Source organism: Neophocaena asiaeorientalis, unplaced genomic scaffold, assembly GCF_003031525.2.
Source record: "Neophocaena asiaeorientalis asiaeorientalis breed wild unplaced genomic scaffold, Neophocaena_asiaeorientalis_V1.1 scaffold54, whole genome shotgun sequence".
In the NCBI taxonomy this organism is placed as follows: Eukaryota; Metazoa; Chordata; class Mammalia; order Artiodactyla; family Phocoenidae; genus Neophocaena; species Neophocaena asiaeorientalis.
In genome coordinates, this window is record NW_020174938.1 from 3,544,885 (window position 1) to 3,615,865 (window position 70,981).

The 70,981-nt window shown below is 43.2% G+C and overlaps 2 protein-coding genes and 1 long non-coding RNA gene across 7 annotated transcripts in view; 2 read left to right on the forward strand and 1 right to left on the reverse strand.

Annotated features, from left to right (window-relative positions):
• Positions 1–4,680: 4,680 nt before the first annotated feature.
• On the forward strand, positions 4,681–32,862 carry ADPGK (ADP dependent glucokinase). Of its 3 annotated transcripts, XM_024761730.1 has the most exons (8): positions 4,681–4,973; positions 11,823–12,048; positions 15,884–15,946; positions 22,350–22,470; positions 26,884–27,080; positions 27,703–27,801; positions 30,438–30,789; positions 31,287–32,862. In XM_024761730.1, the coding sequence occupies exons 1-8, from the start codon at positions 4,741–4,743 to the stop codon at positions 31,298–31,300; spliced, it is 1,305 nt and encodes a 434-aa protein (XP_024617498.1). In that variant the 5' UTR covers positions 4,681–4,740; the 3' UTR covers positions 31,301–32,862. The 3 variants fall into 3 exon arrangements, with proteins under 3 accessions (XP_024617498.1, XP_024617496.1, XP_024617497.1); XM_024761728.1 differs by having other exon boundaries at positions 30,438–32,860; XM_024761729.1 differs by having other exon boundaries at positions 30,441–32,860.
• Positions 32,863–38,927: 6,065 nt separating this feature from the next.
• Positions 38,928–70,981, reverse strand: part of BBS4 (Bardet-Biedl syndrome 4) — a 60,122-nt gene continuing 28,068 nt past the window's right edge. The window contains exons 3-16 of one of the 2 annotated variants that reach the window (XM_024761698.1): positions 61,015–61,094; positions 58,980–59,043; positions 57,002–57,113; positions 55,953–56,025; positions 50,796–50,849; positions 48,558–48,685; positions 46,113–46,167; positions 45,065–45,133; positions 43,949–44,101; positions 43,685–43,856; positions 41,942–42,011; positions 41,175–41,316; positions 40,417–40,618; positions 38,928–39,868 (exon numbers count right to left, since the gene is read on the reverse strand). In XM_024761698.1, the coding sequence (XP_024617466.1) occupies positions 39,759–39,868; positions 40,417–40,618; positions 41,175–41,316; positions 41,942–42,011; positions 43,685–43,856; positions 43,949–44,101; positions 45,065–45,133; positions 46,113–46,167; positions 48,558–48,685; positions 50,796–50,849; positions 55,953–56,025; positions 57,002–57,113; positions 58,980–59,043; positions 61,015–61,094 (1,484 nt within the window). In that variant the 3' untranslated portion in view covers positions 38,928–39,758. The remainder of the gene's footprint in view (positions 39,869–40,416; positions 40,619–41,174; positions 41,317–41,941; positions 42,012–43,684; positions 43,857–43,948; positions 44,102–45,064; positions 45,134–46,112; positions 46,168–48,557; positions 48,686–50,795; positions 50,850–55,952; positions 56,026–57,001; positions 57,114–58,979; positions 59,044–61,014; positions 61,095–70,981) is intronic. The other variant, XM_024761699.1, reaches the window with a different exon arrangement.
• LOC112410890 (uncharacterized) lies at positions 41,312–55,421 on the forward strand. 2 transcript variants are annotated; one of them, XR_003005519.1, is made up of 4 exons: positions 41,312–42,175; positions 45,744–48,382; positions 48,576–48,631; positions 55,288–55,421. It is a non-coding gene; the product is annotated as an uncharacterized LOC112410890 (long non-coding RNA). The 2 variants fall into 2 exon arrangements; XR_003005520.1 differs by lacking the exons at positions 48,576–48,631; positions 55,288–55,421 and having other exon boundaries at positions 45,744–45,882; positions 47,689–47,773; positions 48,219–48,562.

Consider the following 70,981-nt stretch of genomic DNA (forward strand, 5'->3'; position numbering starts at 1 on the left):
CCGTTGGAAGGCACACTTTCCATTGCCTTCCAAACGTACATAGCAAGTGTTACAGAACGCAAATCAGAAATATAACATATGCTGCATGGCCTCCATCAGGGCTGGTTGACACAGCCTGCAGAGGAACGCCAAGCAGAAGGGCCTGTACGTGCAAAAGGGCTGCAATAGGCAGTGTGATAGCAGCATTGCAGGGAGGCTGAGCCATTCCAGGAGAGCACTGTGGGACCAGCCTGTGCTTCCCCACCACCTGCCCCCCACTACCCCTGACTCATTTGCCCTGTGAAGCTCTTGGGTCCCTGCCACACAGAAGTTCAAACAGCTCTGCACCTTCCACTTTCCCCTGCTCAGCACTCCCTCTGAGTCCAAGCAGTTCATCCCAAAGTGGAAATCCAGAGCCACCACACTGTTACATCCCCACAAACTAAGAAGGTCCCTGCTCCCAACCTGTGTAGGAAGTTCTGTCACTGTCTAGGAGCTATCATGCCCTCCTCACTGCTTTGCTGCTAACATTCTTGTCACCCAGCTCCTGTGCCTTCAACGGCCCTGCCTCTCCGCATTCAGCAGTCCATCCTCTGCACTCTGCTAGTGCCCTCCTGATGGCAGGTCAGGGAGGAGGATGTCTAATTGCCCAGAGCTGTGGCTGCAGACACAAAGCCTTCCCTTTTCAGATCCTGGGATCCTTTATTCCTTCTTTTTTGTCTCCTGGGAGTTTTCTATAACCTTCAAAGCTGTTCTCTGACACTGGCCTTTGGGTATAGCCTGTGGTGTCCTTGGCATCAGCAAAGGCCTTGACACAGAGCAGACTTCAGCGAGCAGCTTGGATAAATCCCCAGAGGCTTGGAGCTACGGGAAGAGTGGGTTAGCCCAGGTTTCATGAGGATGTTTGGTCCTACTTTAGTTTCTGTTCCAAACAGTGGGAACAAACGTGCTCCTTAAAACCCTTGAGATCACATGGGTTGTGTTGACTGGCATTTATGTCAAAGCCAAAGCCTTAAGCTAATTTGGGACTGACGGGATTCTGCTAATCCCTTCTATAAATATGGGATCTGCTCCTTGACCTTCCAGGTCAGGATCTTGGGTGGGACACCTGTAGCCTTCATTTGCCTCTGAATTTTCTGGAATAAAGTTGCTTTTATCTCTCATTTCAAGGTCCTGGGAGAGAGAACCAATAACAAAGGCCATGTCTGGACGCAATTTGGGTTGGGGGAGGGGTGTCTTGAGGCTTGTCCAGTCCTTTTCTCTTTGTTCAGACTAGGCAGGGGAGCCATAGCTGCCCACTCAGGGCTGTTTTGTATAATTGCCCCCAGAAATCTAACTTCTAGACAGACAATTGGCTTGCGAAGCATTCCAAACTCATTAAATAGATAGATGATCAGAATCTGAAATGACTATTGTTCACTAAGGAAATCTTTCAAGAGGGACCATACTACCAAGAGAGCTGAATGCCTGCCCCTGAGCCTCTAGTGAGGAGTGGAAGGAATCAAGGCCCCTGTGATTGTGTATAAGACCAGAACCCACATCAGGCTCCACCACGGCTGGCAACTGTCACTCATGTTCTTCAATTCCTGCAGCTCCTGCCTTTAACTGTCTGTTGAAATTGAAGTTGGTGCCGGGCACATTGTCCAGCCCCGCCACCACCCACAATGCAAACATATGCTGACTGAACAACAAAGAGGAGCCCCAGAGTACCTCCATAATGACCGGATGGGGCACGCTTGCTGCTGCCACCCACAGAGTACCAGCAGCCTGTTTAGACTTTTCCATGAGAAATGAACTTCCATTTTGTTCAAGCTGCTGTTGTTTGTTACCAACCTGGGTTCTTGGACTCTTTAATCGATAGAAATTAGTAACAGGCCAGATGAGAAATTCAGGCAAGGCTTTATTGGGACACACAAGGGAGTGAAAACAAGTAACAGGTGCTCTTTCTGGCTCCCCGAGGTCGGGGGGAGGGGAGCAAGCTGGTCCCTTAAGTGGGGTGAGGGTAGGGGGGGATCGGTGGGCCGGGCTGGAGGGGTGGCTTAGGTGGTATGCCCACGCCCAGTCATAACGGAAAAGCATATGAAAAAGAATGTATATGTATATATGTACTTTGCTGTACAGCAGTAATTAACACAACATTGTAATTCAACTATACTTCAATAAAAATAAATTTTAAAAATAAATTAAAAGAAACAAAGAAGCGGCAGTTGGCTTTTGGCCTTCTTGTATCTTGTTCATAATTTGCTGCGACTGCCCATATGCATGCAGTTATTTTTAGTCCCTCATAGTTTCTTTGTACTCTTGCTCCAGGAGGAGAGGAGGAGATGTTTGTCCAGGTGCAAGCACTGCGGTAAAGGGTCCCAGGTCCCAGGTTCCAGCCTGCCTCTGTTTTGCCTCTGTGGGTAAGCCCCAAATTCTAGTATTGTATATTTGAAAGTTGCTAATAGAGTAGATCTTAAAAGTCCTCATCACAAGAAAAAAAAATAGTAACTATATAGGTGATGAATGTTCTCTAAATTTATTGTGGTAATCCCCATTTTATTGCACAAGATGTATATGTATAGAAAATCATTACGTTGTACACCTTAAACTTATACAATGTCATATGTCAATTATATCTCAATAAAACTGGAGGGGGAAAAAGCTCTGGCAAGGCTAGAAAGAAGCAGAAGAATTCAGTACAAAGTGCTGGCAGTTCAGCAGGTGTCCTGGGAGCCAGAAGGGAAGGCCTCAAGTGGCTTTCTCTCCACATCACTTGGCGTGGAGCGCTTCCCTGCTCCTCTAAGCCCGTCTGCTCCACGGTCTTCCCACAATTCAGCTTCCTCTGCTCCCCCAAATCTTTACCTTGGAAATATATTTAACTGGCCCTATCTGACCTTCAACCTTATGTGATCTTGCAGGTCCACAACCAAAACCAACTAGCTTACAGACTCTTGGTTCAAATTCTCAGTAGAGAGAAATTGTCTCTGGCCAGCCAGTGAATTCATTGCTTTTGAGATAAGTACTGGTTCAGTCACTTCTGGGGTGGTAGGAAAGCCTGCTCACTGGGGGTCATCTGGGGGAGCAGTTTCTCTGGGAACTAAATGACACGTCTCCCTGAGGAGAGAGAAGGGATAGGGGCAACTCTAGTGAAGACAGCTTCACACAGATCTCACTGGCTCCTTGGCTTCTTTCTTTTCCGTGGTAGCCCAAATCTCTTCCTGTGTGAACATCTCCTTTGAAAGTGATGCTATGGTCAGGTGGGCTGGGTGGGGTGAGCCGGAGAGGATAGATGACCAGGATAGGGAAGTGCTGGCAATACGGGGCTGGGGTAAATGAAGCCTAATGCTCAAGATCAAAGCTAGAGAAATAAGATCCACTGCCAAGTCCAAAGGTCAGGGGCAGTGTGGAAAATCAGACACAGAGCCAAAGTCAGGAGCCAGCAGATCTGGAAAAACGGAAACTGGCCAGGAACAAGACCAGACCCGGCATCATGGCTGCTGAGAATGAGTGGGCAGCAAAGCCTAGTTTCACTGGCTCTCGACCTAGGCTCACACACAAAAGAGTCACAATGAAGACAAGGCCTACTGGGTTTAAGTCATATTACCAAGGGAGAAGAGGAGAAATGAGGGTTTCTTAACCCAGGTCCAAAACCCCCTCATGTGGTACACAAGAATGTGTGCATCTGTGCATTTTCTGAGGTTGTTAAAGGGAACAGCGCCCCCAAAAGGGTTATTTTTAGGTTTGAATCTGATCATCCAGCAAGGACGATCACTGCGGGCTCTCCCAATCTCGGCAAATGCCCCGAGCAGCTGCGGGTCTCCGCCATGCTCCAAAGGGATAGAATTCCTCTTGCCACGCGTGCCCCAAGGGCTCACAGCAGTGCTGCTGCCATCTGATTCCTCGGGGGAGCGCCTAGCCCCGGGCCTGAAAGAGGATGAGCTTAGTTAACAGTGGAGGATGGGGGGGTTCCCTGGTGGCGCAGTGGTTGAGAATCTGCTTGCCAATGCAGGGTACACGGATTCAAGCCCTAGTCTGGGAAGCTCCCGTATGCCGCGGAGCAACTAGGCCCATGAGCCACAACTACTGAGCCTGCGCGTCTGAAGCCTTTGCCCCGCAACAAGAGAGGCCGCGATAGTGAAAGGCCTGCGCACCGCGATTTAGAGTGGCCCCCGCTTGCCGCAACTAGAGAAAGCCTTCGCACGAAACGAAGACCCAACACAGCCAAAAATAAATAAATAAAAAATCCTTCCCTCTACTTAAAAAAAAAACAAAAAAACAAAACAGTGGAGGATGGACAGACGGGCAGAGGGACATTAAAACAGGGGGAGTGTGATTTGTGCCCCTCTGAGGAACTGCAGGCGCAGCTCAAATGAGGACACCGACTGGCCGAAAGATTGACATGAGGTTTGCCCGCTTCTTCAAAATCCGTCGGGTTCATCTTACTGGGAAAACAAACGTATCCGTGCCGCTCTATTTCGGGGTACGGATGGAGTTCCCGGAAGGGGTACAGCGTCCGGACAGGCACTATATAGCCTTTGTCCAACCTCCCTCAGGGCCTCCGAACCGCGAGCGCCCCCAAGAGCCAGGACTTGGACAAAGCAAGAGGGCTCTCCGCCCCTCTCCCACGTCCATCGCCCCGCCCCTCGCCCCGCCTCTGCGGGGGGACCGCGGCGCGCCGGCGTGACGTAGCGCGCGTGTCGACGTCGGCACGAGCTAAGCCCGGAAGAGGCGCGGACCGGGAAAGGAGCTGAGCTCCGTAGCTCCTACACCTCTGTGTCTATGGCGCTGTGGCGCGCCTCCGCGTACGCCGGCTTCCTGGCGCTAGCGGTGGGCTGCGTCTTCCTGCTGGACCCGCAGCTGCCGGGGTCGGCGCTGCGCTCGCTGTGGAGCTCGCTGCAGCTGGGGCCTGCGCCCGCGCCCCCAGGACCCGGCTCCCCTGAGGGCCGGTTGGCTGCCGCCTGGGACGCGCTCATCGTGCGGCCGGCCCGGCGTTGGCGCCGCGTGGCCGTGGGGTGAGTGCCTGCGGAGCCTGCCTCTCTGGACCAGGAGGTGCGGACGCCCCGGGCCTCCGAGGGCCGCCTTGGCGGAGGTCAGGCGGCTTGGGAGCTGGGAGGTAGAGCCGGCGCGGAAACGGGTTCCCAGAGGCCCCCGGGAGGCCCTTCGGCGCTGGTGTCCACGCTGCCTCCTTGGCGAGAAGCGTCGGACGTCTGGGACGAGCCCCGTTCGTCACTGCTGCAGGGACTCACCAGACTGCTTTTTCCTGTCGGCTGGCCCCTGCGCCCTTTTCGTCTCGGTAGGACCAGCCCCCTTCTCTCATCTCCATAGAACCAGCCTGATAGCCTTTTGCAATACCACTCAGCCTGACTCCTTATAGTTCGAGCCTCCTTCATTCCAAGCCCTCCTTCTCTGGCGGCTGCTCTTTGGCAGTCAGCGATGGTTGGTCTTAGCACTTTGGCGGCACCCTCTTGCTTCTGAACTACTTGAAGGAGGGGTCGCTGCCATTAGCTACCGAGTTTATTTCTTCACGCCTTGTTTCCGCTTCCTTAATGCCGTAGTCTGGAGACCGCCATTCTGCTGAAACTTCTCTCTCAAAGCTCACCGGAACCGTGTTGATTTTCACATTAACTGCTTCTTTTAGCCTCCTCTGTCGACTGTTTGCAGCCTTCCACGCGTTAAGCACACCCTTCTCCTTGAAACTCTTTTCTTCCCCTGATTTCAGTGACATTGCATATTTAGGGTTCTCCCAAATCACAGTGCCTCCTTTCTTTGTATTCCCCTCCCGCGTGTAATTATTCCCTTTACACGAATTTTAGTTCTTGTCTCAGTTCGACTTTAATATCTTGTCCTCACCACAAAAACAGGCCTTCTACTGCTCTACTAGTTCCTGTGAGTATTGGGACCAGAAAGGTTAAGGTAAAGCAGAGTTATCCTGAAGATTCAATTAAATAATCCATGTTGTTTAGCATGGTGTCTGCTTTAACGGGCAGACACCTAACGTTAGCTACTATTTTTTTATATCAGCATATTGTTTCTTCAGATGTATCCTCTTTTACTTCTTCTTTCAAGTTCAAGCCCTTTCACCTGCATCCTTATCAGCTCCTTAATTGTCCTCCCTGGTTTTGTGAGCATTCATTCAACAAATATTTGTCAACTACATAGTATGTGTCAGGTCTGTGCTAGGTTCTGAGGATGCAGGGATGAATGAGGCAAGGTCCCAGCCTCGTTTGTTGGAAACAAATATATTCGTTATTGTGTTATTCTGCTCGGGCTACCATAACAGGATACCACGGACTGGGTAGCTTAAACAACAGACATTTATTTTCTCACAGTGCTAGAGGCTGATAGCCCAAGAGCGAGTCCTCTCTTAAGGACTTGCAGGTGGCTGCCTTCTCGCTGTGTACTCATTAGACCTTTCCTCCATTCATGAGCACTTCTGGTGTCTCTCCTTCTTTTTAAACAGACACTAGTCCTATTGGATAATAGCCTCGTTTAACCTCAGTTACCTCCTTAAATAGCTCCTACCTCCAAATACAGTCTGATCTGTGGTTAGGGCTTCAATATAAATAGGGGGCGGGGGGTGGTGAGGTGACCCTACCTCCAAATACAGTCTGATCTGTGGTTAGGGCTTCAATATGAATAGGGGGCGGGGGGTGGTGAGGTGACACAAGGCTGTTTGTAATGATTAAGAAAAGTGCTTTGCTGAACTCGTGGTGGAAACAAGGTAGCCTTGTGTCCCAAAGAAGAATTACTGATTCTTCCCAGGATGAGATTTCAGGGAAAGCTCCATCTGAGAAAGTGACAATCCACTTACTATTGCTACATCACAAATCACCCCAAAACTTAGTAGCTTAAAACAATGGTCATTTTATTCTCATTATGCTGAGGTTTGATTGGGTTCAGCTAGGCAATTCTCATTTGGGGTTTTGTGAGGTTTCAGGCAGATGATGGCTGGGACTGGGATCATCTCAAGGGTTGATTGTTGTTGTCGGCTACAACCTCAACTGGTTTCACCTGAACACCTACAGGTGGTTTCTCTATTTAGCTTTTTCACAGCAGGGTGACTGGGTTAGGGGAGGGAATTCCCCAAGAGGACCAGGCAGAAGCATTAATGCCTTTTTGTGACCTACTCTTAGAAGCACATAGTGTTGCTTCTGTCATAGGCTCAGGTCCAAACGGTTTTAAGGGGAGGGGACATAGAACACACCTGGATGGGGGGAATGTGAGTGTCACATTGTAAAAAGAACATGTGGAATGGCACATCTTGTGGCCATCTTGGAAAACATATTCTGCTACAGTGACTTGCAAGGGCCAGGCCCTGGAGAAGAAATGGAATTTCTCCCCAAGAAGATGGGGGAATAAGCCCACCTAGGCAGAGAGGACCAAATGTGAAAAGGTATTTGGCTTGTTTGTGAATAGCAAGTTGTCCCTGTATTTAGGGCAAGGACCTTATGGTAGAGGTATGTCAAGCAATGATGCTGAAATGAGCCTTTTGTATCAGGGTAGGTGATGGGAAAGCCATAAAGGTTTATAAGCAGGTAAATGATGCTAAGTTCTTTGCAGAGACTAACCAGTGGAATGTGAAATTTGAGCTGTGGTTGTAACCTATTTGACTGCTTCACGCTATTTTTGTGGGTAACAGACATCCATTGTTACCAACATTTCTCCTTACCCAGATTTTCAGCCTAAAGATGGGAATGTACAAGGAGTAGGTGGGTGCAGTACTGGTACCAGAATCTCATTTGGCAGGTGCATGTGTGTTGTAGTTTGATCTTTCAGGAGAATACACACACACACACACACACACACACACACACACACATACATTCACTTTCACATACTCAGTCAGAACACACAATTTGATATGACTTGTAAAAAGGTAAGTCTTGAGACTCTGACGCTAGTTAAGAGTCCATAGAGCTTTTTCTTGTTTGGCAATGGTTTTCAACAGGTGAGATTTGAGAAAAGGTTGGGTGTTGTACAGTAAATAGAGGCATCAAAAATGACAGGATCTTAATACTGGGGATCTTACAACAACCTTATGCAGGCAGATACAGAGATTGTCATCCAGCTTTCACAGGGAGTAAACTGGGGCTTGGAAATACTGATTTGTCCAAGATCACACAACTGTCGAATGCCCGAGGTGCAGCCTAAACCCATTCCTGGCTCCACTTTCGTGCCACGTTGTTGCCACGAAGAGATCAAGAAAAAGGAACAAGTTTGTGGTGGAAGGTAAGCATTTTGATTTCAGAGGAGGGGAAATGTTCATTCCTGTGGAATTTTAGAGGAAGCTGGGCCCTCAGCAGCTGACAGCCAGAGGCTGTAGTTGAGGAGCAGGGTTGTAGACCTTGGAGACTCCAGCATTTAGGCTGAGGCCAGAGACTGGACAGCATCACCCAGGAAGAGAAAGAAGGGAAGGTAAATGACAAGGGTGGGATTCGGGGAGGCACTGCCATCTATGTAAGGGGCAGGTCGGAAGGGAACAGGGAAATAAAGGATAGGAGAGGTTTCAAGAAGATGGTCAATGGCGAGCCCACTGCCACATCTTTCTAAAGCATGTTCTCCCTCCCCTGCTTCAGAATCGGGCCCTGGTCCAAAGGTTCATTGGGTGAATGATGAACCCCTCATCCTAGAATTCATTCTCCCTTACCTGGCTTCACCCTGACCTTTGAAGCCTGTCTAGCTCTTCTCCCCTGTTGAAACTCTCCTCTAACTGGATCAGTATTCCTATTGTGTCCAGAAACAAGGTTAATCCCTTTGTCTACATCTTTGCTTGTGTATGCTCCCTGTGGGTTTCAGTATCAGATAAATCTGGGTTTGAGTTCAGGCTTCTCCAGTCATGGCCTTTGGAATGTTAGTTGACCCCCAGCCTCACTTTTCTCAGCTGCAAGCAGTGATGACTACTTCCCTATCTTAGAATGTTTTGCAGATTGGTGTGGTCTGTCTGAAAATGCCTGTCTTCTTTCTCTGTCCAGAGCACCATCCAGGGTGTGGCCCAAGGACCACTATTCCTGCCTCTTGAATTTCTCTTCTCTACGGTTCTGTATCTTACAGCGATTATGATTAGCTCTCATAATATCTCAGGTAGAGTGTGAAAGCTAGAAAGAACCTTAGGAAACCATTTACAGACAGTAAAACAGAGGAGAGGTGATAAAGACCACCATCCTTGTTTTTAAGGAATTTACGATCCAGAAGAAACTGTCCCTCATTCCCACCCCACCCCCAAGTCTCTAATAATATGCCTGGCAGCCCTGGCTCCCAGCATCCTCTCTGCTAGCACAGCCGCTTGTTCAGGCATTCAGCATCTGTTGCCTCACTTTATCTTCCAGTTGTTTCATCTGTGTCTGTGTTTTCTCAAAACTCACATTGTAATCTTTTATACATTTCTTATTGAGGTGTGAAATTCTGCCTAAGTGTCAAATGAGCATAATTTTGTCTTCTGGTTTTTTACCTCCCCGCCGCCCTTTAATTTTCCCCGATAAGAAAGCACCTTAGGTGCTTGTTTACATTTTAGTACGCCGTTGAAGTGCAGAGAAAGATTCTTGTTCTGGTTGAAGTATTATAAAATATAACTAGAAAGCACACCTAAAAGTACTTTGTTTACTCTCTGGCACATAGTAGTGTTCAATGATTTTTTTGTTTTAAAAAGCTACCAAGTAAATTTTTTCCTAAGATTTTTTCCTTTAGTATTCATGACATGATTAGGTGGGGGATAGAAAATGTTCCTATGATAGTTACATTGTTTTAACTCAAAATTTGTTCAGTTGGGTTTTGTCTTGTGCTGCAAAATGTGCTGAACATTGTTCCGTTCAGTTTTATTTTTCTGTAAGTGCAGCTTCCTCCATTCTCATCTTTAAAGAATCAAACTCTATTTAAAGTCTCAGCACAACTGGATATGGAGGTGGTGTTTACTGAAGTCGGTTTTGAAGTCGTTATTTCCAAATATGGGTATATCCCTCAGTATCTGAACTTTTGCTGTCCAGACTCAGGACCCAAATCCATTTGGATACATTGTCTAGGTGGGGCTGCTTGGTGGGAATGGGTGTCTCACGCTATCCAAACTCTCACTGTCTGAACATTGGTAGCCTACTGGAGTCTGAGAGCCAGGGATGCCTGTATTCCTGTTAAGATTCTACCCTTCAGACATCTAACGTTGCATCCAGTAGAAATAAAGGACACTTCCTGTGAGGTAGGATTGAGACCAGTTTACAAGGTGTGTTGGTTCATTATTATGTAAGGCTGTGAAAGGATTATGTTTTAAATGTATCATTAAGAACCTTCCACATGCATGTCAATGTGTTCTATGTGCTGAAAAGTATACTCACTTTTAGATTATGCTTTTCCAGTTGACGAGAGTAATTGTATGTGTGTTTGACTTTAAAGGAATAAGAACATTTGAGTATTTAAATGCTGTGCGGTAGGCAAAAACCTTTTCAAAACCTTGGGATTCATAGGGGGAGAATTAATAAAAGAATCTTTATGATGAGTATGCAGTCAGTTTTGCGTCATGAGGAGGGATGTGTTTCTTCCTTGCCCTTGTAAACCTTCCTTGAGTGATGTAAATAATATCTAGCCCACATGAGAACCTTTTAAAAATTGTTATTAAGTTCTAAAAGTAATGTATGCTTGTAAAAATTAGAAATATATCTGATGAAAAAAAATATATCTCCTCTCCCTTACCACCATCTCATTCCTCATCTTAGAGTTGGCCACCATTAATGATCTGATCAAGAGATTTTTAAAGGAGACTGGAAGGGAAACACTGTAGTTATATATTATACACTAAAATCCAATCCATTGGACCTTCTTTATTGATGAGTTTACCTTCTGGTTTCAGAGCTACTCGGAATTAACCTGGAAGCACAGCCTTGTCACCAGAAGCTGTTTCGGTTGGTCTTCCAGCCCCACTGGCAGGGATGGCAGAGGCAGGAATAAGGGTGCCTATGGTGGGGCAGGAAGACCTCATTTAGCTACCCAAAGTGTTTGGAACTTCTTGTTTAAGGGATGACTTTTAGCAAAGAAACACTGAAAATGTAAGCCAGAACTCTTCCATGCACACATAGGAGGGGCCATGCCAGACAGCCTTATATGTACTTTATAATTTCTGTAGCACCAACCAAGTGATGTCGCACTGGCTTCTTACCAGCCTTTAAAGTTCATGGATGGGTCCGGTGAACACCTGTGAAGTGATGAGTTGTTACAGGCTGAAGGTGCACTTAAGTCTTTAAGGCACCACTCAGCTCTAAGAATTTCAACTGGGAGTATTTAGACATTTAGGTATTTAGTGTATTTTACCACCATCCTAATATATCTTTCAGGGGAAGATGGATTTTCACCAAAACTTTTATTTTGCTTACTCTGCAGCAAGCAGTGTTTGTAAGCATTTGTTAACTTAATCTTCACAACAGCTCTGAGTTAAATACTCATATTACACCATTTTATAGATGAGGAAACTGAGACAAAGAGAAATTAAAGTGACTTGCCCACGTCACACAGCCAGGGTGAATCCAGACAGTTTGGTTCTGCCACCATTTTCTCAGAAATGCTGAATTTGTGTTATCCTGATACTTTGTTCTGGAATGCTGAGCATCTGTCTACTCTCTTTGTACCTAGTGTAAAAGTTTGCCAAACTCTTGCCAAGAGTCCTGTGTTCTGATCCTAAGACATACATCCAGATAAAGTAATCCTCTTTCTGCCATATGCTATTTACTTTCCAATTCAGGTTTCAAATCCACTTCATCTGTTTTTTTTTTTGTTTGAATACAGGCCTCTGAAACATTTCCCTGTTGTTAAATGCAAAGTAGTAGTTGCCCCAGTGCTTCTGTTTCTTTCACACTGTCTCTTTCTTCCTTCCTTCCTTCCAGAGTCAATGCATGTGTGGATGTAGTGCTGTCAGGGGTGAAGCTCTTGCAGGCACTTGGCCTGAATCCTGGGAATGGGAAAGATCACACTGAGCTGCGTTCGAGGAATGATCTAAAAGAAGCCTTCATTCACTTCATGGGGAAGGGAGCAGCTGCTGAACGCTTCTTCAGTGATAAGGAAACTTTCCATAACATCGCCCAGATTGCATCAGAGTTCCCAGGAGCCCAGGTCCGTTTGCCAGTGGTGGTGGGGAAAGACACCTTGTTCGTATGGTTTCTAAAAGCAACCAAGCAGCTTTTTTCTCCATTTTGCCCTAAGAGGGTAATTGTTAGGAATCCAGTTCTACAGTGTATTTCTCTTTTTTGAAAACTGTATCTGACCTTCCTTTAACTCAGCTGTTTCTAGTCAGTGCAATTCAGCCAACGTTTATGAAGCATATTTCCTAAAATTTTGGTTCTGGGTTATCCATTAAGTTGCTCTTTTTTCGTGTTATTCAAGTTTAAGGTAGGAAAGATATCTACGCCAAACTTGTTAGGGTATTGCTTGGCTGATAACTTGCAGTAATCTTAATATGGCTGAGTCCTTCCTAAGCAAAACAAGGCCAAACCCACAGAGAAAGAGTTCTAGCCTTTACCTGGGAACAAGGGAGCTGGGTCCTTACCTCTGCTCTGCTGGTCCAGAGCAAGTTTTCTTATCCTCAGCACTATTGACGTTTGGGGCTAGAGAATTTTTCCTTGTGGGGGTTGTCCTGCACATTGTAAGATGTTTAGCAGCATCTCTGGCCTCCATCCAGTAGATGACAGTTTCACTCCTCTTCTTCCCCGGTTGTGACAGTTAAAAATGTCTCCTGACATGGTCATATGTTTCCAGGGTCAGGGAGAGGAGGGATGCAGAATCACCCTGGTTGAGGAGCGCTGGTCTAGTTCGGTGGCTCTTCGGCCTGAGTGCGCATCACAGTCACTTGGAGGGATATTGGAACACAGGTTCCTGGGCCGCACTTCAGAGTTGATTCAGTGCCTGTGGGGTGGACCCAAGAATTTACCCTTCCAGCTAGTTTCCTAGTTATGTTGATGCTGTTGTTCTGAACACCTTGTTCTGAGAACCATTGTTCTACAGGGTAGAGCCTCTCAGAGATAGAACTTAGAGCTCCCCAAGCCCACCTGGTGATCATAAACAAAGCCCTGGGGCCGGCATGGTCCAGACACTTCCTCAAGGCTCACACACCTGCTGCTACACCTGCCCTCACACCTCTTACCGGCCAGTTTTGGTTGTTTGTTTAAGCATCTCTCCACCCCACCACATCTAACCCCCAAATTTTCTTACCTAAAATCTTCCTTTGGCCCATCACCCCACTCTGGGTGTGCTGCTCACAGGGGGAGCTCTTAATGCCATTTTTGATTGGTACCTTTCATAGACCATTCTTTGTGACCACTTATTTTTATAACTATTAAGATTTTAAAGTTTTTTTTCCCTTTGAAGCCGCCCATGTGAACATTAGAAATGGGCATGAGCAGTACCCAGCTGAGTTTCTAAAGGAAACAGCAAAGCTATTAAAACTTCAGTTACAATCATTTTGACAGCTGAGTTTGGCAGTGAGAGTCTGATCTTTTTTTTTTTTCCTTTCTGTCTGCGCAGCGCAGCTTGGAGGATCTCAGTGTTCCCCAACCAAATCCTAACCACTGGACCACCAGGGAACTCCTGAGATTCTTATCTTTTATGAAAGAATCGTGACAGTTCTAAAAAGATGGCAAGTCAACTGCTTAAAAGTCTTTAAGATTGTAGTATTTAAACCACCAGTTTGCTTTCTATTCTAGTTTCTTCGGCCTTTTGTTTCATAATGCAAACATTTTTTTCTACAAAAATTTTATCTAGCTTTTACATCATCTAAATTATTTCTTAACATCGTAAAACCTAAAATGTGTTATTTATCTTGCACTAGTGTGACACTTCATTTGGTGCCTTGTCAAACTCCCTTAAACTATAAGGCAGATTGACTGATAAACAGCAGTTAATGATAACTATTATATGAAAACTCTAAAATCCACTTCATGGAATCTTAATGTCTCACCCAAGATTTTTAGTAAATTCTTCTAGCCACCATAGTAAATAAAAAATAAGGTTAACATGTTAAAAGGCCAAATTTCAGCCTGTATATCACAGTTTTAAATTTATCTATAGTAAGCCATTACTGTCCCACCCGAAACCAGTGATCAGTCAACACAAACCTTGGTTGGGCTGAAAGTGAGGTCTAGCATCCAGAGATGAGTTACTTATTCTGTGCCTCTGCATGGGACTGGGAACTAGGAAGGTGAGGTGGTAGCGTTCCTCCCAGGCAAGGCTGTTGATGAGGTTTCTCAACTAGAGCATCCGCCGTATTTCCTACTTGTCAGGTTTCCAAAACACATGAATCCGTCCTTAGCACAATGGAATACTAGCCTTGAATTATTTTCTCTTCTGCTCTAGGTCCTCAGCTGAGAGATGTGGTGTTTAGGAGAAAACATTGTCCTCTATTGGAGTCTGTTACCTTTAGAATTTACTCCCAGGAAAGCTCTTATGTTTCCTGATGCATCAGTGTGTTCTTCCTTTCTCAAAATCTAGCAACAGACATTTACTGAGCACTTATTGTAAGAAGACAGTCCTTGCCCTGAAAGAGCTAGACATGTCCCCAGATGACATTAGCCCAAGTGGACAAGGGCTGTAATGGAGGTTTGTTCTGAGTATAGGGGTGGCGAGTAGCAAGGGATCTGTAATCCTGTCTGGAAGGGGGGTTGTGGAGGTGGAGGTGGCCATGGGAAAAGGGAGACAGAAGGCATTGCAGAAGAGGTGATGCTGCAGCTGATACTTCAAAAGTGATCAGGGTCTTACCAATGAATGAGAATGGGGAGGCATCCTAGTCAAAGAAAGCAGCATGTGCCAAAGGCACAGAGACAGGGAGGAAGGCAGACTTGGAGAGCTGCAGGCATGGTACGGAAGGGAGGGCAGGAGATGGAAGTAGAGAGGAAAGCAGAGGACAGATAAAGAAAGGCCTGTGTGCCTCACTTAAGAGTTGGATTTTAAAACTGATTCGGAAAGATACATGCACCCCAATGTTTATAGCAGCATTATTTACAGTGGCCAAGATAAGGAAGCAACCTTAGTGTCCATCAGTAGATGAACAGATGAAGATGTAGTGTGTGTGTGAGTGTGAGAGAGAGAGACGGAATATTACTCAGCCATAAAAAAGAATGCAATTTTGCCATTTGCAGAAACATGAATGGACTTGGAGGGTATTATGCTAAATGAAATAAAGTCAGAGAAAGACAAATACTGTATGATATCACTTATATGTGGAATCAAAAAATACAGCAAACTAGTGACTATAACAAAAAAGAAACAGACTCAGATAAAGACAACAAACTAGTGGTTACCAGTGGGGAGAGGAGAATGGGGAAGGGGCAGTAAAGGGGTAAGGGATTAATAGGTACAAACTATTAGGTATAAAATAAGCTGCAAGGATATATTGTACAGCATGGGGAATATAGAAAATATTTTATAGTAACTGTAAATGGGGTATAACTTCCAAAAATTGTGAACCACTCTGTACACTTGTAATTTAAGTAATATTATATATCAACTATGCTTTGATAAAAAAAATTGAGTTGGATTTTAGTTCGCTGTAGTATTTATTGATTGATTTTCAGGAGGAGACTGTCATAGTCATATACTCATTTTAGAAGGGTTACAGTGCTGAAGATAAGGTCTGTCCATGCTTGTCATATTTCCTTTCGTTTCCTTATCTGTTCTGGTTCCCTGGAAGCTCAAGGCCAAATTTGATGTACAGTTAAGGCAATTATACTAATTTCCAGTGTAGCAATATGTTTTTTCCACCTTTCCTTATAACTCATTGTCTATTAACCTATGGGGTTAATGTTTTTATTAACCTCATCTGTATGTACTTATGAAGTCACCGCAAATTTTTTTGGGAAAAAAATGGACTGTAAATTCAATAAACGAAAACATTATTAAGCTTGAGTAACATAGTTAATGCTAAAATACTGTCTAATAACCTTGAACTGTCTTATAGCACTATGTAGGAGGAAATGCAGCTTTAATTGGACAGAAATTTGCAGCCAACTCAGATTTAAAGGTAAGTCAAATTCCCAGATTAAAACCTGTGTCCTTCACTAGTGTTTAAGTAATTTTAGGAGTAAGAATGAGTATCTTTCTGTTCCTTGATTCAACTTGTGCCAGACCCTGAGGCTCTTGTTAGGAATATAGTAGTGGAAGGAGAGGAGTGGTAGCTAATGCTTTCTGAGTGCTTACTGTGTGCCTGATGTTGTTGCTAGTGTTTGATGTGGATTACCTCATTTAATCCCTGCAACAACCTGTAAGGCTAGTTGGTACTCGTGCTGGTACTGCTGTTGTCTTGCTTTCCACATGAAGCTTGAGGCATAGGGAAGTTCATAGCTAATAAGAAATAGAACAAGGACTTCCCTGGTGGCACAGTGGTTAAGAATTTGCCTGCCAGTGCCGGGGACCTGGGTTCAATTCCTGGTCCGGGAAGATCCCACATGCCACGGAACAGCTAAGCCCGTGCGCCACAACTACTGAGCCCATGCAGCACAACGAGTGAAGCCCACACTCCTAGAGCCTGTGCTCTACAACAAGAGAAGCCACCACGGTGAGAAGCCCGCGCACCGCAAAGAAGAGTAGCCCCCGCTCACCACAACTAGAGAAAGCCCGTGCACAGCAACAAAGACCCAATGCAGCCAAAAATAAATTAATTATTTTTTAAAAAAAGAGAGAGGCCTTCCCTGGCGGCGCAGTGGTTGAGAGTCCGCCTGCCGATGCAGGGGACATGGGTTCGTACAGTTTTAACCTAGGACCCCAGAGTCCATGTTCTTGAGTACCTTATCATGTAATGGTTAAGAGCACGTGGGCTCTGGAGTCAGTGCCTGAGGCTGGGAATTGTACAGTGATGAGAGAAGACTTAATTGACTGTTCTGTGAGCCTGGATCCAGAGTGTTGAAAAATGAACGCCACTAGATAGGGACATGTCTTCAAGTCTTAAGCCATTTGGTTTAAGTAGAATTAAAAATTACTGCTATGTTCAAAATAACATCTGAGTAAGAAGCTCTTTTGCTACAAGTGGAATAGGTCTGAGGGGGAAAGACAGCAAGGAGGTTATTGCTGCTGTCTTGCTATAAAATGATTGAGGTTTGGATATGGTAGCCAGAAGAGGAGAAGCCTATCTAAAGCCTACTAAAATGGAATCACTTGGTGCTAGACCATGCATGGGGACAAAGAAGATAGGTTTAACAAAGATGATTCTAGAGTAAGTGAGCTTGAGAAGTGCAGAATAAATGTGGCTACTGACGACAGAGAAAGGAAACCATAAACAGTTCTCAGGGGCACAGAATCAGAAGCCCAGAGATGGACCCAAAAATTCAGATAAATGTTCAACAGTCTGAGGGGAAAAACTTCATATGGAGCCACACTGTACACCGAGGGATGGATGTGCTTAGATGTGGAGAGCATATTAAAGTGTGAACATTCACATTTTAATAAGAATTAAAGTTTTCATAAAATATTAGGGTGTGGGAAATTTTTTTTAAATAGTCATTATCTTTATAGATAGTAATTAACTCCCAAACAGAGAATATTAGAAATTACAGGGCTGACCTTCAGAAGTATTACCAGCTAATGGATGGAAGAGAAGGAAAGATCAGTCATAAGCTAATTAGAGAGAACCCAGGCCCTTCCCACCAGAATCCTGGGCATTTGAATGGGTCCATAAAAGGCCACTCTCTTGACCCTGAGAAGTAATTCTGGCCCTGGAAGTCCTGGGTTACATTGACCTTTCAATATTGCCCTCGTCTGGGACCAGTATTTGCTGTTGGTCTCTGGAGAAGCTGGGCCTGAGACCAGTCCGACTGGAAAGCATTCTGAGTTTTAAAAAAAGAAAAAAAAAATGTCTGGCCTTGGTAGAAGATTGAGGAAAGAAAAGGGATATCTGTTACTCAGTCCTCACAACAGTCTGATGAAGTTAAGGTATTATCACCGTTTTAAAGACAGGAGGTCCAGAGAGGTTGAGTAATGTAAGAGATTAAGTATTGTGCATAGGGTCACCTAGCTAGTAAATGATGGAGCCAGGATTCCAACACTAGGCTCTGCCATGACCTCACCACCTTATACTGCTCTCTCAGAGAGATTCAATTTAACTTGATGAAATGCTTCTCGACATGGACCAAGTGATCATCTGAGAACAACCGCAGATTGAGGATTAGGTATTTTCCAAAGGCAATAATAATCACTAACACTTGCATAGTTCTTACTGTATGCCAGGCACTGTCTTAAGTGCTTTATATTATATTAACTCATTTGATCCTCACAGTGCCCCATAAGGGAAGTCTATTATTATCCCCATTTTGTAGATAGAAAAAATGAGGCATGGAGAAGTTAAAACTGTTCAAGGTCACATACCTAGGAAGGAGTAGAGCTGGGATTTGAACCCAAGTACTCTAGCTCCAGCGTCCATGCTCTTTACAACCAAGCTATGTTGTCTCAGAAATAGACCCTGGTGAATATAGTAAAGGTAAATTCAGTGGAATGGTGAAATAGAAGCCAGATTGCGGAAGAGAGCAGTGTCTTTATGGAATATATTTTGGAATTTAGCCAAGAATTAGAAGTAGATGTTGGATCTTGTCAAATGCTGCTGTGGTTTTAGTTTTTTAACTTTGGTATATGGTTATTACATTGATTTTCAAATGTTAAACCAACCATGTATCCCCAGAATAAACCTCACTTGCTTCTGATGTATTACCCTTTTTATATATCGTTGGATTCAATTTACTAAAATTTTGTTTAAAATTTTTATATCAATTTCCCTGGGGGATATTGGTCTGTATTTTTCTTGTATATCTGTCTGGTTTTAGTATCAGAGTAATACTGACCTTATAGAATGAATCGGGAAGTATTTCAACTTTTTTAAAAAAGTGTTTGTGTAGAATTGGTATCACATCCTCCTTACATGTTTGTAGAGTTCACCAGCAAAGCCCTCTAGGCCTGAAGTTTTTGATACGGGAAGGTTTTTAACAATTTCGATTTAATAGATAAAGAGAAATTCCGATTTTTTATTTCTTGAGTGAGCTTTGGTAGTTTAACCTTTCAAGAAATTTGTCCATTTCATCTAAGTTGTTGAATTTATTGGCATAAAGTTAGTCATAATGTTCCCTTATTCCTTTAAGGTCTGTAGAATCTACTGATGTTCTCTCTCTCTTTCCTGATACTGGTAATTTATGTCTTTTTCTTTTTTTCTTTTCCTTGATACGTTTGGCTGTAGGTTTGTCAATTTTGATCTTTTCAATAAACAATGAACTTTCAATTCTGATTTTTTTTTTCTGTATTTTTCTCTTTTCTATTTCATTGGTTTCTGTTTGCTTTGAATTTAACTTTCTGGTTTATTAAGGTAGTAGCTGAGGTCACGGATTTGAGACCTTTGTTTTCTGGTACAGGGTGTTTAGTGCTATAAACTTCCCCTTAAGTACTATTTTAGCTGTATCCCACAGATTTTGATACTTTTTGTTTTTATTTTCGTTCAGTTCAAATGCTTTCTGATTTCCCTTTGATTTCTTGAGATGAGGTATTTAATGGCCCATCTATGTACTACTTAGAAGTGTGTTATTTAGTTTCTAAATATTGGGAGGGTTTCCAGATATCTTTCTGTTATTGATTTCTATTTTAATTCCATTGTGATCAGAGAATATGCTTCTCTGATTCCTATTAAATTTATTGAGACTTTTTTATGACCCAGAATATAGTCTTATCTTGGTGAAGTTCAGTGTACACTTGAAAAGTACGTATTTTTCTGTTTTGGAGTGGAGTGTTCTATATATAAATGTCAGTTAGGCCAAGTTGGTTGATAATGTTGTTCAAGTCTTCTATATTCTTAATGATTTTCAGTCCACTTGATTTATCTAATACTATTGAGAGAGGGGTATTGACATCTTCAGCTATACTTATGGACTTGTCTATTTCCCTTGCAGTTCTATAACTTTTTGCTTCGTGTATTTTTAAGCTGTTATTAGATGTATAACTCCTTAGAATTGTTACCTCCCTCCATGAATTGACCCTTTTATCATTACCAGGGATAAAGAAAATAATTTCATAATATTCTTTGCTGTGTAATCTATTTTGATTAAAATAGCCATTCCAGCTTTGAATTGTGTTATGATACATCTTTTTCCATCCTTCTGCTTTTAACCTATTTGTGTCTTTATATTTAAAATGTGTTTCTTGTAGGCAATATATAGTTGGGGCTTGCTTTTTTAACACACTTTGACATTCTCTGTCTTTTATTTGGGGAGTTCAGACCATTTACATTTAATATGATTATTGCTATATCAGATAGGTTTAAATCTGACACCTTGCTACTTGTTTTCTTTAGTGGTTGCTTTAGGGTTTATAATGTACATTTTTAGCTTATCACAGTCTGCTTTCAAGTGATATTATTAAACCACCAGATAGAATGGAGGAACTTTAAAATAGTATACTTCCATTTCTCCCCTCCAGTCTTTATACTATTATTGGCAAATTAAGTAGTAGTAAGTAAAATTACTTTACTTCTAAATAGGCTATAAATCTCATACTATGCTGTTAAATATTTTTATTCATGGAATGGAAGTATACTTCCATTTCTCCCCTCCAGTCTTTATACTATTATTGGCAAATTAAGTAGTAGTAAGTAAAATTACTTTACTTCTAAATAGGCTATAAATCTCATACTATGCTGTTAAATATTTTTATTCAAACAGTTAATTATCTTTTAAAGACATTTAAATAGTAAGAAAAAGATCTTATATACTTACCCAGAGTTACCATTCCTGGCGTTCTTCATTCCTTTGTTTAGATCAGTATTTCCATCTGGTATCATTTTCCTTCTGCCTAAAGGATTTCCTATTTCCTGTAGTGCAGATCTGCTGGTGATTAATTCTTTCAGATTTTGTATATCTGGAAACTCTTTTAGGCTAAATTGCAGCAGGATCTGTAGGGCTTACTCAGTTTTTTTTCTGTTTCTTAGGGGTCACTGTCCTTTGTTGCCCAGTGCCCAAATGTTTTGAAAACCATTATTTCATACATGTTATCTGTTTTGTTGTTGTGTCAGGCAGGAGGGTAAATCTGGCCCTTGTTATCTCATCTTGGAAGCTGAAGTTCTAGCCAAGAATTAGAGAAAAGAAATAAAATTATAGGGGCAAGACTTTTCAGAATTGGCAAATAGCGAGCATGTGTCGAGAGGGAAGTGTATTTTCACTCGGAAGCTGGGATTTCTTAGATGCATGAAAATGCCTCTGTACAAACAAGCAGTGAATTAGCAAGGAAAAATGCTTTTGGAAGCTTCTGGATGGGACATATCAAATCTGAAATGGTTACAATCATCTCTGAGGACTTTCCTTCGAATCCTGGTCCAGGGGCTTTGAGTCTGTTAACCTGGTCATGAGTGGGACCAGAGCCGGCATGGCAGAAACAGCAGCAGGTGTGAAATGGCTTCTAGAAGGAAAAGCCAGGAAGAGGCCCAGGTTGGAGTTGAAGAAAAGCTTTTTAAAAAATCGCAGAGCACTTTCCCCCATACTTTCAGAATCGAGGTGCTCTTTAATTCTTCTATTTGGAAGGCCGTCTTGTTCACAAAGCAGCTAAGTATAGTAGGGAGCCTGATCCCACAAATTAGGTCCCCTGGTTGATTATTGTGGTCCTTTTCTATACTGTGTAAATTCAAACAGCTGTTTTCATCTGGCAGTTTTTGAGCAGACAGCATCCTGTATCTGTTTGCCTACACAGGATGTGAGTCAGTTAAGAAAAGAGAGAAAGTGAGGTACAGTGTGTCTTAGTCTGCTCAGGCTGCCCTGATGACAAAATGCCATAGACCGGGTTGCTTAAACAACAGAAATTTATTTTCTCACAGTTCTGGAGGCTGGAAAACCCAAGATCACAATTCCAGCAGGGTTTGGTTTCTGATGAGAGCTCTCTTTCTGGCTTGCAGACAGCCACCTACTTGCATGTCCTCACATGGCCTTTCTTTAACAGGTGTGGTGAATAGAGATCTCTCTCTCTCTCTCCCTTTTCTTATAAGGCCACCAATCCTGTTGAATTAGGAACCCACCCATATGACCTCATTTACCTCCTGAAAACCCTATCCAGATATCATCACATTGGCCATTAGACTTCGACATGGGAACTTGGGGTGGGGGTGGGGAGGCCACAAACATTCAGTCCCTAACAGGGTGCATGGGATTCAGCAGCAGCCTAGGTACCTGTGTAACATGTGTGACGTGGGTCTTTTATCAGCCTCTCATTTCTGGGTACATTGTGTCTGTACCCCCCAGGACCTGGTAGTAGCCCCTCTAGTCCGTACCTCCAAACCAAAAGCTTTCAGAATTGGATTTGGAATCCAGCATTTTGTTGAAATGAATAGAAGTGCTGGATGTACCTTACTGAACAGATTCCATGGGACAAGGGGCAGATCTCCTGATAGACTTCGTATTGCTTGTCTCCAGGTTCTTCTTTGTGGTCCGGTTGGTCCAAAGCTGCATGAACTTCTTGATGACAATGTATTTGTTCCACCAGAGTCACTGCAGGAAGTGGATGAGTTCCACCTCATTTTAGAGTATCAGGCAGGTAAGAGGAAATGAGTAAGTAATGGTGTAAACCTGGCTAGAGGGCTGTGTGTTGTCAGATGGGGGTATATCACTGTGCTAGAAATTCATCTTTGTAAATTGGCAGGATCCTGTTCTTGCCTTACCAAAAGCTTCCTGGCCCCTGGTTCTGCTGAGTTGGTACTGACCATTGTCTCAAGGGAGAGTGATGTAGATAGAGTATTACAGCACTGAAGAAAATTCCCAGGTCTGCAAATGTAATTGATCTGAACCCAAGAGATATCAGGCTGTAGGAAAGCAAGCATCTTGAATAAAAATGAAAACGTGTTAAACGCATATATATAAAGTTTTTCTTTATTACTAAGAGGAAAGAAGGGCAGGTAGAATCTGCTGAGCTCTGTGCTGGGTTCTGTCCTAGGCCTTTCTGGCCAGCTGTTCCAAGCGGCTTAGGGTTAATACCAGGCCTCTGGCAAACTTCCTCTGAAGCATTTTATTTTCCCTTGGGTGTGTAAGTGGAAGTGTTTTGTATGTAACAACACATATTATTTCCCATTACATAATGTTCCAATGTTTATAACTCCAAATCCACCCCATCCCACCCTACCTCCCCCCAGTAGATTTTATGTGTTATACAGACTACAGATCTGATTTCTGAGAGAATCCTAAATACCTGAACGTATTCTAATTTTGTTTATTTGGTCCCGTGTATTTTCCCTGCTCAGAACTCAGACTCTTGAATTTCTGATTCAACACGTTATTAATTCACGTTAAAGATTCAAGCATCTAAACAGACTAATTGGTACCTTAGAGCAGTACTTGCTTAATATGCATCAGTGAACTGCTTCCAAGTCAGACGATTAAGAGAACCTCACCTACTAGAGTAATTGACTTTAATATAAGATACAAAATATAGTGTATCTTAAAAATTATGCCTTCCGCCAAGTACAAAAAAAAAATAATTGTTTCTTGTTTCTGGTTCTCTTTAGGGTGCTTACTAGAATGAGGGAGTTAGGAAGGGCAGGGTCAGAAAATTAAAGACAAGATGTTCGAGTGGGCAGTTCCCATTTGCACAGTTTTTGAGTTTCTCTCAGTGGGAAATCAGAATGATGGCTCTTACTGCCTGAAGGTAGTGGTATGGAGTGAGCTGCTCAAATGAAAGGCATGAGCAAGTCTGTTGAAGGATCTAGAAGAGCTGAAGATATGCCTTTGAGGCGCTGCTGCTGCTGCCAGTTCCAGATTCATCTCACATCCGCTCTGTTGGCGCTCACATCATGAACTTGGGACCTTTCTGGTCCCTGTGCCTGTCATTTTCCCTGATGACTACAGAGTAGAGAGACTAGTTTCTTCACCAAGACTTTGCTGTTGTATTTGACAGCTGTGCCTTGTATGTGGTTCAGAAGACAGCACAGCTTATCTTGAAAGGAGATTGTCTCCATCCTTGGGTTTACAAGCTTCCCATTTCAGTTTTTCTTTCCTGTGCCTTATTTCTTAGTACAAAGCAGTGGCCTTCCACTCAACTTTATGTAGTTACATTTTCATTGGCCCCTGGAGGAAACCTAGTCTAGCAGCCCTCAGGTCATCTCTCTTAACAGAAATCCATCCCCTGCTTCTCTCTAAATGAATAAATTCCCAGAGGGGGTTTGTCAACTTTTTTTTCCTTCTCTCCTACCAGACCTTTCCAGAGAAGCTTATTTTCAGGCTTTGGGCTGGGGATCCAGTGAGTCACTGCATAGGTTTTGCTGACTTACTGACTGAAGGGCAAGATCATAAATTGAGAGAAGGGGTCACTTAAGGGAATAAATTCAAAGCTTGGTGAGAAAAGAGGGGCGCTGAATATTATTACGGGCTCACCCTGTCTGCGTTTCAGTCATTTTGCTTTTCGGGCCACTCCGTCAGTCAGTCCTGCGTCCTGTGGAAGCTGCCAGTGAACAGCTCTCCACATCCCTCCTTGTCTTTGCCTTGCGGAAGCCTGTTTATTTTTGCCTGTCTCACTTTTTCCCTGAGCAGATTCATTTGTTTTGAATGCCATGTGGCTCTTCTCTCCTAGGGTAAGTTAGATAGTGCTTATTCACAGTTTCACTCTGAGTGGCAGTTCCAGGTCTCTGCTCGTGGAGGACACTCATGTTGTGTGTTTTTCCCATTGTACAGCGTCTTGTTAGTTGGGGAAGTATTCGTTTAGAATTCATACCCGCATCTTTTGTGTCATGGACATTGGAGTCATCGTTCTGTTCTCTTCCTCGTGTGTTCTTTTGCTGACTCAATCGTGTGGCTATATGCTGGGTGCAATATGAAGCAGTAGAAATATAATGATAGAAGAAGACACAGGCCCTACCCTCAGTCCACATTTCCCTACAGGTGGTGGAGTCTTGAATGAATGATTGCACAGTTAAGTGCCAAGTCCTATAATAAGGCCCAGTGGTGGCCCAGGGAAGGAGGTACTGTAATCGAGTCTGCTTGGAGGTGGCAGAGTTCGGAAAGGCTTCCTAGGGGAGGCCGTCCCTGCGTTGGGTCTTCAGAAATGAAGCAGAGTTGGAATGCTGCTGTCAGCCGTGTGGATCACCATTGGGTATTTTCTTTAGACAAATAATAAGGCATGGGCCAGGAGTTAAGAAAGGAACGTGGTGTTTTAACAAGTATAACCATTGCATCAGGTTTTAGGAAATAGGTGATGTTTTCTTTCCTGTTATACAAATGACCCACGTATGAAATGTTTTTCAGAGGAATGGATTCGGTAAAAGTGAACTCAGAGCAAAGGAAGGATAGGTTTCCCCCGCCTTGACACCCGCTCTAGAGTAAGCCCCTCCCCTCCCCCCACGCACACTCTGCAGGGAGGCGGGGCTGCTGCTGTTGGCAGAGGAAGCAGGAAGCAGGGCCCTGACGCTGGCGGGGGGCACATCAGCCGGCAGCATGAGGAGACCCTCTGCTGGGGTGGCTGCCGTGGGGAAAAACTTTCTGAAGGAATAGCCAGTAAATGATAAAACCAATGAAAGACTAGGCTTCAGCATATGGGCTTTGATTTTGTAAATGGGACCGGTCCTTTGCGTGGAGGGAGAGCTGTGTAACCCTAGGTCATAAATCCTTGCCCCCCAGTCTCGGGCAGCGCGCCAGGCTGGGGATGACTCCTCCTCCTGGTGCTCGGGGGACATGGCCTCCAAGGCACTGCCTCAGGCTGAGTTTTGAGATTTTCAAGACTTCAAGGAGAAGAATGTGGGATGCGCGTGGGATGGCACCTAGTGAACTTGGAGAGGCCTCTCCGCCCCCCACTGCCCCCCCTCCCCTAGGACTCGGGCACTGGCGCACTCCCCTCAAGTGCTTGGCAGCTGGGGGCTCTCAGTTGGTAGTTCCCCACCTGACTGCACATCCGGGTCTCCAGGGGTGGGGCCCTGCCACCTGCACGTTAAAAACTAGGTTCCGCTGGAGATGCTTCCTCCCGGCTGCGGTGCTGAGAGGCACCCCTGTAGCTGCACACAGATTCCCAGCTCCTGCCCCCGCCCAAGACCCCACCGGGGAGGGTCTGGCCTCCCTCTGCTTGAATCAGATTAGTGAACGCTGAGTGGGCACTCTGTGCAGGGGACTGTGACTGGGCTGTGGGAATCAGAGACATACAGTGTTGAGGGGGAATGGGGCACAAACCTGCGAAAAGTGAAGTAATGATACAAGTTTGAATACTAGTTAACATAGTAGAAGAGAGAACTCAAAGCAAAGTGATGAATCACCAAACCACGTAAAGGAGAATCTCTGGATCCTCAAAGCAGTGAGAGTACACCTCAGGCTGGAGCAGTTGGCAGCCCTTTCAGGAGGTAGTAACACTTGAACTTAGTCTTTTATTCATTATTCATTATTTCAAAGCAGCTCGCTCACGGGAGGCTAGAGCAGCCAAATACTCTTAGCTTCTGGATCCAGTGCCCAGGAACCACCAGTGGGCGGCAGGGAGGAGGAGGTACAGTCATTCCAGCCTCCTTAGGTCCCAGCTAAATGACAGGTGCTGGGGCGTTACTGTGAGGTGGAAGGTGCTTTGGGAAAGGCAGCATGTCCTACGTTCGGAGACCCGCATGGTGCCCACTGTGCACCAGTGTTTGGAAGTTGTGCTCTGCGACTGGGAGGGACACGGGCATCCTGTGTTTGGACAGGAGAGCTTCCCTGGGACTCGAGGGGAGCTACTTGCCAGCTCCTTGACAAAGGCACACAGCACCCGTGCTGTGTTTCTGTGTTTTTGTGGGGCTGGGGTTGGGGTTTTGGGTTTGTTTCTTTCTGACCGCCATCCTCCTGGCTGCGGCACCATGCTTCCCTTAGGCCATGGCAGCTGGGGTCCACTCAGCCAGAGGCCAGCCTGCCCAGAGCCAAGGCTCCAGTGAGGCCCCCGCCAGGCACCACACAGCTAGGAGACTTAAAGCCTCTTCCTTTTCTTCCCATTGTGTCGACTGGGCTTTTCTAGGGGAGGAGTGGGGCCAGTTAAAAGCTCCCCATGCCAACCGATTCATCTTCTCCCACGACCTCTCCAACGGGGCCATGAATATGCTGGAGGTGTTTGTGTCTAGCCTGGAGGAGTTCCAGCCAGACCTGGTGGTCCTCTCTGGATTGCACATGATGGAGGGACAAAGCAAGGAGTTCCAGAGGAAGAGACTCTTGGAGGTAATAGCACTGTTACGGGATTTCACAGATCGCAGCTAGCGTCTTCCTTCAGATCCCTGCCTCTCTCAGCCCCTGCAGCTTGCGCTGCCTTGCCCTGGGTCCTGGGCTCCCGGGACGTGTCGTGGCAGCCGAGAAGCCTGCCTCCCACTCCAGCGAGGCTCCTCATGGGGTTCTCTCAGGCACGGGCAGCATCTTGAGTAGGACAGATCAGAACATCGTCTTGCCCGAGCCTCTGCTTCCTGTGCTAAGCTGAACGTGGCTGCAGACTGCAGTGTCTGTAGTTTGTGTTCTTTGTGTTTTCTGTATCGTCTCATTCACATCAGCTGTGCTGCAGACTCACACAGCAGTTGAAGCTGACTGCTCAGTTTAGGTCCCCAGGCAGAGGCTGGCTGTGTGAACGTTTAGGGGCGGTTCCTTGTGCTCTCTGAGTCCTTAACCCCAGTGCCTCTCTGCAGAGCCTGGTTTTCCCTGTTGGGAAAAGCCTCCCTTGTCCACAGTGTCTGTGGCCGCCCACGTGGCCGGGAGCTTTCATGAGGATGCACTGCCTCTCGGGACCTGTTCCTTCCCTCTTGCCTGACTTCCTTCCGTTTCTGATGGCAGTGCTCTCCTCTTGTCTCTGCAGGTCATGACCTCCATTTCTGACATCCCCACGGGTATTCCAGTTCACCTGGAGCTGGCCAGCATGACCAACAGGGAGCTCATGAGCAGCATTGTGCATCAGGTAACCCACGGGCAGCACGGGGGGTCACTGAGGTGTGGGTGTTGTCTCACTCAGACCTGGGTCCATGAGATCCAAGTCCAGGAGCCAGGACTGTGCTGGAACAGGATCTCCTACTAGATTAGGAATATGGCGGTGTTACTGATGGGCTCTTGGGGCGTGTTTCTCCTTCTGGAATGGGGAAGTTAGAAGTGAATGCCTTTTGCAGCAGAACTCAAAGGAGAAAACTGAAAGCCCAACTTGGGTGCTTTCAGTTGAACTTCAGGAAGTTCAGAGAAAGGAAGTTTGGGGGGGCGCTTCACTCCCTCACCGTCAGGCCCTGAGGTGTTCAGCCTTTCGACAGTAGCAATGATCAGATAAATCCAAGAGTGCAGTACTTAAGAGCACAGACTTTGGAAACCAGGTTGGAATGCCAGCTTTGCCACTCTCTAGCTTTGTGAACTTGGGCAGGTTAGTTAACCTTTCATTTATTGTTATTTAACCTCTTTAATGGGTACTATATTCATGTGGTTCAAAACTCAAAAAATATTAAAATATGTACATGAAGTCTCGCTTCCTCCTGCCCCCTGTATCCACTGTTAGTAACCTCTTTACTAGTTTCACCTGCTCCCTCCAGAGTTAGTGTGTACATATATAAGCAAATATGGGAATATAGCCTTATTTTTTCATCCCTTTTTACCCCCAAAGATAGCATAGCATACTGCATACACTGTTGTACACTTTGCTTTTTTTCACTGGATGCGTTTTGGAGCTCTCCTCTTTGTCATCACTTGGTTAGAAGAAGCGTGTGGTACATCCAGTGTCTTTGACTCCAGCCACAGCTGGGCATTGGGCTGTCTGCCCTTTGCTGCCCCATGCAGCACTTCAGCAAGTAACTTTGTACATGAGTTTATTTTGCCCATGAGCAGGTACATGTGTATGATAAGTTCTCAGAAGTAGAATTGCTAGATTGGGGCACAAAAAGCATTTGTAAGTTTGATATTGCAGAATCCTCGTCCATGAGCACTGTACCAGTTTACTTCCACTGGAATTCTCTACAAGTGCTTGTTTCCTCACATCCTTGCCACTGGAATGTGATTAAAAACATGCTTTCTTACCAATCTGACAGGTAAAAAGTGGTATTTCAGAATAATTTTTTTTAATAGACTACCTTTAGGGCAGTTTTAGGTTCACAGCACAGGTGAGCAGAATGTAGAGCCCCATGTAGCCCCTGCCCTCCACACCCAGAGCCTCCCCCATCAACATCCCCTGCCCCAGCGTAGGGCGTTTGCAACAGTCAGTGAGCCTACATTCACATGTCAACATCACGCAAAGTCCATCGTTTACATTAGGGTTCACTCCTGGTGTTTTTCAGTATCTTTTTTTTTTTTCTTTTTTACTTTTTGGCCACAGCTTGCGGCATGTGGGGTCTTTGTTCCCTGACCAGGGATCGAACCTGCACCCCCTGCAGTGGAAACGCGGAGTCTTAACCGCTGGACTGCCAGGGAAGTCCCATTCGGTATAATTTTTATTCTCATATTTCTCTTTTTGAGGTTATTTTTTTCACTTCTTTAAAAAGCCATTTTTATTTCATTTTCTGTGTAACTGTCTACTTAACCTTTCTAAGCCTCGGTCCCCTTATCTGTAAGATGGAGGCAATCCCTCCTTCCCTCAGAGCATTACAGTAAGAAGTGAATGAAATAGAGCCAGTAGCTCGATGTGTAACAGAACATGCAGTAAACGGAAGTGGTGTTACATTAGCAAAGGGACAGGCCCTTGATTTTTTTTTTTTTTTTTTGCCACACCGTGCCAGCTTGCAGGATCTTAGTTCCCCAACCAGGGATTGAACCCACACCCTCGGCAGTGAAAGTGCGGGGTCCTAAACACTGGACCGCCAGGGGATTCCCAGGCCCTTGATTTTTTAAAAAATATATGCGCGTGCAGACACACCCCTGCATACCCACAGGGCTCATCTCTCTTGCACAAACATTCACCTTATTCAGGTCCCTGGCTCTAAGGAAGGAAGTGCTAAGTAAGAAAGATAGCAAGGTGGACATAGTGGTACCCCTCAAGATAGAAAACCATGGCTCTTGTTTGGTGCCCTTTCACACACAGTGTTATTACTAAATTCAGTCTTCCTAACCCACACCTGCCTAGAAAGCTTAGATCAGACGTGAAGCCACTCTCCTTGCTTCTTGGTGTTGCGTGCGAGGAACCTTTACAACCCTGCCTGTGGGCTTCTCCACTGTACTGGTGTGACACCTGCTGACATTCAGGAACTGAGATCAGGCCCCGTCGGTGGTGAGAGCCTCTGCTGTGTGTGCAGAGGCAGAAACTGGGCACCGTGGAAAGAAGTACAGAGCGTACCCCTCTGCCTTTGTATGCCAGCATATAAACAGAAGACTGGGTCTAATACAGAGTTACTGCAACTTTCCAGTTGACCACAAGTGATGATGAGCGTGGAGATAGAGGTGTAATAGCCAAAATAGGAACCTTGATCTGTCACTTCCCCCTGCAGACTTCAGGAGCAGGGAGTCTTGTGGTAAAGAAGAAGGATGCCGGCCCTACCTGCCTTCCCTGACATTAGTCGTCGGCTGTGTCCTAGGATACTTAGGAGCTAGATGTCCATCAGAAAAAGACCCGCATTTTGTTTTTGTTAGCAGGTCTTTTCTGCCGTGACTTCCCTTGGGCTGAATGAACAGGAGCTGTTATTTCTCAGCCAGTCGGCATCTGGACCTCACTCTTCCCTCTCTTCCTGGACCGGTGTTCCTGATGTGGGCATGGTCAGCGACATCCTCTTTTGGATCTTGAAGGAACATGGGAAGAGCGAAAGCAGAGCCTCAGACCTCACCAGGATCCACTTCCACACGCTGGCCTACCACATCCTGGCAACTGTGGACGGACACTGGGCCAACCAGCTGGCGGCCGTGGCTGCAGGAGCTCGCGTGGCCGGGACACAGGCCTGCGCGACAGAAACCATAGACACCCGCCGAGTGTCTCTGAAGGCGCCCCGTGAGTTCATGACCTCCCGTTCGGCGGCTGGCTCCAGGGTCATGTTAAACCCAAACGAGCCAGTGGTCGAATGGCACAGGGAGGGAGTGTCCTTCCACTTCACGCCAGTGTTGGTGTGTAAAGATCCTGTTCGAACTGTGGGCCTCGGAGATGCCATTTCAGCCGAAGGACTCTTCTATTCAGAAGTACACTCTCACTAGCAGGAAGATTGTTGTGGGTCATTTTTCTGAAGGAGGAAAACTAGCCAACCTAAGAATGACAGGAATTAAGTGGTTTGGGAAACAGGATTGAGAGTGCCAAAACCGTTTCTAGGTCTAGTTGGAAGACAGCCAAAGAAACAACAGCAGATTAAACTATACCAGATACATTCCAGCCAGTTGACGATTACACAGAAACGTTTCAGGTTTTAATCAAAATTCAGCTATTTACTAACAAGACTGGATTTTTCTTCTTGTTTTTTGTTGTTTGTCTTTTTTTTTTTATGTTGTGTGTTACAGGGGTGAAAACTTGATTCCCAGATCCCCTCTTCAAGTATTTTAGGCCTGACTTCTTTACCCTCGAGAGCATGTCGGTTTGGAGAAAGCACTCCTCCTTGCCAACCTTGGGAGTGCGTGCTCCCTCACCCGCTCCCATGTCTCTGGTAAAGTGCAGTGTGAGTTCTCGCGTTCTCTCAGCTCAGCGCGCACGGCAGGATCATGATTTCCATTCAGTGTTCTAATGAAAAAATTTAATGAGCACACCTTCTCAGTCTTCTGCTCTCAAACTTAGGACAGAGCCACAAGTAAGGACAAAACAGGCCCTCCTGTGCGTCAGAGACACAGCAGAGGCTGGGAGCCTCGTGGTTCCCTTGAGGGAGCTGGTCACTCTGCAGCTGAGGAGCCTGCCTGGCCTGCAGGGTGGGGCTGTGAGCTGAAGGGCTGCGCCTTCCTGCCCTGGCTCCTTAACTGTAGGCTGGCTGGTCAGAGGCTCCTGTGCCTGGGCCCAACCTCATCGCCCAGCTCTGGACGTGCTTTCTGCAGTAGAAGACTGATCTATGTTCTTTCTGATCCTTGAAGGCATCTTACAACTGGAATATGCTTCTGGGTGTATAACAGATCATGTGTGTTTTACATTGACACATCACATCCATTAAAGAGTTTGACCTCATAAGGGTCCCAGGATCATGAATAAGTTTGTCATGTTATGTATTTATTTTTTATAAATCAAGGAGACTTCAGCGTGCTTTTAAATATTAAAAACAGTTTACGTTTCAGGAATGCGAAGTCTGTTTGTGATTGATTTCATTTCTACCACGACTCTGGAGCCATAAATCATTTTGCTCTTGACTTGTGACTTACATGTTCCTCTGCTCTTGAGGTGTTTGATTATCTTGTCTTCCCCATCACTAGGTTAGGCAGCCCCTCACACTGAGTCTGAGCTGTAGGTCTGTCTTCTGGTTTAAAGTGACAGAAGAGGGACTTCCCTGGCAGTCCAGTGGTTAAGACTCCATGCTTCCAATGCAGGGGCACGGGTTTGATCCCTGGTCTGGGAACTAAGGTCCTACATGCTGTGCGGTGCAGCCAAGAAAATTAAAATTAAAAAAATAAAGTGACAGAAGATACTAGTATCAAGTACTCGAGCCAGTATGACCCAGCAGTTGGAAAGAGTGCGGTGAGCCTTCTCAGTACGTTCAAATAGCAGTATAGACACGTGTCAGCTGGTGGCAGGCCAGCTTACATCACAGGTAATCATTCACGCTGGGCTCACAGCAGCAGCTTCTGGAATCTCAAAGCTACCTCAAGTTCTCCATTTATGACCTTCCCCCCTGCCTTGCATGAGAAGGAAAGGCTTGATTACTCCTTCAAAGACAAGCCTAGAGAATTATGCAGCTTGAAATTCAAAGCAAGTAGCTTATTAAAATCTCTGGCTGCTACCTCATCAGTCTGCCTTGAAGCTCAATTAAAAATAATTAAACCACTTCCTAGTCTATTTTTAGAAAAGCTTAAGTGAGAAGAGATTTCTATTTTCCCAAGAAGAGTTAGAATAACTCATCACTTACGTTCTAAACCTAAGCAGCAGTGTTCTCCATGTGACCTTTTTCTTACAGGCAGCCCCTGTCCTTAGCATATTCTCAACATTTCTCCAGTTTTCACTGGTGACGTCGAGGAAGGCGTTCAAGGAGACGTGGGCAGCATGTACCTCAGAGCAGTGTTTTTCAAAAGGTGGGTTTGGAACGATTAATCATTACTAAATCAACTTGGTGTTTATAGAAAGTATCAAAATGCATCATACATTATGGGGATAATTATTTTAAGTATTGTTTTGTAAAACTTTTCTGTATTCCTGAATGTGTGTGTGTAGATATGAATATACATGCATCCCTCTGTGAACGTCCCACCTTGTTGAGAAGTAGGCTAAGCTTTGGAAGTAAGATTAACTGGGCTATATCACCCAGGACAGACAGGTGGAGGCAGAAGTGAGTTGGAAAGCCAGGAAAAACAAGAGGTGGAGCTTCAGGCCCCTTTGCTTTGAACTATATTTTACAGAGATCTCCATGTATGATTTTATATAAAGAAGAAAAGCTTGAAAACCCCCCATACTGGAAAGGGTGCCTGGTGAAAAATGATCCTTCCTAAAAATGTTCTAACACTCTTGCATTCCCTTGAAATTGATTTAACACCCAGGGAAAAGCTGCAGCACACAAAACACTGTCAGGAGATAAGAATTCAGCCAAAAATCAGTAATATTTATTGCGCAGATTCAGTTTGCATTTTATTCTCTTACTCTGTCAAGTTTGAGTGGGGCAGAGGTAATTATTCATCAGCAGAAGAAATTCAAATTCTGTGCAGAGTTTGAGGTGGTGAGTATTGCATGACATTGGACAAGGTACCTTTCCTGAGCCTCATTTTTCCTCATCTGTAAAACAGGGCTAATAATGGTCCTTACCTTCATAGGGTTCTTAATTAAAGAGGAATGCGGAGCAAAGTAGTAGCACAGTCTGTGGCATGTATATAAAAGTTTAATAATTGTCAGTTACTAAACTGAACAGGCAATTTTCTGGGTCTCTTTAGGACTACTGAAAATCACTGAAAAGCTACCACAATGATAATTTAACATTTTATTTTTTGCTCTTTCTTTAGGTAAAGATTTTCAAACAGTGAAACTACAAATTTTAAGCCCATTTGGTAAGTTTTGAGAAAAGTATATACCTATCTAACCCAAGTGCCTATCCAGATACAGAATGCTTCCGTCATCTCAGGTCCCTCAGGCTACTTCCAAGTTATACTCAGCCTCACCCTCAACCCCAGCCCCGTGAAGCACCCACTATAATCTTTTTCACCATAAATTAGTTTTGCCTGTTCTGGAACTTCATAGAAATGGAATCATACAGTATTTAGTCCTTTTGTATAAAGCTCTTTTCTTCAGTGTTATTTTTTTATGTCTCCTCACTGATGTTTTTAAAATTTTTTGTTGAAATATAGTTGATTTACAATGTTGTGTTTGTTTCAGGTATACAGCAGAGTGATACATTCTCTTCCATTATAGGTTATTACAGAATACTGAGTAGAGTTCCCTGTGCTGTACAGTAGGTCCTTGTTGATTATTTTATATTTAGTAGTGTGTATATTTTAATCCCAAACTCCTAATTTACCTCCCCCCCTTCCCCTTTGGTAACCATAAGTTTGTTTTCTATGTCTGTGAGTCTTTCTGTTTTGTAAATAAGTTTATTTGTATCAGTTTCTTAGATTCCCCATATAAGCAGTATCATATATTTGTCTTTGTCTGGCTTGCTTCACTTAGTATGGTAATCTCTAGGTCCATCCATGTTGCTGCAAATGGCATTATTTCATTCTTTTTAATGGCTGAGTAATATTCCATTGTGCATATGTACCACATCTTCATTATCCATTCACCTGTCAATGGACATTTAGGTTGCTTCCATATCTTGGCTATTGTATATCATGCTGCAATGAATGAACGCTGAGGTGCATGTACCTTTTCGAATTATGGTTTTCTCTGGATATATGCCCAGGAGTGGGATTGCAGGATCATATGGTAGCTCTACTTTTAGTTTTTTAAGGAACCTCCATACTGTTCTCCATAGTGGCTGTATCAATTTACTTTCCCACCAGTAGTGCAAGAGGGTTCCCTTTTCTCCACACCCTCTCCAGCATTTGTTATTTGTAGACTTTTTGATGTTGGCCATTCTGACTGTTGTGAGGTGATACCTCATTGTAGTTTTGTTTTGAATTTCTCTAATTAGCAATGTTGAGCATCTTTTCACATGCCTTTTGGCCATCTGTATGTCTTGTTTGGAAAAATGTCTTTTTAGATCTTCTGCCCATTTTTTGATTGGGTTGTTTGGGGATTTTTTTTGATACTGAGCTGTTATGAGATGTTTGTATATTTTGGAAATTAACCCCTTTTCAGTTGCATCGTTTGCAAATACTTTCTCCCATTCTGTAGGTTGTCTTTTCGTTTTGTTTATGGTTTCCTTTGCTGTGTGAAAGCTTTTACGTTTAATTAGGTCCCATTTATTTTTGTTTTTATTTCCATTTATCTCCTACTCCTACTCTAGGAGACAGATCCAAAAAGATATTGCTGCAATTTATGTCGAAGAGTGCTCTGCTTATGTTTTCCTCTAGGAGTTTTATAGTATCCAGTCTTACATTTAGGTCTTTAATCCATTTTGAGTTTATTTTTGTTGTGTTAGAGAATGTTCTAATTTCACTCTTTCACATGTAGCTGTCCAGTTTTCCCAGCACCACTTATCGAGGAGACTTTCTTTTCTCCATTGTATATTCTTGCCTCCTTTGTGGTAGATTAATTGATCATAAGTGCATGGGTTTATTTCTGGGCCTTCTATCCTGGTCCATTGATCTATATTTATGTTTTTGTGCCAGTACCATACTGTTTTAATTACTGTAGCTGTAAAAACCCTTTTCGTTCAGCATAATGTTTTTGAGATTATGTTGTTGCATGTAGTTTGTTGCCTTTTGTGGCTAAATAGTATTCCACTGTGAATATGGTGTTTCCGTTTGGGGCTTTTATGAATAATGTTATCGACAAGTCTGTGTGGGCATTTTTCTTCCTCTTGGGTAATACATGGGAGTAGAATTGCTGGGAAGAATGTATATCATGAGATAAGTGACAGACCTTTCTCCAAAGCGGATGGCCCATTTTACACTCCCACCAATGATGCATGACAGTTCTGGTTGCTTCTTGTTCTTGCCAGTATTTAGAGTTGTCGTGTTTAATTTTAGCCATTTTGATGTGTATACAGTGGTATTTCATTGTGGTTTTATTTTACGTTTCCTTGATGATGGACAATGAGCACGTTGTCACATGCATACTGGCCTTTCATGTATCTTTGTGAGGTGTCCAAATTTTTTGCCCATTTTTTTTTTCATTTGGTTTGTGTATGTTGTTGTTTGGGTTATTAGTTTTTATATTATTGAGTTGTAGGAGTTTTATATATTTTCTGGATGTAAGTCCTTTGTCAGATGTATCTTGTGAATATATTCTCAATCTGTAGATTGACTTTCATTTTCTTCATGGCATAATGGGAAGTTCTTGATCCTGTTTTTAAAAAATTTTTGTAGGGGCTTCCCTGGTGGCGCAGTGGTTGAGAGTCCACCTGCCGAGGCAGGGGACACCGGTCCGGGAGGATCCCACGTGCTGCGGAGCGGCTGGGCCCGTGAGCCATGGCCGCTGAGCCTGCATGTCTGGAGCCTGTGCTCCGCGACGGGAGAGGCCACAACAGTGAGAGGCCTGCATACTGCAAAAAAAAAAAAAAATTTTGTAAGACTGGATTTAATAGAATTCACTGGTGAAATCATCTGAGCCAAGAGTTTGCTTAGGGTAGCATTTGATTTATAGATTCAATTCCTTTGATCGGACCTATGAAGCCTTTACATTTCATCTTGTTTCAGTTTGGGTATGTTGCATTTTTCAAAAATTTTGTATATTACATCCAAGTTGTTTTATTATCATAAAATTTTTCATAACATTCCTTTATCTTTTCCATGTTGTACAGGACCTGTAATGCTATCCCCTCTTACATTCCTGATATTGGTAATTTGTCTCCTCTTTTTTCCCTTCATCAGTTTAGCTAGGGATTTGTCCGTTTTTGTGTGTGTGTGTTTTTTCATAGAACTTTCAGCTTCTTAGATTTTTCTTTAATATTTTCTGTACTTTGGGTTTATTTTGCTCTTTTTATAGCTTAAGGTAGAAACCTTTATCAGTGATTTTCTACCTTTCATTTGTTCTAATAGAAGCATTTATAGCTCTAAGTTTCCTTATAAGCACAGCTCTTAACCCTACAAATTTTGTTTTCATTATTCAGTTCAAAATATTTTCTAATTTCTCTTTTGATTTCTTCCTTATTACAAGTATGTGTGTATAATTTCCAAATATGTAGGTTTTCTAGATATTATTAATTTCTAATACAATTTCATTGTGTATAAAGAACATATTCTGGAAATTTCAATCTGTTGACTTTTGAGACTTATTTTATGGCCCAGTATTTGGTCTGTCTTGCTAAATGTATTATGTGCACTTGCAAAGAATGTATTTTCTACAGTTACTGCTTGTAGTGTTCTATAAATGTCAACAGAAATTGGCAAGCTGGCCAATACGTCCTTTTACACTTTTTGTCTAATTCTATCAATTGCTGAAAGAAAAAGCGCTAACATATCCAACTATGATCATGGATTAAATTCTATCAATTTTTACTTGATGTACTGTGAAGTAATGTTAGTTGCGTACATATTTATGGTTTTCTACTGACTTGACTGTTTATCATTATGAAATGCCCCCCTTTATTTCTGGTAACACCCCTTGTTTTGAAGCCTGCTTTATCTAACATTAATATAGTACTAGGCTTCTTTATCCTGTGTTTTTTTGTTTGTTTTGCGGTACGCGGGCCTCTCACTGCTGTGGCCTCTCCCATTGCGGAGCACAGGCTCCGGACGCGCAGGCTCAGCGGCCATGGCTCACGGGCCCAGCCGCTCCACGGCATGTGGGCTCCTCCCGGACCAGGGCACGAACCCCTGTCCCCTGCATCGGCAGGTGGACTCTCAACCACCACGCCACCAGGTAAGCCCCTCTGTGCTTTTTAACTGACATGTTTAGTCCACTTACATTTTTAAGTCTAATTACATTTTAATGTAGTTATTGACATGACTGGATTTACATTTAACATTTTGCTATTTATTTTCTCCTTGTTCCATCTGTTTTTTTACCCCCCTCTCTACTGTCTTTTTATTGGGTTGGCCAAAAACTTCCTTTGGTTTTTAAGTAAAAAGATGCATTTTTCATTTTCACCAAGAACTTTATTGAACAACGTAGTCACCGTTTTCTTCCACTACCTTCTGCCATTTTTCAGGCAACTTCATAATTCCATCTTCCCAAAACTTTTTATCTTTTTGAGTAAAGAACTGTTCCAGGTGCCTTTTACAGTCTTCCAGCTAAGGGCTACTAGAGCCGTCTTAGAGAAAAAAAAAAAAAAAACTTTTTAGCCAACCCAATAGCTGTGCTTCTTTGCATCTTTTTAATGGTTACTCTAGGGATTATAATTAATATACAGCCTTAACTTTTCACAAACTATTTAGGATTCGTTTTGTACCATATCATGTGAAATATAAAAACCTTTCAACCATAAATTTCCATATACCCCCTTGTCCTTTAGTTATAATGTTATAATTTTTACTTGGAACAGTTATGTGTATTTTTTTTAAATTAAACCAAGATAGTATTTTACATTTACCCACTGGTTTATATTTGTTGTCCGTGGGAGGATTGGTCCATTGTGAGCTACTCTCTATTATCAGACAATAGGGATTTTTCCTTAAGAACAAAATGATCATTGTAATCATACACTCCAAAATTTTACTTCGTTTTGTACTAATATTATTCAGTAAGAAGAACACTTTTCCCATTGCTCCTCCATACTTCCGCTTTCTTGCCTCTAATTTGAGCCATCTAAAACCATGTCTGTATCTGTAACTGTGTACTTGGTCTCATTTTTCTAATTGTCATGTAATTTTTCCTGTGATGACCTGAGCAACTCCCATACTAGGAATTAGAATAGCTCCTTTCTCAACAGCGTGAATGAGAGACTGCAAATCCACAAGCCCCAAAGACTGAGCAGGTACAAGTTTCTTTTAAAAAGTTTTTATAACTTTCCCCAAAGGGATGATACATAATCTTTATTCTGAAAAGTATCTATAGAGATAATGTATTGATAACATCTGGTTAGTGGTATCATTGATTGTCAAATAAAAATTCCTCAGTTAAGCAGCACTTCCTTTTTGTTAAATCCTTGGTGCTGACACCAGACCAGCCCTTTACTTCTTTTCATCCTGACATGGTCTGGCTCTACACTGACCTCTCAAGAACAAGATATAGGGACTTGTTCTGGATGCTTTTGGGAAAGTGCAGCTGGGATACTCACTCAGTAGCCTGGGCCTCAATTTAAAGAGCTTGTTTCATCATTTTTTTTTTTTCTTTTAGACTATTAGAGCTGGCTTATTAATCAAAGATTTGTGTTTGCTTCAGTGGCTGATATACCACACAGCCCAAGGATCAGCTCAGCTGAGACAAGGCTTTGTCATGACAGGACTGCTGCGCAGAGGTCTGTCTCAGACTTTCCTTCCACAAAGGAAGGGGTCCGCCAGCCAAGAGAAAGTGCTTTCCAACACAGATAGCATCACATGCCCTGCTGGCTCTTGGAACTACATACATAGAGCCGAGGTCTTGCTCTCAATTCTTCGGGAACCTGTCTGGGCCATCTTCTCGCTCGTTTCTGGCTGAGGGGGCAGCAGGGGCTGCGCAGGCCTCAGCCTCCTCGTGATCATTGTAACGCGTTCTGCGTTCCAGCTCGTGATGCCCAGGGAACGTGCTGGCCTCCGTGCTGCCTGTGTCACGGGACCTTTGCTAATCTGGAACATCCTCGCCCAAGAAACCCCAACTCTCGGCTCATCCTACACCTATTTTTCTCTTATTTGTGCTGATGCTTCCGTGGGTTGCGCTTCCACAGTGGGCTCTGGCTCCAGAGGAAGAGATGCTGGCTTTGTGAGCTGGGATGTTCCTCCGACACCTAGTAACAAAACAAACAGCTTGAATTCTCAGTTCCATGGTTCCAGAAGAAATCAATATTTTCACTGTCAAGTTTCAAGAAAAAAACCCCATATTTTCTGAGACTAGTGGGACTGTGGCATATTTGGGCAGCTGTGAAGGAAGACCATAACTGAAGAAATAAAGCAACAGTCAAGTGTGCCTTCAATGACCTCATAAAAGAAATGTTTAATTACCTGCACCATGCTGACTTATAAAAAGGCAGTGAGAATTAACGTGAGACTCCGTAACGGAAGGTGCCGCAATGTATTTCTAACCCTGAATATTGTAAAGACCCAGCGTACCGACGTCCAGCTAAGCCTGCCAGTAGCTGTTAACTTTTACACAAATTGCCTTAAGGAAACAAGTGACAGTTCGGCCACCCTTGGGCCTTTTTCCCCTTCTAGGCAGCACTACGTTGGATGTGTCCTGAGTCTGAAAAGCACAAGCCTCATTCCAAGCTGTAATCTCTTTGCAGGCACATGTGGCTTGTACCCACAGGTCTTCATATAGCTGTGTGTCGCTTCCTACCTGACGGGAGCTTCCTATATGCGGCTGCTGAAGACATTGCCTGTCCTAGAGCTTGATTAGAACCCAGAGGCTGCTGGAAACTGGCGGCTTTACCGGTTGAAGTGGTCCGCTGCTTTGATTTGGGATCTTTAACTGGTTTAGTCCAGACCAGTGCCTCCCCGACCTGGAGAGCAGCTCCCAACTTCTGGGCCATCTCCACCATCTTGTGCCCACGTGGGAAGGAAAAAAAAAAAAAAGAGTCACAGGGCTGACCAGCAGAGACAAGCCTCATCCCAGGTCTTCAGCAGGCAGGTGGGGATTAGCTGAAATAGTGTCTGCTGTACTAGCATTTGAGGGAGGAAACACTGCAAAGAAATCATTCTCAAACAGCAGAGACCACATTGCCCTGAGTGGATGGCAAGGGAGTTCTTTAAAGGCTCTCAAACCCAACAATTCAAGTTTGGTGCATTGTTGGACTAAATTCCTGCCTTTTTCCTATGTGAGGAGAATGGGAGGGAGCTACAAAGAGACATAATACAACTCATTTGAGCTGAGGTCTATCAATAATAGATATAACTCAGTAAGCCTGAATTTCCTCTTATTATTTTCGTCCAGGAAAGTTTCTTCTCAAGCTGTTCTTAATTGAAGAATTCATGCCACTAGGAATGTCTAAGCCAAAACAGGCATGAGCCTATATAACACCTTATATTTGGGTTATTTGGGCTTGATTCAAAAGTCTCGTGACAGCTTGCTTATGACTCCTAGGAGCTAAGGCTTACCTCCGGGTCAAATTCCAGGGAGCTGCTGTCCTTGAGTAGGTTGACTTTCTTCTCCATCTCCTGGTACTGGGCCAGGGCGCCCCTCTCCTCTCCCTGGTTGTACAGCAGCACAGCATAGTTCAGGTTTACCAAAGGGTTACACCTGTGCAAACAGACAGCGATCTTTATGGAGCTGGGGCTTTGCAACACATGGTCATTTAGAGATCCTTCTCACTGCACAAAAATAAAACTGGCTAAATACAGACAGCTCCACTCCACAGCAAGGTGGGGCACACACGTGTTCTGTGGACCTTTGGAGAAGAATCAGGGAATTAACTTCCCAACCAGCAAAGCAGGTACTGGGACCAAGACTGACATCTCAGCCCTCAAAAGAGACAAAAAACAGGTCCCTACCCTGCTGCCTAACAGAGGCCAGTGGAATATACCCCAGGAGAGTCAAGTTTATCTTAAATTAAACTGAGCCCAGAGTCCCATGTGACATTCCAGCAGGCCCACAGCTATCAACAGCCCAAGCCCACTGCCAGCTCTCACTTTCTCTGGTCTCCTGACTACTAAGGGCTGGAAACGTTTTCTCAGAAAGAGTCAGCGTCGGGTCCTGCCGAGCCACTCTGTGCTCAGAGCCACGTCCTGCAGCGCAGAGGCCCCCTGTGCACAGAGGCACGGAGAGCGAGCAGCTGGGCTGGCTCGGCAACGCCGGGGCCATGGCGCCACCTCGCGGCTCTGCGGCGCCCAGCCCTCCCAGCGGCGTTCCCGACAGGGCGGCTTACTTATCCAGGCGGACTGCTTCTGTGTAGGCTCTCCTGGCATTCTCTGTGTCTTCCAGATTGGTCAGAGCCACTGCAACGAAGAAAGTGAGTGCAGTGGCTGAAAAGCCCAGCGGAGAAAACACAGGCAGTGTTTCAAGACGGCAGTTCATTCAGCCACCAAACCTAACTAACTCCTGCTGTGCCCGCCCAGCTCCTGGCACCACTGTCTGTGCAGCCACTCAGCTTGGATTCCAGGTATCATCTTGTTCAACGGTCCCCCCTCCACAGTTAGTCAGCGGCCGGGTTCCATGAATTCCATTTTTTACAGCTTCTTTGGTGACACTGCCCTGGTTTAGTCGTGTCAGGCCTTCCGTTTTGTTCCCCAAGGGCACTGTCCCGCTTGCCACAGCGCAGGCTGCCAGGTATCTCGCTGACTGAGACAAATCTGACCGCGTCACTGGCCTACTCAGGAATACTGACATGCTCAATGCTCTCCAGCACCCATAACCGTACCTTTAAACTTTTGTTTAGCAACAGAACACTCTCCCCTTTTTAAATCGGTATTTTCTGAAAGCCTGACCTATAACCCAAACAACAGCAGAGCTGCTCTGGAAGCCCTGCCCGCTCCACCTCCCCAGCTGTTCATCTACTTCTACTAGACACAAGAGGAGATCCACGAACACAGCTGGGAAAAAGAGCCTCTGGGATCAAGTGTACAGTCCCTGTGCTGTACTCAATGGTCCTCCATACTCTGACGCCAGACTACCTCTCCTGACTCATCTCCCACCACGTTCTACAACGCTATTGCCCACTAATGGCCTGGTACCTCTTGCAGTTTCATGGCTGCATGCCTTTACTCAGGGACTTAGCAGCCATTCTGTACTACTGAATTCCAGCTTATCTTTGCACAACTCAGTGTGAAGATCATCTCTACTTTGCGAAGTTAGAATTGCTGCTTATGCCATACGGTACAGCTATTTGTTTACATTCCTGTATCCCATTATGACTGGGCTATCTTTGTATTCAGACAGCCCCCAAGTAACCACCACTCAATTTGTTTTTGCAACCTTTCTCTTATAAATTAGAACCTCACAGTAATGACCAAAACAAACAAACAAACAAAAAAAAAACCCAAAAACACACCTGAGGACTACTGTCAATGAGAACATGGAAACTGCTTTTAGGTATACATTTCTTGACTTTAGTATACGGAGAAGTATCTCCGGAAAGAATATTTAGTATAAGGAGAAGTATCCCCCAGAAAGAATATTTAGTCAGTACTTTTATACTGTAGAGCAACAATAATAATAGACTAATTATATAATGACAACAAAACCAGTAGTTAACATTCATTGTGTCTAATCATGTAATCCTTTCATCAACCCTATGAGATATAGCTAGTAAGTAGTAGAGGTAGGACCCTACTTAAAGCCCAAGATCTTAACACCTGCTGATAACTGGAGCTTGGCTGGATTCAATATATGAACTGTCATGGGAAAACCACTGTTAAAAGATGAACTGGAGACGAACCTGATTGAACCTGCTGGTCTCTGAGTGAAATTCCCCTAAGTGAGAAGCAACAAGGTGCTTTGTCATCTTTTTCTTTCATATTTCTTCAAACTCCAGGACAGTAATCCGGATTCCTATGGGATCTGCAAGGGAATGGCTTCTATGGGACATTTAACCGCTGGTCTCCTGTGATTCTAATTCATTTTTCCCTGAGTACAGACTGCGAAAGGGGTTCTTCACACAAATGTCTCTTACCAGCCAAGAGCATGTAGAGCTCCCCCATCTTTGGCTGGAAGTTGATGGCTGCACTGAGAAAATGGAAGGCTGATGCATACTGCTGCATGGTCAAGTGGACAAGGCCCAAATTATACAGAATCTTCCAATCGAAGGGTGCCAAGTAGTTGGCTCGTTTCAGGCAGCTGATAGCCTGGAGGAGAGAGCAGGCACTCGGTGAGAGGCTGGGGCAAGCTGGCAGAACCAGTATCTGAACACAAACCAAGAAAATGAGGAGACACTCACTGCCACGTATTTCTTCTTGCCAAAGAAACACATTCCAATGTTATTCCAGAGTGGAGGACTTTCTGGAACAGCACAAGCTACAATTCTGTACTTGGTGAGGGCAACGTCAAAGTCCCCATGGGTCTGCATCATGCTGCCTGCTGCCAAGATGGCCTGAAAACATGGGATGTGGAAAGTTGGTAATTCAGTCATCCAAAAGGCTGTTGCAGTGAAGTAGCCTTCCTGAGTGTAGATACTCAGCAGGCCCATCAGCACTGGTGGGACTGAAAAGCTGCTTCCAGGGACCTATATACTATATCCAAGCTATTGGAACAGACACTCATGAAGAACACTCCCGCACCCCACGCTGGCTCTCTTTGGCATAATATAGAAAAGTCACTGACTTTACCCAGCTTACTTCTTTCCTGCTGGTGGCCAGGGGAGTCACTATTTCAGAGTATCGGGGCCCTGTAAGTAAAAAGCACCTTTAACCTGTTCCCTACAGCCCCTACTTGGTACACCAAGTGCTCTAGACAACTCAGGTGCACCTGTCTTTGGCCACTAAGGTGCAGCTCCTTCTGCCACAGGGCAGAGGGTGAGTCAGCCTTAGGCTTCACTGATCAAGCTTTTCATGTCTCTAAGGAAAAGGGTTAAGGTGGGGTGCTACGTCAGGCTACTACGACTTCCAAGATAGGACTGAGTCTGTACTGTTAACAGCCGGTTTTGCTGCATCTCCCTCAGTGATACATGATGATCTCCTCCTCCCCAAAGTCGTATCTGGACAAGAGTTGTAATCTCAGATTCATCAGGAATCAAGTCTTTTCAGCAGATTTATTTCTGACAGTAGTTATAGAGGCTCTGCCAATTTCCTAAGTAACATATAAAACTTTACCAGCACTACAGTTTTGCTTTCTGCATAAGTTAACAGGCCCAATATAACAAATGTGCTCTTTTAGAAGATAAGAAGCAGAGCACTGACACTTTACAGTATTTTCAAATGAGAGCCATGCTTATTTATAACTTTTCTAAGGAAAAAGTACTTTCTCAGATATACAGAACGCTTTCTAGGGCCAGATCACCTTTAGGAGTGGTGAGACCATCTGTGTGAAGGCTCTGGGGTTTGACAGCCTGCAGTACCTTGTAGTTGGTGGGGTCGTAAGTCAGTGCATTTCCAAGATGTTCAAATGCCTTCTGGTAAATGCCAAGCTTGGGAAAAAGCAAAAGCCAGAGAATTACACTGGGGGGACGGTAGTTAAGGAGACTGGCCAAGCACACCCTCATCAGACACACCCTGACTTTTCCGGGTTCTTCGGACAGAAAAAGAGCTACAGATACCGGATTCTTTAAAAGAGGAAATTAAGATCCCCACGTTTGTTTTCCCTCCTGTTTTGTTGATTTGTCCCCTGATAAGGTCAAAGTAGCTGTTTGCCAGGAACAGCGTCTGCCACACTACTAGCACTGTTCCACCCGTGGCCTCTTGGCAGGAAACGGGCCGGTTCGCCGCATCTCCCCTGGGGCCAGCCTCCCAAGCCAGAGCCCGGGAAGGCCCAGGGTTAAGCTCCTTTTAAAGAAAACTGAAACAAACGAAAAGGCCACCACAAAGGCAGGGCTGGAGGCAGGATCAGCTAAGAGGGAAACCAGGGGCTTCGATGGGGTGTGTGGGGCAGGGAGAAGCCCTGAGGGATCCCTGGGTCCCAGGGGCTCAGGCAGACACAGAACAGCGATGGGGCCAAGAGAATCCCACCCACACTCGGGAATGTGGAGGGGAGAGGAGACTTTTTATTCTAGACAATGCTTTGCCTTCTCTCTTTTCTAGAGGACGTGGCTGGGAAGAAGGAACAACAGGAATGGCCTTTGCCCCAAAGCCCTAGCGGTACCACAGCTTCTCCTCCCACCACAAAATGCCAGCCCCTCTGACCCCAGTTACTTCTCGTATGTGTTCCTGCCTTGGTTGGGTAAGAACTGTAGTTGCACTGAGGCTCAAACAGACTTACCTGCTTCTGATTTGAATGCTGAAAATTAATTCCTTTAGCAGACAAAGAATATCAAATGCAGAGAGTAAAGTTCATGTCTTTATGACCTTTAGTAAGTTGTGTTAAAGTTAAAATGCAGGAAAACCACAACACACACAAACCCAAAAACACTTCTAACGTCAATGCATGGGTGAGCAAAGAATTCGTCTTACCTGGAGGTAGAGTAATCCTAAAGTTGTGAGAAGTTCTGTATTTTCTGGTGAGAACCTGCAACACAGAGATGCTCAGAGGGAAACAAGATGTGTATGAGAGACACTAAGATACACACATAGTAATTCACCCTTGTGCACTACCTGAGACACCACTGTGCCTCCCACTACCCATAGGAATTCTCAAAGGGATTTGGGAATTTCCTTCCAAAGTAGGTCACCTCAACCGTAGCTACAGGGAGGATTGCTCAGCAAGAAAGAATGGGACTTGGGGGCTTCCTTGGTGGCGCAGTGGTTGAGAGTCCACCTGCCGATGCAGGGGACACGGTTCGTGCCCTGGTCTGGGAAGATCCCACATGCCGCGGAGCGGCTGGGCCCGTGAGCCGTGGCCACTGAGCCTGCGCGTCCAGAGCCTGTGCTCCGCAATGGGAGAGGCCACAACAGTGAGAGGCCCGCGTACCGCAAAAAAAAAGAAAAAAAAAAAAAAAGAGTGGAACTCAGACTCCTTTCGCAGGACCTTTTTTTAGGGCCAAAGTCCTTAGAAAGAACCTATGGAATATTTTGTGCCACTGTCTTGATTACACTGATAGAATTCAAGAATAATGCCCTGTAAACCAAGTCAGTCTAGAACACACAGTTTTAGCCCTTTCCCTCTTGTGAGATATTTTTTTTCCTGTTCTCACTGCGCTCAGTGCCAGCCAGCATAATTTCCCACGTAATTTAGGATCCCAAGGCCCCTAATGCTCTGCTCTCCACATTAAACAAAAAGCCATACTAAACAGCCAAACTAAAGAAGGAAGACACATACCCACTCTAGGAAAGAATTAGCTGTTGGCTTTGTGGAGTAAACACCGGCTTAAGTAAAAGATTATCTGCCTTTCCAATCCCTCAATGACATCTGTCTTTGTCACAAAACGAAAGCAACACTGAGCTCACATGATCTGACTACAGGATCACCAGACAGCTTCAACAGTGAAAATGACAGAAGGTGAAGAACAGTGTCTCCTGTTTCTAAGGAATGAGGTAGGGTGCTGGTCACCTATGGGGAGACCAGAACCACAGGGGCCAAAGCCCCAGCCTGGGGAGGCCTGAGCTGGCCAGACAGAGCTTACTCAGTTCAACTGAGTATTCACCCTTCACTTTCTGCCATAAATACCCATCCTAATCACTTCCTCCCCCAAAGCAAGTAAGTAACTTCCATGATTCTGGTGGGTGTCCATCCCCCCACCAAAACATGACTACTCTCTCCAAAGCTGCGGGTCATAAACAATGGTTTCTATAATTGCAGTGAGGCTCCAAATGCTCAGCTGACCTGTTTTCTCCTTTGAGAATTTCAGTGACTTAAGTCCTTGACCAGCCACTAGAAGAATGTGTGAGCTAATGTAATTTATATGAGCTAATAAGCTCAAAGAGCCAACTTATAGAATGCAGGGGTCAGGGATTAAAGCTTCCACCCAGCACCAAAGAGACTTTAACATACGCTACATGGCTTCCTTCCTACTTGTCCATATAAACTTAGCCTTTTGATGACAGAAGTCTCTTTTGTAGCTTAAACCAAAGGATTTTTATGTCTTTTCAGGTATAAAATATGGTTGAAGAAAATTCCAAAAGCAGTGTTGTGACTAATATAACCAGAAAAGTTACTATCATAGTAGAAGACAAAGGTAATTAACAAATTAATAGAAATCTACGTTTAGTTCAAAGTCTAATTATCAGGAGTAACAGACTTTGTGGCCTTAAACCACAGATGAGTCATTCTATTAACTGACCAAACAAGACACTACAGCATTTTGCTACAGCTCTCCCACTTAAACACAAGACCCCAGACAGAAAAGACAAGATAGCATGTGTCCCTAGAAAAGAAACGCAGAACACCACACTGGGAAAGCCAGTCAGTTACATTTTCAAGGGGGGCTTGGCTGACCCTAATGACATTTTTCAAAAGCATGATATTGGTCTCAATCTCAAGCTAACAAGGCCAGATCTTTATTACTCAATCAGGAGATTTCTCTCCCTAATATCCTGAAACACAAGATCTTTTATAAAGTTTAAAACCACAATGGCAGACTGCCAGCTGACTCCAAAATCTGCTCTCTCCTTCCTCCTAAGCACATCTGCCCACCTCCCTTGCAGCTAGATGTGGCCACCTCACTAATTTCGAACCACAGAATGTCTGCAGGAATGATGAGGAAGGAACATGGAAGGAACCTGGATCCCAGATTGATCTTGTGGAGCAAAGCTGCCCAGCTAGGCTAGACCAGCCACACTGATGGGTGAGAAAGAAACATGTCTGTCTTCCTTATTTAAACAATCGGGAGCTCTAAACCTTAGCTTAAAAGTAACTCTGGCTTTAACAGTCAGACGTGTTCTCTCTTGGACTTGGGAGTTCATGTCTGCTCCCATTTTTGTTTTAGTTTCTTGCTGCTCTAAAGGAACAGACACACTTACTCCACTGCTTTCTTGTAGATTTCGATGGCCTTGTCCAAGTCTCCCTCCAGCAAATGGATCTTGCCCAGCATTATGTAAGTCAGATCATGCCTGTTAAGATGTAGGGCATTGTGCAACTGGTCTTGTGCCTAACAAGATTGACAGAGTAAAGAGAACCAGATCACTACCGTGAAAGGACAATGACCTTGTATGGCTAATGTAAAGACAGAGCTCCTGCTATACTAATGTAGGAATATCACATTTCAGCAAATGCCCCACTACCCAAAAAACGAAAACATACCCAAACCGTGCTTGCTCATAGGACAGCTGGCAACATGGAGTGTCTGCCTCTAGAGCCACTTGGGAGGCTTGTACAGATGATTAAACTTTTTGAGTGTTTTCTGCTTTTTGATATTCACACCCATGACTCGTATTTCGTAAGTCAAAAGGGATATCATGGTCTGCCCCAAACTCGACCCCAGCTGCACCACTGACCAAATGCACAGCCTTCCCCAGGGTGGACCTCGTTTTCCTCACCAATATTTTGATGAATGAATGAACCCTCATTTATTCATTCAACATGTATTCAAGTGCCTGTTGCTCTAGGTACTAGTATACCAGAGCTAACGCAAGAGCTTATGTCCTCGTAGATGATGAAAAGGGCTGTTGCTCTAGGTACTAGTATACCAGAGCTAACGCAAGAGCTTATGTCCTCGTAGATGATGAAAAGGGCTTCGTTTAGTCCTTCACTGATTCAACAAGTATTTCTATAAATGCCAGGTACTGTATTTGCTTAGCCTGTAGGCTTTATAGTAAAATCTAAATATAATGCTTCTCCTCCATACAGGTCTGACCAAAAACCAATTCCACCTCTCCCTGGGCTCAGAATAATCCTGTGAATAGATATGTACTTACTCAGTTCAACTGAGTATTCACTCTTCACTTTCTGCCATAAATACCCATCCTAATCACTTCCTTGTAGATGCTTGAAATATCCTCTGAAGAGAGAAAGCTCCTAACCAAATATGTAACACTGAAGATCTAGATCTGCCCAGAAAACCTAAGGGACCCACTAAATATGTATATTTTATTTACACAGATATAGGTATTATTTATTTTTATATATCTCACAGGAGCAAAACTTATTCTCATACCTCAACTGCTGATGTACAGGGTTTTTTTCATACCCCTGAGGGATTGATTAGGTTGCATCAGTTTACAAATTGATATATATTAAACACTGTCAAATGGGTATCAACTAATTCAGATTCTCAGTCCTGTCAGCACTGGAGAAAGGAGAATAAAACTTCATAATCACTAAGTGGGAGCTTTATGAAGGAAACTCTACCCAACCCCACTATCATTAACTTTTAGAGTTCTCTATAATTTGGTCTATCCCTCAATTAAGATATATACATTTTTTCCCTTATCTGAGTATCAGGGTAAGCGCAAATGTTTTATCTGATGTAAGAGCCTTAGGCACTGTAGCCTAATCACAATGAAATATAAAAATGAAACATAAAAATCTCACACGGAAAATAACCTTAAAAACAAACTCTCAGAAATCAAATCTATTTAAGATTAAAAATTCATTTCCGGGCTTCCCTGGTGGCACAGTGGTTGAGAGTCCGCCTGCCAATGCAGGGGACATGGGTTTGTGCCCCGGTGTGGGAAGATCCCACATGCCGCGGAGCGGCTGGGCCCGTGAGCCGTGGCCGCTGAGCCTGCGCGTCCGGAGCCTGTGCTCCGCGACGGGAGAGGCCACAACAGTGAGAGGCCCGCGTACCGCAAAGAAAAAAAAAAAAAATTAATTTCCAATGACCTTGAAAACTAAAATCAGTTGCCACTGGAGCATAAGATAGCTCACAAGGTCATAACTACACTTTTAAGACTTATAGGTCCACTTTTTGATATCTAAGTTTTATTGAACATTTGTGTTTCCATTCTAGAAAATTAAACTAGGGGGTGGAAAATAAGAAGAGAGGAAGAAAGCAATTAGATTGCCATTCCCTAATAATATTTCTAGAATTTGTCACTTTCTTGTTAAAAGCAGAAAGAAAGAAAAAAAAACAGATGACTAGTGACAAACGAGAATAAAAATGGGGATAAATGTATATGGCAGTTTCAATTTTTACTTCTAAAAATCTCGGCAAGCAGTAGGAATAATACAAAATGAGCAATGGCACCTCTGTAACAAGTGTACCCTCAGTGAAATCCCCAGCCAACCGCTCAGCCACCACCACCATTTCTATAAATTACCTTGTCCAACTGTTTCAGGTAAATGTAGCAAACTCCTAGGTTATGACAGATCTCCTACACACAAAAGAAAGGAAAACAACTTACTAAGTTCCACAGTAACAGAGTGAAACAACAGGCGTCTAGAGATTATTACTGATCGGCAAAATTTAAACTTTAAAACATGCACTATGGTTAATTTTTTACTTGAATCTTAAACAGATTATAAGAGATAAAAGCAGAATAAACCAGTGATCTTCCTGGGTCTATTGAGTACCTTGGAGTGCATGCCCAGCCCATTCCTACACCTTTTTTCCTCTAAGGGCTGCTCACTGAACAAACCCTTTGTCCCCTCTTCTCAGAAGAGACTACCACAGCCCCTTCTCCAACCCTAAGGAGGTATGTGTGTGTGTCAGTCAGAGTCCTTTTCTTAGGAATCTAGGAATTCACTAGGTGGTATGGACTTGGGGACTGACCGCGCCATCTGGAGGCCACTAGGATGGAATACATAGATGTAATTGGAGCTGATCTTCAGAAGACTACAGCACAGGTCAGCAAACTCTGGCCCACTGGCCAAATCCATCCTCTGCCTTTTTCTGCAAATCAAGCTGTATTGGAACACAGCTACGACCGCTTGTTATGTCGTCTACAGTTCTTTCACACTAGAACTTCAGAGTCAAGTAGTTGCAACAAAGACTGTATAAATCCACAAAGCTTAAAATATTTACTACCCTGCCCTTTACAAAAAAATTTGCCAACCTCTGATCTACAGAAAGAAAATAAATCAAGCAGAAATGCAGAGAAGCTACCTTGGTTGCTGACATCTTTCCAGTTCTAGTTCACTGCAAGACCAATCTGTATTTCCTGACCTTGTGTTCTGTAAAATCTCTCGAACTCCCTTATATTAAACCTCCCTTTATTTAAGGCAGCTTTAGAGAAAGGAAAATGCAAGGGTGAGAAAACTGCTCCTGGGAAACAGTAAGGACCATCTTGTTAGTAGTGGGGAGGTGGAGAAGCATATTCAGACCCAGAAGTGTCCCTCTCGGAAGAAACATGAACCTTATAGGGCTCAGAGACAACAACTGGTTTAATGTTTTCCAAGTTCCCTAACATAACAACAACAAAATAGCAATCAGTGATTCTATGCCAGATGTTTTTCATATACTTTAATTTTCCCAGCAAATCTGCAACATAAGTATAACAATTCTGATTTCAGAGGTAAGAAAATGGAAGCTCAGAGAAGTAGTTTGCCTAACTTAGGACAAAAAGTATCAGCGCTGGGATTTCTTTTTCTTAGTTCTAAACCTTAAAGAATTTCAACCATATATAAATGTAGACAGAATCAGCCTGTACTCATCATCCTGCTCCAACAATCATCCAATCCATACCCCCCCATCTCTCCCACTACTTTTGTAAGCAAATACCCCACAAATATTTCAGTATGTATTTCTAAAGGATAAGATCTCTTTTTTTTTTAAGCTACCCACAATACCATTATCATACTTGAAAAAAAATTAGTAACTGCTGATACTGAATCATGTTCAAATTTCTGATGAATGTGTCACATTACAAAAAAATTTTTTTTCTTCAATCACAATCCAGGGACTTCCCTGGTGGTCCAGTGGGTAAGACTCGGCACTCCCAATGCAGGGGGCCAAGGTTCGATCCCTGGTCAGGGAACTAGATCCCACATGCATGCTGCAACTAAGAGTCCGCATGCTGCAATGAAGATCCCACGTGCCGCAACTAAGACCCGGCTCAGCATGCATGCATACATACATAAATAAATTTATTTTTAAAAAGTCATAATCCAAATAATTTCCACACATTGCAAAGCATTGGGATTTGAACTCAGGCCTGTCTCTAAAACTTGTATACCAGACTTCCCTGATGGTCCAGTGGTTAAGAATCCGCCTGCCAATGCAGGGGACAGGGGCTCGATCCCTGGTCCGGAAAGATCCCACATGCCGCAGGGCAGCTAATCCTGTGCACCACAACCACTGAGCCCGTGTTCTAGAGCCCACAAGCCACAACTACTGAGCCCATGTGCCGCAACTACTGAAGCCCGCGTGCTCTGGGGCCCGCATGCTGCAACTGCTGAGCCCACATGCTGCAATTACTGGAACCTGCGCGCCTAGAGCCCATGCTCCACAAAAGAAGCCACTGCAATGAGAAGCCTACACACCGCAACAAAGAGTAGCCCCCGCTCGCCAAAACTAGAGAAAGCCCACAAGCAGCAACAAAGACCCAGCTCAGCCAAAAAAAAATTTTTTTAAAATAAAACTTGTATACCTTCCACTTCATCACCCTATAAGAATATACACAGGGAGCTGGAGAGGAGAAATGTAGCCCTACTTGTCCTTTAAATGTACTGGAAGGTAACTAACCCGTAACCTTTTTAAATCATTTCTCATAGATATTATTTGAGAAAGCAGTAGCAATATGCCTTAAACAAACTGACAACCAAGAAAATTCTTGAAATTTGAAAAGGAAACTAGAACAAATCAGAGTTAAATCCTGTCTTTCATGGGGTGAGAAGATGCAGCAGACATCCTGCAAGGGCAATTGGTACAGTAGAAAGATCACAGGCCGAAAGTGAGGAATCCTAGATTCTAGGCCTGAATTCTGGCTCTGGTTCTGCCACTACCTCACTGTGTGCCCTTCAGCAAGTCACTCCATCTCCCAAAGCCTCAGCTTCCTCATCTATCAATACGGGAAATTCTCCCTACTTAACAGCTGTTCCACAAGTCAAATGAGATCATGGCAGGAGGAATTATTATTCCCCTGCTGCGGCCAGAGTGTGGAATACCCTGATGAGTCGAAGGAAGTAGGGCTACAAGGTTTACTACAGGCCACAGGCACTCATGAAGCATGTAGGGCAGAGAGTGGCTGTTTGGGGAATGACCACCTCTACTGGCACCAATGGACTGGTTATCCCAGGTGAGTCAGTAATACCAAATGAGCTCTTTCAACCAACTGGACAAACTGAAAGACATTCTCCATTCCCCCTGTCCTGTCCCTGAGCTCTCCTGTCTCACTTCCTCTCTGTCTCCATCTATGGGCTCATTTTCTCTTCAGCTCAGCCCTTCAAACTGTTTTTTCCAGGATTCCATCCTCAGCTCACTGCAGAGTGAGCTCATTCAATTTCATTGTTTTAATGATCACCTTTAAGTTGTTGACTCCAAAATGTGTATCTCTAGCTCAGAACACTTGAGTTTCAGATTTCTATATCTGCCATGTATTGGATACATCTCAATTTAGATATCCTACCAGAAGATACAATTCATCATGTCCATAATCTTCTAAAAGACAGGACTTAACTCTGATTTGTTATCATCACCCTCTCCCAAAACTTGCTCCTCTTCCTTCCTGTATTTCCTATTCTAGTTGATTGTCCCATAAACCACCAATCCATCTTTGCATCTGCAGCCCAGTGCCTGGCACACAGACGTTCATTTGTTGAAAGAAGGACGAAGTGAATGAAACGGCAACTCAATTTTCCTTTATCTGTAGCTTTACTTTGGCCTTTGGCTATAAAATACTCAATGGCATAAAGACTTAAACATCTCAGTCTTTAGACCTGCAGAAGAAAAGTGACTGACAAAAATAATAGTGCTGTGAGACTTCCCTGGTGGCACAGTGGTTAAGACTCTACACTCGCAGTGCAGGGGGCTGGGGTTTGATCCCTGGTCAGGGAACTAGATCCCACGTGCATGCCGCAACTAAGAGTTCGCATGCCACAACTAAGGAGGCCACGTGCTGCAACTAAGGAGCTGGCAAGCTGCAACTAAGGAGCCCGCCTGCCGCAACTAAGACCCAGTGCAACCAAATGAATATTTTTTAAAAATAATAATAATGATAGTGCCATAAGAACTGCAGGGAAAACCCATGCTAGCTCTTTCTATTAATCAATCTAATCCTTCACTCTTAGATATGTCTAAGAATCATCAGATATTTTGAAAAAACCAATAGCATGAAAGAGAAGAACGAAAACAGAGGAAGAAAAAGATAATTGTGGAAAGCAGAACAGAACTTCAAAGGGTCAAAGACATGGAGAGGCTGCTGCAAGAAAAGACAAAGTTCTTAGAAATTAAAAATGTAATTACTGAAATAAAAAATATTGAACAGGTAGGCTAAATAACAGAATGTGAATATAGCTAAAAACAGACGTGATGATCTGGAAGATAAGACTGAGGAAATGTCTCTGAATGTACAGCAAAGACAAAGAGGTAGAAAATATGAGAAGCAAGTTAGGAGACAAGTAGAACAGGTACAGAACACGTCTGATAGAGTAGAAAACAGTGTGGCAAATGCTGCTAGTTATTTACCCAACATTCACTCTCTCTGTTTACCTTACCAACAGAACCCTAATTTTGTTTACAGTGACAATACATTTCCCAACCTTCCTTACAAAAGGCGTAGTTGGTGTGATGTAAGTGAAAGTCTGTTGGGGATTTCTGGGAAAATTATACTTCCTTGATGAAGGTTATTCCTTTTCTCTTTGTTGCATTCCTAGAATGATGTGATGTTAGAGCTGCAGCAGTCATAACCATGAAGAAAAATCCTCAGCATTGATATCGCTGGACCACCAAATCAATGTTGGCAACTACTTACCTGGATTTCTTGTTTCATAAGAAAAAAATAAACTCCTAATTTATAAAGCCAATGTTTAATAAAATGTTTTGTTGCAGTTACACACAATCCCTAACTAATACAAAGAGACAATAGAGAGGAAAAAATAATCAAAGAACTACTCAAAAAAAAAGAAACCTTGCTGACCCAAAGAAAGGCAAGTGTCTTCAAAGTGAAAGAGCCAACTGCATGTCCACAGATAAGGGGGATAAAAGAGAAAAGAAACACATCTAGACAACTATTACTGACATTTCAGAACTCCAATGATAGAAAATCCTCAAAGCTTCTACAGGAAAGTGGGGTTATCAGCAAGAATCAGACTGGTAACAGACTGCTCATCAACAACACTGACAGCCAGAAAACTAGGCAGCAATGTCTGCTGAGTTACGAGGAAACATGATTTTTGATCTTATACCCAGCCACATCATCGATCAAGTGTGAGGATAAAATACAATTTTGGCATGTAAGAATTCAGTAATAATAACAAAAGATAGCCATATGATAAATGGAGCCATTAGCATGTCACTAATAACAAAGTTCCCTACTTACCCAATCTTTCTGGTTAAGTTTAGCTGCTTCATTATATACTTCAGTGGCAGCTTTATGTTTTCCCAAAAGAAATCTGGGGAAAAAACACATTTTCTGTGATTATTAACGCAAAGCTTTTACGAGACTATAACCCCACCAGTCCCACATCTGACTCATGCTCCAGCCAGCAGAGAATTCGGGACGCCTCTTCCCTGTAAGCTGGCTGTGCTGGTTTAGCCAGTGAGGCTGCTGCACACCAACAGCAGAAGCTCTCTTGGTGGGAACAGAGTTGGTTCCAAGGCCTTGGGCCCATTCTACACCAATTTTAGTGAAAGTCTTCTGTAATTTATTTTCTACAATGTACTACAAACGTAGACCAAAAAAGAAACAAGCCAAACTAATGACCATGTTAAACAAAAACTACCACAATTTTTCATCATGATCTATTAGGGGCAGGCCCTTCCCTCCCAAACTAAGTCTCTTTCCTTGACACTGGATCATCATTCTGGAGACACGGGAAAATCAGCCTCTATGCAAAGACAGTGCAGGTTATGAATGACAACGCAGGTAAGAAAGTGAGTGGGAACTCCACAGAACACTTTACTACTCTGGAGTAGTAAAGCTATTAGTACTTAACAGCTTATAAAGACAACTGGAGGTTGCCTGCATCCAGGAACCTTCAGGGCATTCACTCAACAAACACTTACTAAAAACCTACTGTGTATCTAGTATTATGCTAAGTGTTGGAACAGTAGGTGAGAAAAATTCCATGGGCTGCCAATACATTGGAGTACTTGAGGCACAAAATGTTCCGATTTATATGAGAAACATTATCGGTGTTCCCCCATCAAACTAGAATATACAGTGTTTGAAATACTCAGTTCCTTTATACTAGTTATCTCATTTTCTCAAATTTCAAAATTAATCCACACTCTTCAAAGTGAATCTATTATATCCATTAAGCAACCCTCCCTCTGTGTATCCGGCTGCCAGAAGCAGCTCCAGCCTGAGAATGCACTTTACATTGTTCTCTGTCAGTGCCCTAGGGCCTCCAGGCTGCCAATACTCACAAAGATCTGGCCACCTGCTTGAGGTTATCAGCAGACTGAGGGCTGAGAACAGCACACGTCTGAAAGAGTTCTAGGGATTCTTGGATATTTCCTTCCAGGCGAAATATCAATGCTGCCAAGAAAGAGAAAACACAGAAAATAAAATCATGTTCTAGGAAGAATGGAGCCTGACATCTGAAAAATTGGAGGAGAGGGAGGTAGGAAATCATATCAAAGAAATCCTTTGGATAATTGTGTCTAATACAATCAGATATGACTTCAGATGGATTGAAACAAGCAGCAAAGTTGTTGATGAGCTATAAACCTTTTTTTTTTTAATTAATTAATTTATTTATTTTTGGCTGTGTTGGGTTTTCGTTTCTGTGCGAGGGCTTTCTCTAGTTGTGGCAAGCGGGGGCCACGCTTCATCGCAGCGCGCAGGCCTCTCACTATCGCGGCCTCTCTTGTTGCGGAGTACAGGCTCCAGACGCGCAGGCTCAGTAGTTGTGGCTCACGGGCCTAGTTGCCACAGGACTCGAACCCGTGTCCCCTGCATTGGCAGGCAGATTCTCAACCACTGCACCACCAGGGAAGCCCTAAAACCTTTTTTTTAAGGTATCTGGAATCTACCTATTCCTCCACTCCCAGCTTCCACCACGCAGATAATCGGGTGCCTTGTAAATTATCCCACAAACTCTTCACTATAAGAACATTCTTATAGCTCCTTATCAGATGCTCTATTTATCATGATAATTCCGACATCCACCTGATAGTTTTCAGAGAGTACACCCAAATGGGGCAAGTGCAATCAATAACTCAAGTCCAACAAGGAGATGCTGGCAAAGAATGCAGTAATATTTCAGACTTGGTTTTCAGTATAGCAACCAATCAGAATAATCATTTTTCAGAAGAATTTACATGCTTAACTACTACCAGGCACTATAAGTCTGGAACTTGTGATATTGGGAATAAAAGAGCATTATTTGGGCTTCCCTGGTGGTCCAGTAGTTAAGAATCTACCTGCCAATGCCGAGGACACGGGTTCGAGCCTTGGCCTGGGAAGATCCCACATGCCGCCGCGGAGCAATTATGCCCGTGCGCCACAACTATCGAGCCTGCGCTCAAGAGCCTGCAAGCCACAACTACTGAGCCCACGCGCCACAACTACTGAAGCCCGCGTGCCTAGAGCCCGTGCTCTGCAACAAGAGAAGCCACCGCAACGAGAAGCCCGCGCACCACAACGAAGAGTAGCCCCTGCTCGCCACAACTAGAGAAAGCCCACACACAGCAACAATGACCCAACATTGTGAAAAATAAAAACAAATAAATAATTTATTTTTAAAAAAAGAGCATTATTTGCCATGATGTCCTAGATATGTCAGTATCTTACCAATTATGTCAGAAAATTATATATTAATCTGAAGACTACAAATACAATGAATGGTAAACAAAACTATTCATTTACATCACAGAGTCAAAAAGATAATTCCTGGGAAAACTAAGGATGCTACTTTGGGCACTACAGAGTAAAATTCCAGTCCATAGTTCCTATACTTGATTTCTGTTGAATTTCATTTATTCTCTGTTTTATCCTGTATACCTCTAGGCTTCTTCCCTTCATCCTGACTCACCTTACAAAAATTCCTCAAGCTTTTCCTTATCTCTTTTAGCTTGACTACAAGGAACCGTTCCAAAAGCCTCTTCTGCACCTGAAACTGCTGCATGAGGCAGGGACCCTAACAACTGTTCTGAAAAACACTAGCCGGAAACTAGAATAGGGGTGAAGGACAGTAGCAAGTTTTTTTAAGAGAACTAGTCATTTCTGAGGTCAAATCCAGCACAATAATCATGTTCCGATTTCAAAAAACAGTAATATTGAATAAGAGATTTGTGGAACATTTACTTGAATTTAAGTATTTTGTAAGTTGTTTGCTCTTTTTCCAGAACCTAGGCAGAGTGTGCATTTCTCTGGCAAGAAGAGAAGAAATATATGTCTTACCTTGGACATAGATAGCATATTCACATAACCCCTGAGTCTCCTGAAGCTGTTCTTTGATAACATCCTGAAAAAGAAACAAACAATACTTCTGAGTAGTGGTTAAGTGTCTTCAAGTGTTTTTAAGAAAAGGTAAACATGGACAAGGAGTACATGTAAGAAATCTACAATACCAATGATGACTAATAAAGTAGTTCATTCAGATTTTTAAAATTTATTTGACCCCTAGAACAGGGGTCAGGAAAGTACAGCCCACAGGCCAAATCCGACTCACATAGCCTATTTTTGTACAGGTCTCAAGCTAAGAGTGTTTTTTTTATTTTTAAAGGGTTATTAAAAAATAAGAGAAGATGAAGTATATAAGACAGAGACTATCTGTGGCCTGCAAAGCCTAAAGTATTTACCATCTGGCCCCTTAACAGAAAAAGTTCACCAACTCCTATCTACACTCTAACTAGGCAGGCTAAGAAAACTATGAAGAGATTTCCATGCACCATTATAGATGCTAGGAGCTCTCTGATGAGCAAAGTACAGGCTCTACCTTTGTCCTATGATGGGCTAAGACCAGGGAGCTATACAGCTCAGAGGGCAATCACCTGATTCTAACCTGGAGAATCAGGGAAGGCTTTCCAGGGTAGTGAACAGTTTCAAATCCTGTGTTAGCAAGGGATGGAGGAAAAGCTGAGGTGGCCCAGAGAGTCAGAGAGAGAAGGGCTTCAAATGCCATGCTAAAAAAGGTCGAGAGCAATGGGAAAATCGTGATAAATTTTAAGTGGGAAGTAACCTGATTCTATTTGCTCCATTTTTGGAACATTGTGGAAATAGATGGAAAGGAGGCAAAATTAGAGGCAATGCTGGCATAAGAACTCTTGTGGTTAATTTAAATAAAAATGACAGGGATTAACTAAGGCGTGGCAGGGGTGGACAATGTCTTGAGATAGTAAGAGAAGGATCTCTAGAACTTGATGATTATCTATATTATATTAGGGAAAGTGGGTCAGAGGATTCTGACACAGACAGCTGGGTGAATGATGGTACCTATCCCCGAGACAGGGAACAGGAGAAGAAATAGGTTTGGAAAGAAGAAGATAAATTCAGCTACAGAAAAGATGAATTTGAAATGCCTGGGAAGCACTCAGTACGCATCTCTAAGATCAGGAAGAAGTGTGTGGAATGAGCAGAGAAAGGAGTCAAGGACAGAACCTAGAAATAGCCCCAACTCTTAAGAAAAAAGCAAAAGAAGAGAAGCCAAAAAAAAGGAAACAGAGAAAGTGGTCAATAAAGGAAAAGGGAAATAAGAAAAGGATAATATCACAGATGAAAAAAAAATCTTTCAAGATCCATGCTGGAACATTGCTAGTTCTTTACATTGTCATAGGTACAAATGTCACAGGTATAAAAACTACAACCTTAAAAGCATTACAAAGCTCCGAATGCCAAAAACCGAGAATACCAGGGATATATTTTGCATGATGATACTATTCTCTGCCAGCAAGTATGTAATGTACATAGTAAGTTACCAAAGATACCGTTTAGAGAAAATACAAATGGTTTTAAAATATATAAAGGACCAAGCTCACCATAGTAAGAGAATTATAAAACTCAATGAAATACCATTTTCCACCTATCCAGAGATCAAACAGTTAAATACTATGCCATATTGAACATCTGCTCTCCACTATGAGACCAACAAGTCCCAGAGAGTGGCTGCTCCTTCAGCCTGGTCTTGAAATGAGAAGACACATGGAGCACACCTGAACCTGACCCACAGCCTGTGGTCAAACCCAGCCAACCTAACAGCCAATCTGAAGGCCCATGAGTAGTAATAAGTATCTGTTGTTAGAGGCCACTGACATTTTGAGGTTGTTTCTTAAGCAGCATTATCATAGCAAAAGCTAACCAATACACAAAATGCAGAGAAATGAGATTTCATACATTTTTAGTGAGAGCTAAACTGTCACACAAACTCTGAGTGACAGACACAGTTAGTTGCCTAACCAAAGCCTGCCTCTCACGTTTCCTATCATTGGCCTCTCACCTTGCATGCTTCATAATCCTTCCGGATATAGTGGAGATGTATCAACCAGTTCTGCTTCTCCAAAATAGGAAACTCTGGAGCTGGGTAGCATGTTTTGACAAAACAAACAACACAGTCGTCGTTAGGTTTTCTCCTTGAGCACTGTCCTCAGCTAACCACAGGCATATACTGTAATATCGCGTTAAATTCTTCATGCTGCTGACCATGAGAACACAGTGCATCAACAATGTGTGGATTACCAAATTAAGAGATACTTGTCCTACTATTACACATTGAATATACACTTCTGTTCAGTTTTGGTCATTTATAATGTCAGTTTCTCAACTGATAACTTGCCTGAAGAGAAAAACAGAATCATTCTTTCCCTCTTTCCTCTCTCTCTCCTTGGTTTTAGAACGTGAATAATATGACTTTCCAAAGGATATTTCAGGAGTGTTACTAACAAAATATACCTACCATAGTTAATATCACATCTGATAGATCACAGGACCAAAAATAGCTAAACACAGTCTTAGCAATAGCTCAAATGTGAAACATTATACTGTTGTCCAGGAATAAGAAGTCAACAAGGAGAAAACTACTTGAGCCACTGAAAACGGTTCATGATACAGAAACCCTGAGTTACTATCCCTTTGAATTCAATTAAAATATAGGTAAAAATTCATTAAGAAATTATTTTTCTATGGTAAAAAGGAGGGCAAGTATTCACACCAACCTCAGAACAGTGGTGACCTCAAGGAAGGAGGAGGGAAGAGTAGAATTACGAAGCAATAAAAAGGAGATTTCAACTGTTAAATGCTTTATTTATCAAAAAAGTTAAAAGCTCTAAAGTATACATGGCCAAGTGTATTTATTTATTAAATCTGGCCTGTAAGTACACAGGTGTTTGTATTTTTTATGCATTTTAATACATGCTTGAGGTAATCCCTGTTTTGTTTTGTTCTGTTTTAATGATCATTTTCTTTTTGTTGTTTTTTGTTGGCCACACCACGCAACACGCTGGATCTTAGTCCCTGACCAGAGATGGAACCCACACCCCCTGCAGTGGCAGCACGGAGTGTTAACCACTGGACCACCAGGGTACTTCCCTGATTTTTTAAAATGTAAAAGAAAGGGTATAGCAGGGGAAGAAAGGGAAATGATTTGTGATCATTTGTAATTGCTCTGTTCCAGAACCTTAGGCGATATATCAACGGAAAACCCAAGACTTATATGTCCGTAGTATGATGGGAAGGAAAAAAAGCTTACTGTGACCCAGAATTAACACTGCAGGAACACAAAAATTAAGAATGCTGCTTAGTCTTTCCCAAGAATAAGGAACAGCAACAGAATCTGTGAAGTGAAATTATGACAAAGTATGGATATGATTTTATATACCGGAAGAAAGAAAAAAAAGATAAAATGTTAAGCAACTAACTCTTCATCTTCTGATTACCCACATTCTCTGACTGAGACCACCCTTCTTCTAGTCAGCAAGGGCCTATGTGAGATTCTTCAATGACTTTTGTCTCCTTCCTTCTCTTCTCCCAAGCCCCAACAATCATCAGATATTAGCCATTCATGTTCTACCTAACTAACCACTTCCAGAATTAAATTTCCTACTAAAGACCACACAAATCACCAAGCTTAAAGATGGATGTGAGGGACTTCCCCTGGTGGTCCAGTGGGTAAGACTCCACGCTCCCAATGAAGGGGGCCCGGGTTCAATCCCTGGTCAGGGAACTAGATCCTGCATGCATGCCTCAACTAAGAGTCCACATGCCACAACTAAAGATCCTACATACTGCAACTAAAAGATCCTGCATGCTGCAAAGATTCCATGTGTCGCAACTAAAACCCGGCACAGCCAAAATTAAATAACTAAATATTTAAAAAAAAAAACAAAAAACAAGACGGATGTGAGTGGGTGTGCATGTAATCTTGGATCAAGTCTCAATTGTATGGCCTACCTCAATGTTACCTACCCTCTAAAGCAGCAGTCCCCAACCTTTTTGGCACCAGGGACCAGTTTCATGGAAGACAATTTTTCCAGGGACCGGGGGGATGGGGAGGGGATGGTTTTGGGATGATTCGAGCGCATTTCATTTACTGTACACTTTATTTCTACTATTATTACATTGTAATACATAATGAAATAATCATACAACTCGCCATAATGCAGAATCAGTGGGAGCCCTGAGTTTGTTTTCACTTGCCACTCGCTGATAGGGTTTTGATATGAGTCTACAAGCAATTGACTTATGATGGTCTCTGTGCAGTCAAACCTCTCTGCTCACGATAATCTGTATTTGCAGCCGCTAGCATCACCGTCTCAGCTCCATCTCAGATCATCACCAGGCATTAGATTCTCATAAGGAGCGCGCAGCCTAGATCCCTCACACGCGCAGTTCACAGTGCAGTTCCCGCTTCTAAGAGAATCTAACGCTGCCGCTGATCTGACAGGAGGCGGAGCTCAGGTGGTAATGCAAGTGATGGGGAGTGGCTGTAAATACAGATGAAGTTTCACTCGCTCACCCACGGCTAACCTCCTGCTGCGAGGCCTAGTTTCTAATGGGCCACGGACCATTACCGGTCCATGGCCCAAGGGTTGGGGACCCCTGCTGTAAAGGGAAGGAGACAACTGAATCCTTTGAGTTTACAATATCACTTAGTATCATTGCTTCCACAACCTAAAAGAAAATTTATAAAATGCAAATTTGAGTCCTGTCTATTATTACAATCTTATAATAAAAGATGAGGCATTTTTTGTCTTCCATGGGTGAAGAATGGAGGAAAAAAATGTTCAATTTGTAAGGTATCTCAAGGGCCCAGAGGCTCATGAAATGGAGTACTAGGGATGAGAAGAAGGGAAAGCACCACCAAATTCAAGTGCCTAACAGTCATTTCACACTCCTGACGATACAGTTTTTCTAAAAGTTAAAAGAACTTTAGGCTCATCAAAGACTTCATAAATCATTTCAGTGCCCCATAACTGTCCTATTAACTGTGTAGTCTTGGGAAATTTAGTTTCCTCATCTATAAAATAGAGACTCATTCATTCATTCAATAAATATTCACTGAGTACCAACCACATGCCAGGCACTGGGGATACAAGAGCAAACAAAACTGGTTATAAGCTTTCAGGGAGCTTATAATCAGGGCAGGGGTGGGGGGTGCGGGTTCGGAGAGTGCTGGCAGAAGGGATAGATGATAATAAAATCTCCATTATTAGTGATATTCTTCTCACATTTAAATAGGAGAGTCAGGGGATAAAATACCCCACAGAGATGTGAAGATTGAATGACAATACATATAAAGAGGTTCAAGTACTGTCTGGTACACGCTAACCCTAAAGAAGTGTTAACTGTTGTTGCTGTTATTTTCATCATCATTATTATTAGTCATTTTCCAAAATGAGGAAATTCTGGATACCACATAAATCCCTATGAATTCTGAATTTACAGTTAGAATTTTACCTGTAAATGTGTGAGTTGAATTTCCTGTATTCCAAATCATTGCTCACTCCAATTCCCCCTACAAACAGGGATACTGGTTCTTATATGCTTTCACAAGTATTATGAGAATTACCTATTTGAAAGGTCCTCTAAAAAAGATAGGCATGTAAGTGCAAAGTAGAGCCTCCTCTATTTTACAGCAGAGCAAGGTGGTCATCTCCCATGTTACACTTTAGTAGGAGTCTGTATTACCATGGATGTCAGGTGGCCAGCTGACGAGATGACCAGGTAAAGCCTTTCAGTCATCACCAAGGCAGTGGGGGCAGAAGGCTGGCAACCTGGCAACAATATTCCCTTGCCTTTCTCTTCTCCTGCCCCCATTCCACTCTTTTGTGACACCTCTTTCTTTCCTCCTCGATAAGGATGCACAAGACATATCTTAAAACAATTCCATAACTGAACAAACATGACATCACAAGAATTCTTCTTCCCTGTAATTTGCCCTAGGTGCAAAATTCTCACAGAAATAACCAAAACTCAAAACTTTACATAAAACTGATTAATGGTAGTGAAAAGCATCCTGAATATATGAATGTTGAGCAGAAAATTATTGTGCTTTGAATTTTTAGTTGAAAAATTTTCTAAAATGACTAAGGCTTTTGTAAGGACATTGTAAATGAAATCTTCTTTGGTAAAGGATCTCTTCCAGGACCAGAAGACAGGCAGCACATCAAAATTTTATATGTAGAAGTCCAATCTTGATTCAGTACCAGACTTCTATGGGACTTAGAGCAAGTTATTTAAGTCTCTGGGCCTCCATTTTCATGCCTATAATTTTCACTGGAAAATTACGGAAAATCTGAAAGTGATCATTCAATAAAATATTAATTTCCTCATGTTACAATAGGAATTATAACACTTTTCTACCTCAATATATTATTTGAGACATCAAAAGATGTAACAAATCTTGAAAACAATGTAAATGGAAGACATTTTTATTAGTATTGATTTGAGCTCTGTATCAGACAGGGTCTAACAAGGAAACCCAGAAACCACTTGATATAGAACAGAAGGACTTCAAAGCAGTGAACAGGTGAGGGAAGAAATGAGAGGCCCAACAGGGAACGGTAATGCAAATCAGAGGTTAGCATGGGAACAAGTCACTACCACGTCTAGGCTGAAGGAAAAAGGGAGGGAATGTATTGCTACCAGTTTCCAAGGCTGAAGTTACCTGGAGGAAGCTGAAAACAGAATGGCCTGACTGGCAGAAGCAACAAAGAGACGCTTCCAGAAACCACCCCACTCCTCCAACTTTCCAAAGCAGAGAGAAAGAGGGGAAAGCCCTGGCTTCTCCTACTTCCTACCCTCCAATCTCTTGCCAGTTCCTCTCACTTGCTAACCCAGCCAGAAACTGCTGTCACCAGAGCCTGGGAAGGAATGAAGCCCACAAGGGTCAGCTGTTCACAATTCTCAACGGAGAAGGGAAGGGTGAGGAATGGATCTGAGGGCAAACAGGCCCAGGATGAGCAGAAATACCAACTCTGCTCAGGAACATAGATGATGATGGAGGAGGAGGAAACTGGACTGAATCAGTAGTCACCCAAGGATCCACGTTAGAAGATAACTTTTTAAAAAAAATATTAAACTGCTACCTATCCAACTTGTTTGCGTCTCATGAGCTTAAAATGGGATGAGGAAGAAAGGAAAAGGTCATATAAAAGATCAATTATGGTTTTACTACATACCCTAGATCATTTTATTTTACTTTCTCAAATCAAAACTTAATTATATTTTATCCTTCTTAGGGGTGCATGGGTGTGTGTATCCCCCATGTGTATTTATATATGATATTTTTATATATTTATACGATTTACTTATATCTATAATTATATAATATTGATACGTAATTTATATATATATATATTTGATATATATCTATATCAAAGTGTATTCTCCCCTATTATAACGCTGAATGTTCCCATGAGGCTAGTGAGTCATGCAATTCAGGGACTATTCCAACATTACAGATGAGGGAACTAAGACTCCAGAGGTTAAGTGATTTGCCCATACTCAACAACTAATTAATGGAAGAGGCAGGACTATAGCCCAGGTCCCCAAAGTTACTCGTGAAACTATACCAAGTTTCTGCCCCAATTGTAAATGACTTTCTAATTTTAAAATATAAGTGTCTGGGCTATCAACTAGACATAACTTAGCAACACAAAATTAATAATGATTTTTAAGTTTTTCTATTATTAAAAAAAAGCAGGGCTTCCCTGGTGGCTCAGTGGTTAAGAATCCGCCTGCCAATGCAGGGGACATGGGTTCGAGCCCTGGTCCAGGAAGATCCCACATGCCACAGAGAAACTAAGCCCGTGCACCACAACTACTGAGCCTGCGCTCTAGAGCCCAAAAGCCACAACTACTGAAGCCCGTGCGCCTAGAGCCCATGCTCCGCAAAAAGAGAAGCCACCACAACGAGAAGCCCGTGCACCGCAATGAAGAGTAGTCCCTGCCCACCGCAACTAGAGAAAGTCCACGGGCAGCAACCAACACCCAATGCAGCCAAAAATAAATAAATTAAATAAATTTATGAAAAAAAAGCAAAACTGGACTATTAAGGTAGCAAGATTTTCAAATTTTTGAAAAAATTGGTTGGGTTTTTTTTTTTTTTTAAATACATACTTATGGTAAGACAAAACTGAAAGGACACACAGAGTATTAAAGACTCTCTCCGTTCCTCCTCCTCACTAGAGGTGAATAGTTAGTATTTTCTAAGGAATTTCTATGCCTATGTAAGCATATGGGCAAATGTACACGTGTACATGTACACAAAGGGGATTATATTAAACATATTTGGAAACTGTTTGCTTATATCTACTGAACCTAAGTACATCCTTTCCAGTGACCCAGCAATCCTGCTCCTAGGTGCATGTATACCCAAAAAACATATATTGATACTTCATAGTGGCATATATTGATACTTCATGGTGGCATTATGTATACCATCTCACAATTAAAGTATCCCAAATGTTTATTCAGAGTAAAATGAACAAACTGGAGTATCACCCCACAATGTATTGATTATAATGAAAAAAAACAGCCACTACTACATGGAACAATACAGATGAATACCACAAAGATAATTTTGAGCAAAGAAGCCAGATATTGAAAAGTACATACTGAATGATTCCATCCATTTATATTAAGTTGAAAAGCAGGCAAAACTGATCTACATGGTAGACGTTAGATACAAGTAACCACCTTTGAGAGGAGCGGTTAATGACTGGTAGGGGGCATGATGGAGGCCTCTGGGATGCTGATGATGTGCTATAACTTAGGATCATTAGTACCTGAATATGTTCACTTCGTAAAACTTTACTGAGCTGTACAATTATAATTTATGCACTTTTCCGTATGTATGGCATATGTCAATAAAAAAGTGTCAAGAATCAAACTAAACACCTCCTCAACCAAAAAAATTAATTTCTGCAGGACTTCCCCGGTGGCACAGTGGTTAAGAATCTGCCTGCCAATGCAGGGAACACGGGTTCGATCCCTGGTCTGGGAAGATCCCACATGCCACAGAGAAACTAAGCCCGTGTGCCACAACTACTGAGCCTGCGCTCTGCAGCCCGCGAGCCACAACTACAGAGCCCATGTGCCACTACTACTGAAGCCCAGGCTCCTGGAGCCCGTGCTCTGCAACAGGAGAGGCCATCACAGTGAGAGGCCCGCGCACCACAACGAGGAGTGGCCCCTGCTCCCCACAAGTGGAGAAAGTCCGCGTGCAGCAACAAAGACTCAACGCAGCCAAAAATAAATAAATAAATTAATTAAAACTTCGGATCATCAAAAGATACATTAAGGAAGTGAAAAGGTAAGACACAGGCTGAGGGGTGGAGACAAAATTCACAATATATATAATAGGCAAAGGGCTTGGACCCCAAATATATTAAAGAATTCTTACAAATCAATAATAAGAAAACAAACAATCCAATTTAAAAATAAGCAAAAGACTTAAACGTTTCCTTCACAAAAGAAATGAGTGACCAATAAGTACATGAAAAGGTGTCCAACATCACTAGTCATCAGGATAATGCAAATTAAAGTCACAATAAGATACAACATACCCACCATCATGTCTAATATGAAAAAGATGGACAGTATCAAATGCTGGTTTGAATTTACAGCAAGCAGAACTCTCATAATTGCTGGTGGGAGAGTAAAATAGTACAACCACTTTGGAAAACAGTTTTGCAATCTCTTATAAAGTTAAAACATACACTTTACATATGACCCAGCAATTCCACTCCCTAGGTATTTACCTTACACAAAAATGGAAACACATGCCCCACACCCACAAAAAAATGTATAAGTGTTCATAGAAGCTTTTACATAACTGTTGAAAACTGGAAACAACACAAATGTTCATCAACAGGAAAATGGATAAACAAATTGTGGTATAGTCTTACAACAGAATACTAGACAGCACTTTCAAAAAATAAAAGAACTACTGATATATATATATATATATCTCAACATGGATGAATCTCATAAACATTATGCTGAGTAAAAGATGCCAAAAGCTAAATAGTACATACTGTATGACTGCACGGCAGGAAGTTCAAGCACAGACAAAATTAACTTTCAGGGACAGAAATCAGAACAATGGTTCCCTCTAGGACAGAACTGAAGGAAGGACTGACTGTGAGGAAACTTTCTGGGTGATAAATATGGTTAACTCGACCTGAGTGATGATTACGTAAGTACATATAGTTATCAAAATTCAAAAGTTGGGCACTTAAGGTTTGTAGATTTCACTAGCATTGGGAAAAAAATAAAAGTTAAATTTAATTTTTTATTTAAATTAAAAGTTAACACTGTTCCTCATAAAAAAAAAAAATCAAACAGAATTACCACATGAACCAGCAATTCCACTTCTGAGTGTATACCCAAAAGAGCTGAAAGCAGAGAGCCTCTTTCTACAGTTGCTGCTAAGATGCTTCCAAGGAAGCTAAGGCCACACTGGGGTGAGGCCCTGAATAGCACCGATCCTGGCAGCCGCCAGCTGGGCACTTTCACCTTCATCTACTTGGCCTCATTCTGCACTACAATAGGTGACAGTCACAGAGGATAGATCAATGTTCTCATTAAAGCAGCCAATGTAAATGCTGAAACCTTCTGGCAAGGCTTGTTTGCAAAGGTTCTGGCCATCACCAACCTGGGAAGCCTCATCTGCAATGTAGGGGCTGGTGGACCTGCCGCAGCAGGAGGTCCCACCACTTCCACCACTGCTCTCCAGCAAAGAAGAAAGTGGAAGGCAAAGAAAGAAGAACATGAGGAGTCCAATGACAACATGAGCTTTTTGACTAAATCTCTTTTGTAACTTATTCAATAAAAAGCTGAAGTCCTATAAAAAAAAAAAAGAAAGCAGGTACTCAAACAGGTATTTATACTCCAGTGTTCATAGCAGTGATGACAAGAGCCAAAAGGCTGAAACAACCCATATGTCCATCAACAGATGAATGGATACACAAAATATGTACTGCATATACATACAACGGAATATTATTCAGCCTTAAAAAGGAATGAAATTCTGTCTAACATGCTATAACATGGATAAACCTTGAAAATATTATGCTAAGTGAAATAAGTCAGACACAAAAGGATAAATACTGTATGATTCTGCGTATATGAAATATCCAGAATAGGCAAATTCATAGAGACAGAAAGCAGAATAGAGGTTACCAGGGGCTAGAGGGGAGGGGAAATGGGGAGTTATTATTTAATGGGTACAGAATTTGTTTGGGGTGCTGGAAAAGTTTTGTAGATAGATAGTGGTGATGGTTGCACAACATGGTGAACGTAATTAATGCCACTGAATTGTACTTTTAAATGGTTTAAGAAGTAAATTTTATGTATATTTTGCCACAATTTAAAAAAGAATCTTCTATTAAAAAATACTGTGGGGACTTTCCTGGCGGCACAGGTTAAGAATCTGCCTGCTAGGGCTTCCCTGGTGGCGCAGTGGTTGAGAGTCCGCCTGCTGATGCAAGGGACACGGGTTCGTGCCCCGGACTGGGAAGATCCCACATGCCACGGAGCGGCTGGGCCCGTAAGCCATGGCCGCTGAGCCTGTGCGTCCGGAGCCTGTGCTCCGCAACGGGAGAGGCCACAACAGTGAGAGGCCCGCGTACCGCAAAAAAAAAAAAAAAGAATCTGCCTGCCAATGCAGGGGACACAGGTTCGGGCCCTGGTCCAGGAAGATCCCACATGCCACGGAGAAACTAAGCCTGTGTGCCACAACTACTGAGCCTGCACTCTAGAGCCCATGAGCCACAACTACTGAAGCCCACACGCCTAGAGCCCGTGCTCCGCAACAAGAGAAGCCACCACAATGAGAAGCCCATGCACTGCAACAAAGAGTAGCCCCCGCTCTCTGCCACTAGAGAAAGCCCGCGCACAGCAATGAAGACCCAACAGAGCCAAAAATAAATTTAAAAAAATACTCTGAAAACAAACTACAAGGT

Coding starts and splice junctions, on each gene's coding strand:
- ADPGK (XM_024761728.1), top strand. CDS start 4,741: ATGGCGCTGTGGCGCGCCTCCGCGTACGCCGGCTTCCTGGCGCTAGCG. Junction 15,947..22,349: donor CAGCCAACTCAGATTTAAAG/GTAAGTCAAATT, acceptor GCTTGTCTCCAG/GTTCTTCTTTGTGGTCCGGT. Junction 22,471..26,883: donor CATTTTAGAGTATCAGGCAG/GTAAGAGGAAAT, acceptor GGGCTTTTCTAG/GGGAGGAGTGGGGCCAGTTA.